Source organism: Bufo gargarizans, chromosome 5 (genome assembly GCF_014858855.1).
Source record: "Bufo gargarizans isolate SCDJY-AF-19 chromosome 5, ASM1485885v1, whole genome shotgun sequence".
NCBI lineage: Eukaryota > Metazoa > Chordata > Amphibia > Anura > Bufonidae > Bufo > Bufo gargarizans.
Genome location: NC_058084.1, coordinates 154,330,751 through 154,402,839, shown reverse-complemented (window position 1 = coordinate 154,402,839; position 72,089 = coordinate 154,330,751).

Here is a 72,089-nt window from a genome sequence, read left to right as displayed (position 1 = left end):
TGCCTTCCATGGGCTTGCCTTCTAAGGAAGCTGTCAGCATACTGTCGTGGAAGGTGTACAGAAAACTAGAAGACACGAAATGAAGATCCGACTGACTGGATCCAAAACTAAGGAACAAAAGGGAGAGCCCTGCATCAGACCTGGCTCTCTCCCTAACTGCTCAGCCTATGCAAAAATCCCAATAGTAGATGATTGCATATCCTCGTACCTCGACTGTATAACACCTGAACACCCTATAATAGTGAGAGACATGACCACCGGCTCCCTACACTTGATACGGGGGGAGTCAGGGTCACCTGGGATCCAGCAAACAGGAAAACACAAATGAACGAACAAAACTTATCTGTAGAAGACTCAGTAGTAGGATCAGCATGCACACACTCCAGGAAGTAATATAAACCGCAAAGTGATGCAGTATGGGGAGGGATTTAAAGGGATGCAATCAGTGCAACTACATGACAGCTGAGAGAGGCTAACGAGATGAGAAAATGAAAGCAAAACAAAAGGAACCTCAAGGAGGAGGTTCTGAAGGACGTCTGTCAGAGCTTCTCAGATGTCTGGTGGTGACACATACAAGCCTACAGTCAATGCATTACAATAGAGGTTGAATTGTAATGCATTGCAGAGGGGATCAGACCCCAGAAGTTGAAGTCCCAGAGTGGGACAAAAATAAAAGGGTAAAAAAAAAAGAGTTCCAAGTAAAAAAAAAAAAAAGCCCCTTTACCAAAATAAAACACACAAAATTGTAAAACATTATTGAAAAAAAAGAAAAAAAGACATATTGGGTATTGCAGCATCCTTAATGACTGGCTCTATAAAAATATCACATGATCTAACCCCTCAGGTGAACACCGTAAAAAAAAAAAAAAAAAAAAAAACTGTGTCAAAAAAGCCATTATATCACAAAAAGTGTAATACAAAGCGATAGTACCAATCAAACCGTCATCTCATCCCCTACAAAATAAATAAAAACTATGGCTCTCAGAATATGGAGACAATAAAACATGATTTTTTTTGTTTCAAAAATGCATTTATTGTGTACAAATTAAATAAATTTAAAAAAGTAAACATATTAGGAATTGCTGCATCCATAACAACCTGATGTATAAAAATATTACATGACCTAAACCCTCAGGTGAAAAAGAAAAAAAATGGCAAAAAAAGTGGTAAAAAATGGATTAAAATGGAAAATCTGCCAAAATTCAGAAATTTTATCTACATTTTCCTTTAATTCTTGTGGAACAGGGTTAACAAAGTTTGTAAAATCAGTTTTGAATACCGTGAGGAGTGTTGTTTCTAAAATGGGGCCATTTATGGGTGGTTTCTATTATGTAAGCCCCACAAAGTGACTTCAGTCCTTAAAAATTTGGTTTTGGAAATTTTCTTTAAAATTTTCAGATTGGTTCTAAACTTCTAAGCCTTCTAAAGTCCTTAAAAAAATAAAATTTCATTTACAAAATGATCCAAACATGAAGTAGACATATGGGAAATGTAAAGTAATACCTATTTTAGGAGGTATCGCTATCTGTATTAAAAGCAGAGAAATAGAAATTCAGAAAATTGCGAATTGTTCTAAATTGTTTGCAAATTTAGTATTTTTTATAAATAAAAATGAAATATTTTGACTCAAATTTACCACTGTTGTGAAGTACAATATGTGACGAGAAAACAATCTCAGAATGGCTTGGATAAGTAAAAACATTTTAAAGTAATCACTACATAAAATGACACATGTCAGATTTGCAAAAAATGGCAGGGTCCTAAAGGGGTTAAAGGGATTTTTCTAGTTTCCAGAAATAGTAGCTATATACATCTCTGTATTTCCTGTTACAATTTACAAGAATAAAAAGCTCCGCTAGTTATTGGGTGTCCTTTTCTAACTGCTAAAGTACTGACTCTACAGCATTGTCAAAACGGAAGAAATGAAAGAAAAAGCAACTAATGTCATTTTCTATATGATCAGCTAGGGTGTGAAGCTTTTCTGTTAAATATCCTAAGACATATCATTAGAATGCCATTAACATTGTCTTTCTTACAATAGACAATCAATCAGTGCATTACTTAAGTATTCATTCCCATCAACCTGCTGTGCAAATAAATAAGTTAGCCTAGCATCTAACACTGCACGGCAGATGGCTGCGCGAATGAGAGGCGATTACTGACTCATTATAATTTGTGATTTCTGAGATATTTATATCTAAATGGATATTCTAGTGAAATGATAGGGAAAGGGGACATCTATTAGATCGCTGGGACCCCAACTGATCATGAGATCGGATGCCCTTTAACCCCGAAATGAATGGAGCGGCAGGTCATGCTTTTATACCTCCCCTCTATTCATTCTCTATGGGACTGCCAGAAATAGCTGAGTACAGCACTCGGCTACCTTCATCAGTCCCATAGAGATGAAAGGAGCAGCAGTGCACATGGTCCACCTGCCGCCTCATTAATTTTTGCCATACAAGGGCCCCCCACACTCGTAATCGGTGTGAAATATGGGATAACACTCCCTATCCTGTGGATAGGGGGATCATGCCATATAATAAAGGGAATGTGTCCTCAGAAAATGACCTATTGTTTAACCCCTTCCTGATGCAGCGATTTTCCATTTTTGCATTCCCGGTTTTCACTCCCTGCCTTCCTGGAGCTTTCTAATGCCCCCATTTAATATGGCATACAATGTAAAGAAAAGCTGGAAATAAAATTCCAAATAGGGTGGTACTGGGGAAAAATTAAATTTTGCCACAGTTTTATAGGTTTTGTTTTTTACAGCATTCACTATGCGATAAAACTGACTTGTGCTCTTCATTTTCCAGGTCAGTACAATTACAGCAATACCACAGAATTTTTTTTCTCTGGTCTTCTCCGCATTCTGACTTCCATAACTTTTTATGGAGTGTGGGGGCTCATTTTTTGAAGGGCAATCTGTAGATTTTGCTAACTCCATTTTGTATGGCATGGGACACCCACACAAGACACGTACAGTGCTGCCCATAATTATTCATACCCCAGGAAAATTTTGACTTAAAGTTACTTTTATTCAACCAAGTAATTTTGTGATGGGAAATGACATAGATGTCTCCCAAAAGATAATAAGACGATGTACAAAAGGCATTATTGTGGAAAAAAAAAACATTTCTCAGCTTCTATTTACATTTGAGCAAAAAGTGTCCAGTCCAAAATTATTTATACTCTTCTCAATAATCAATAGAAAAGCCTTTATTGGCTATTACAGCAATCAAACACTTCCTATAATTGCAGACCAGCTTTTTGCATGTCTCCACAGGTATTTTTGCCCATTCATCTTTAGCAACGAGCTCCAAATCTTTCAGGTTGGAGGGTCTTCTTGCCATCACCCCGATCTTTAGCTCCCTCCACAGATTCTCAATTGAATTCAAGTCTGGACTCTGGCTCGGCCACTCCAAAACGTTAATGTTGTTGTCTGCTAACGATTTCTTCACCACTTTTTCTGTGTGTTTTCATGCTGAAATGTCCACTGGTGCCCAAGGCCAAGTTTCTCTGCAGACTGCCTGATGTTGTTGTTGAGAATCTGATTTATTGCTCTTTTTTCATGGTGCCGTTTACTGTGATTAGGTTCCCTGGTCCATTGGTGGAAAAACACCCCCAAAGCATTAGGTTCCCACCACCATGTTTGACAGTGGGGATGGTGCTCTTTGGGTTGAAGGCTTCTCCTTTTTTACGCCAAATGAAGGAAACATCATTGTGACCAAACATTTCAATTTTTGTTTCATCTGACCATAATACAGAAGACCAGAAGTCTTCTTCTTTGTCCAGATGAACTTTTGCAAAGGCCAAGCAAGCTTTTGTGTGCTTTTAATGGAGAAGTGGCGTCCTCCTTCATCTGCATTGTGCAGTATTCGTTGGATTGTCTGCCTTGAGACATTGCCACCACGAGATTCACCAGGATGGCCTTGGTGGTGAACCTTGGATTCTTTTTCACCTCTATAACTATCCTCCTGGCCAGCATAGGTGTCACTTTTGGCTTCCGACCACGTCCTCTGAGATTTTCCACAGTGCGGAACATCTTGTATTTTTTGCTCAAATGTAAATAAAAGCTGAGAAATGTTTTTTTCCCCCATTATAATGACTCTTGTACATCGTCTTATTATCTTTTGGGAGACACCTATGTAATTTCCCGTCAAAAAATAAAAGTAACTTAAAGTCAAAATTTGCCAGGGGTATGAATAATTATGGGCAGCACTGTATCACTGGTCATTAAAGGATTAATTAACACAGGAACAGGGACAGTCTAGCTGTGGGAGTTTTATAAAATCCTGCAACACCCCCTGTCAATAATGGTTTCATCACAGATTTGCTATTAACAATAATTTCCTAGGAATGTTTTTATATATATATATTTTCCCTTTAATCTCTTTTTTTTATAAATAAAGGAATAAAACAAATGTACAGAATAGTATAGTATGCGGACCCAAATGCAGAGACCAATAAAACATATATGAGAGATAATAGACAGAGAAGAATCAGGATAAACAGGAAAGAATCTTCATAAAATATTTATAAAAAAATAAATAAAATACATAAAACTTCAAGCCATGCATTTCAGCGGCGGTCCTATGACTTCCTCAGCCTGAGGGGATGAAATTTTTTCCTTTACACTGTTTACCGTATGGGATAAATACGTTTAGATTTTAATAGTACAAGCATTTGGGGGCAGAGTGGTGTAAATGATCCTTTATTCTTTATTGTTTATTTATTTTTATTTTAAATGTAAGAACGGGGGGATTATAATTTTTATATTTTTTATGTTTTAAAACTTTTTTTTTCACTTTTTTCAAGTCCATTTTATGGGAATTGAACATCAGATTCTCTGATACTTTCTTCTATATAGGGGCACACCGCCGACGAGGTGAGGTTTGGCGATTACAACCCTGGAGTGGGGGCAGCTGCAGTGCCGTGGGAAATTTGACTGTATCCCATGTACTACAAATTAATTACCATTGCAGCCTATGAAAGTTTCAATGTGATCTTATGGAGCCATAGGAACTTTTGCTGTGGAGGAGTTGTGTGCAGCCTTAATAAGTGATAGACAGCCTTTATTGTATGTGTGTGCATAAATAGTTGTCAGTCACTAGGTAGGACCGTCCACTGGACTCCTGTCATGGAACCATGAACCAGACGTACAACAAGAGATAAGTGGAAATAAGAAGGCTTTATTGAAAATAAAGCTGTAAGGCAAAGTCCAAACGGATGGCTAAACCGAAGCAGGGTCTTGCGAAGCCAGAGGTCAGGAACCAGAAGGGTAGTCAGACGAAGCCTGGATCAGGAACCAGCAGGGTAGTCAGACGAAGCCTGGATCAGGAACCAGCAGGGTAGTCAGACGAAGCCAGGATCAGGAACCAGAAGCAGCAGCAGTCTTAGAAGCATGTGAACACAGGAGGACCAAGCAAGGAACTGAAGCCACAGACTTCCTATATATATGAGCTAGGCATCCAGCTCCTCCCAGTGGGAAGGAGAAGCCGCAGGGTGGGAGGCTACAAGAAACCCAGAAACCAAGATGGCCGCCAGCACATGTCAAACGAAGGAGAACAGCAAGAAGGTAAGACCATGACAACTCCTAAGTACAGAAAGAGCAGGGATTCAAAATAATGAATATAATACAAGTTAAAGTTGCAAGAAAAAGTATGCAAACCCTTTGGAATGATATTGATTTTTGCACAGATTGGTCATAAAATGTGATCTGATCTTCATCTAAGTCACAACAATAGACAATAACAGTCTGCTTAAACTAATAACACACAAATAATTTAATGTTACCATGTGTTTATTGAACACACCATGTAAACATTTACAGTGCAGGTGGAAAAAGTATGTTAACCCTTGGATTTAATTACTGGTTGAACCTTCTTTGGCAGCAATAACTTCAACCAAACGTTTCCTGTAGTTGCAGATCAGACATGCACAACGGCCAGGAGTAATTCTTGACCATTCCTCTTTACAGAACCATTTCAGTTCAGCGATATTCTTGAGATGTCTGGTGTGAATCGCATTCTTGAGGTCATGCCACAGCATCTAAATCGGGTTGAGGTCAGGACTCTGACTGGGCCACTCCAGAAGGCGTATTTTCTTCTGTTTAAGCCATTCTGTTGTTGATTTACTTCTATGCTTTGGGTCGTTGTTCTGTTGCACCAACAATCTTCTGTTGAGCTTCACCTGGTGGACAGATAGCCTTAAGTTCTCCTGCAAAATGTCTTGATAAACTTGGGAATTCATTTTTACTTCGATGATAGCAATCTGTCCAGGCCCTGACGCAGCAAAGCAGCCCCAAACTATGATGCCCCCACCACCATACTTTACAGTTGGTGTCACCGCCAGCTCTGTGAGAAGATCTGGCAGACGTTCTTCTCTACCTGTTGTATGATGTTCTTTGTTTTGGTTTCACTTTCTCGTCTCTTTTCCTTCTCCCAGCGGTCACCTATTTGCACTGATAGTCTCCCTTTATATTCCCTCCCATACTGCCTCACTTTGCGGTTTATACTTCTCCCTGGATTGTGTTTACTACTGGAAGCTGCTTCTCCTGATTCAACAGATAAGTCTGTTCCTTTATTTGTGTTTCCTTCCTGGCTCGATTCTAGGTGACCCTGACTCCGTCCGTATTAAGCGCAGGGAGCCGGTGGTCGTGTCCCCTCACTATTATAGGGTTTTCAGGTGTCACATAGTAAAGGTACGAGGGCATGCAATCGTCTAACATTAAGACCTTTGCATGGCCATAGCAGTCAGGGAGAGCTCTAGGGGTTTTATAGGGCTCACCCATATGCTCCTTAGTTTGGGATCAAGCCAGTCGGATGTTTATTTATAGTTCCAGCTCTCTGCAACACCATCCGTGACATTAAAAACCGCCATAACCGTCTTAAGCATGGATCCGGTTTCACTGGAGATAGCAGATCTCCGTAAAACTGTGTCTCAGTTTCAGGTGACTGGTTCTGCTTGCGTTCATGGAGTTTGTTCCGAGCCTAAGATCTCGCTTCCGGATACGTTCTCCAGGGGTAGTGAGAATTTTTTTCGCTTTAGAGAGGCTTTCAAACTCCATTTTCGCCTACTTCCCCATTCCTCTGGTGATGAGGAGCAAAGGGTGGGGATCATCATCTCGCTGCTCAGGGATAACGCTCAGTCTTGGGCCTTTTAGCTGCCGATCGGGGCACGGCCCCTCCGATCGGTGAATGAATTTTTTGTAGCCCTGGAACAGATACAGGTCCTTCTCAAAAAATTTGCATATTGTGATAAAGTTCATTATTTTCTGTAATGTACTGATAAACATTAGACCTATATTTTAGATTCATTACACACAACTGAAGTAGTTCAAGCCTTTTATTATTTTAATATTGATGATTTTGGCATACAGCTCATGAAAACCCAAAATTCCTATCTAAAAAAATTTGCATATCATGAAAAGGTTCTCTAAACGAGCTATTAACCTAATCATCTGAATCAACTAATTAACTCTAAACACCTGCAAAAGATTCCTGAGGCTTTTAAAAACTCCCAGCCTGGTTCATTACTCAAAACCGCAATCATGGGTAAGACTGCCGACCTGACTGCTGTCCAGAAGGCCATCATTGACACCCTCAAGCAAGAGGGTAAGACACAGAAAGAAATTTCTGAACGAATAGGCTGTTCCCAGAGTGCTGTATCAAGGCACCTCAGTGGGAAGTCTGTGGGGAAAAAAAGTGTGGCAGAAAACGCTGCACAACGAGAAGAGGTGACCGGACCCTGAAGAAGATTGTGGAGAAGGACCGATTCCAGACCTTGGGGGACCTGCAGAAGCAGTGGACTGAGTCTGGAGTAGAAATATCCAGAGCCACAGTGTACAGGCGTGTGCAGGAAATGGGCTACAGATGCCGCATTCCCCAGGTCAAGCCACTTTTGAACCAGAAACAGAGGCAGAAGCGCCTGACCTGGGCTAAAGAGAAGCAGCACTGGACTGTTGCTCAGTGGTCCAAAATACTTTTTTCGGATGAAAGCAAATTTTGCATGTCATTCGGAAATCAAGGGGCCAGAGTCTGGAGGAAGACTGGGGAGAGGGAAATGCCAAAATGCCTGAAGCCCAGTGTCAAGTACCAACAGTCAGTGATGGTCTGGGGTGCCATGTCAGCTGCTGGTGTTGGTCCACTGTGTTTTATCAAGGGCAGGGTCAATGCAGCTAGCTATCAGGAGATTTTGGAGCACTTCATGCTTTCATCTGCTGAAAAGCTTCATGGAGATGAAGATTTCATTTTTCAGCACGACCTGGCACCTGCTAACAGTGCCAAAACCACTGGTAAATGGTTTACTGTGCTCAATTGGCCTGCCAACTCTCCTGACCTGAACCCCATAGAGAATCTGTGGGATATTGGGAAGAGAAAGTTGAGAGACGCAAGACCCAACACTCTGGATGAGCTTAAGGCCGCTATCGAAGCATCCTGGGCCTCCATAACACCTCAGCAGTGCCACAGGCTGATTGCCTCCATGCCACGCCGCATTGAAGCAGTCATTTCTGCAAAAGGATTCCCGACCAAGTATTGAGTGCATAACTGAACATAATTATTTGAAGGTTGACTTTTTTTGTATTAAAAACACTTTTCTTTTATTGGTCGGATGAAATATGCTATTTTTTTTAGATAGGAATTTTGGGTTTTCATGAGCTGTATGCCAAAATCATCAATATTAAAACAATAAAAGGCTTGAACTACTTCAGTTGTGTGTAATGAATCTAAAATATATGAAAGTCTAATGTTTATCAGTACATTACAGAAAATAATGAACTTTATCACAATATGCTAATTTTTTTAGAAGGACCTGTATATGATGACCCAGATCGTATTGCTCTGGCTGAATCAAAACTGCGTCTTTTATGCCAGGGTAAACAGTCCGCAGAGATATATTGTTCAGAATTTTGGAGATGGGCAGCTGATACTGGTTGGAAGGATACTGCACTCCGGAAAGATTGAGAGATGCATTTGCTTTTCATGAGAGACTAGCCTCGTTAGAATCTGCCATGTCTCTAGCTGTTAGTACTGACAGGCGTCTTAGAGAGAGAGAGAGGAGACTACTTCCTATCATATTCAGTCCAAGGACAGTGGTGCTGTCTCATTCAGTGTGCAGGGGTCTTAGTCTCTCTCAATCCCCTCTGAGGAGGAGGCCATGCAGCTGGGTTTGCTTGCCTCTGATAGTAGAGGTTTCAGCTCTCAGAAGAGGGTTTGTTTCTGTTGTGGGGGTATAAATCATTTGGCTAATGTTTGCCCCTCTAGGAGATTCATGGAGTTTTCTGAGGGTAATAAAAGAAAAACAAAAAGAAAAGAACCCTCTAAAAACTTTCCATTTGCTACTATTGGCAAGGTTGATGCGGAAATTGAAGGTTTGCCATTTACTTGTAGTTCCCGTTTTCTCCTACCTGCCAGGGTGGCGCTAGACAGTGAGATTTTTGCAGATAGTGGAGCAGCTGCCAATCTCATTGATAATCAATTTAATAATGCATGGTTTCCAGGTATGCACTTAGGAAAAGGATATACCTGTTTTTGCTATCGATTCCGCTCCACTTTCTCAAAGATCGTTAAAGGGCATAGTTCACAATATCCGTTTGACTATGGGTGACGCTCATGTTGAGGATATGTCATGTTTCATCTTAAGCGGATTACCTACTCCTCTAGTGTTGGGGCTACCCTGGCTCACTAAACATAACCCTACCATTGATTGGCAAGCAAGACAAATAAATGGTTGGAGTGAGTTTTGCAGAGAGAATTGCCTCACGGCGTCTCTTTCAGAGATTTCTACCAAGACTGTGCCATCTTCTCTCTCTGAGTTTTCGGATGGGTTTTCCGAGAGTGGTGTCCAGGAGTTGCCCCTACATCGGGAGTAAGACTGCCCTATTAATCTCATCTCAGGCGCCAAACTGCCAAAATCACGTTTATACAATCTCTCCCAACCTCAAAGAGTCGCTATGCGTACTTATATCTCTGAAAGCCTGAGAAAGGGACACATCCGACCTTCAAAGTCACCTGTTGCCACTGGGTTTTTTTTTTGTTAAGAAAAAAGATGGTTCTTTAAGACCTTGTCTGGATTTCAGGGAGCTGAACCGTATCATGGTTCGTGACCCATATCCGCTTCCTCTGATCCCAGACCTGTTTAACCAGATTGTTGGGGCTAAGTTTTTTTCTAAGTTGGATTTAAGAGGGGCATATAACTTAGTCAGGGTCAGGGAAGGGGACGAATGGAAGATGGCCTTCAATACCCCTAAGGGTCATTTCGAGAATTTGGTTATGTCCATTGGTTTGATGAATGCTCCGGCCATCTTCTAATATTTTGTGAACAGCATTTTTCATGTCTGTGAAGGTTCTCATTTACCATATAGCATTTTTCATCATTTAATGGGGAAATTTGTACTGGTGTATCTGGATGACATTTTGATTTTTTTCTCCTGATTGCAATACTCATCGGGACCACCTACGTCAGGTCTTGCTGATTCTGCGGGATAATAAATTGTAAGTTAAACTGGAAAAATGTGTGTTTGCGGCTCCAGTGATTCAATTTCTTGGTTTTCTTCTCTCCGCTTCTGGTTTTCGCATGGAGCCTGAGAAGGTCTGCGCTGTGCTGGATTGGGAGCTTCCTGAGAATCAGAAGGCGCTGATGCGTTTTTTTGGTTTTGCCAATTATTACAGAAAGTTCATTTTAAATTATTCCTCTGTTGTTAAGCCACTCACTGAAATGACTAAAAAGGGGGTCGATTTTTCTTTGTGGTCGGTAGATGCGCTTAAAGCCTTTTCTAGTATCAAAGAGAGTTTTGCTTCCGCTCCCATTTTGGTACAACCTGATGTCTCTCTACCTTTTATTGTTGAGGTGGACACTTTTGAGGTGGGTGTGGGTGCGGTCTTATCTCAGGGTCCCTCTCCTGCCAAATGGCGACCGTGTGCCTTTTTCTCAAGAAAACTCTCCTCTGCAGAGAGAAATTACTATGTGGGAGATAGGGAGTTGTTGGCCATCAAATTAGCTTTTGAGGAATGGCGCCATTGGTTAGAGGGAGCCAGACACTATTACCGTGTTTACAGACCGTCTGAACCCGAGACAGGCCAGATGGTCTTTGTTCTTTTCTAGGTTTAATTTTGTTTTTACGTTCCGCCCTGGGGTTAAAAATGTGAAGGCAGATGCCCTGTCACGTTGTTTTCCGGGAGGGGGGAACTTTGAAGACCCGGGTCCCATTTTGGCTGAAGGGGTGGTCGTCTCTGCTCTTTATCCTGATTTGGAGGCAGAGGTTCAGACAGCCCAGGCAGAGGCTCCTGATCTTTGTCCCCCTGGGAGGCTGTTTGTGCCTCTCGCTTTATGACACAAAGTTTTTAAGGAGCACTACGATACTGTCCTTGCTGGGCACCCGGGGAGCAGAGCCACAGTGGATCTCATTGCTCAGAGATTCTGGTGGCCGGCTCTTCGTAAGACGGTTGAGAGTTTTGTGGCAGCCTGTGAGACCTGTGCTCGTGTCAAGGTCCCTCATTCACAGCCATAGGGTTCTCTCCTCCTGTTACCCATTCCTTCCCGTCCTTGTACGCATCTGTCCATGGACTTCATTACGGACCTGTCTCATTCCTTGGGGAAGACTGTGATTCTGGTAGTAGTGGACCGTTTTAGCAAAATGGCGCATTTCATTCCCTTTCCTGGGTTACCCAATGCTAAGACGCTGGCGCAAGCGTTTGTTGATCACATTGTTACATTGCATGGCATTCCTTCAGACATCGTTTCTGATAGGGGCACGCAATTTCCAGATTCTGGAAGGCCTTCTGTTCTCGCTTGGGGGTCCGGTTGTCGTTCTCTTCTGCTATTCACCCGCAGTCGAATGGTCAGACCGAACGCCTCAATCAAAATCTGGAGACATATCTGCGCTGTTTTGTGGCGGAGAATCAGGAGGATTGGTGTTATTTTTTGTCCCTTGCCGAGTTTGCTTTAAATAACCGTCGCCAGGAGTCCTCTGATAAGTCACAATTTTTGGGTGCATATGGGTTTCATCCGTAGTTTGGGACATTCTCTGGAGAGGGGTCTTCTGGTTTACCTGATGAGGAGAGATTTTCCTCGTCTTTGTCATTTATTTGGCAAAAGATTCAGGGTAATCTAAGGACAATGAGTGAGAGATAAAAGCGTGAGGCGGATAAGAGACGTGTGCCTGGTCCGGACCTGAATGTGGGGGATCTGGTGTGGTTGTCTACAAAGAATATCAAACTGAAGGTTCCCTCCTGGAAGTTGGGTCCTAGGTTTATTTGGCCTTACGAGATCTTGTCCATCATCAATCCCGTTGCCTTCCATCTTGATCTTCCTCAGACTTGGAAAATCCATAAAGTTTTTCACAGGTCTTTATTAAAACCTTATGTCCAACACACTGTACCCTCCTCTTTGCCTCCTCCTCCGATTGTTGTTGATAGTAATCTTGAATTTCAGGTCTCTAGGATTGTGGATTCTTGCATTATCTGCGGTTCTCTCCAGTACCTCGTTCATTGGGAGAGTTATGGTCCTGAGGAGAGGATGTGGGTCCCAGTGGTGGACATTAAGGCCACTCGTCTCATCAGGGCTTTCCATAGGTCTCATCCTAAGAAGGTGGGCTCTGAGTGTCCGGAGTCCACCCGTAGAGGGATGGGTACTGTCACCGCCAGCTCTGTGAGAAGATCTGGCAGACGTTCTTCTCTACCTGTTGTATGATGTTGTTAAAACCACCCTAAATTAGGGCATTTTAGATACACTCTGGTGTTCCTGATCAATGTACCCCCCCAGGGGTTAATATCCATGCGTGGCTGAGAGACTGGACACTGACACAGAAGTTGGTCAAAGCAATCTCTAACTTTATTAAATGGGCTAAGCGTTTATGAATCTTCAGAAGAGGGCAGTCCTCTCTGAGGCTAAAACATTGTTTCATTGGTCAAAAAGGAAAAAGTGATAAGAGAAACAGAGATAACACTTCAACATCTGCGCAGTGAGTACCACTTTGGAATGTGAACTAATGTAAACATCTGGTTACCATCGCCATTTTGTAATGGAGTTTATTCTAACAAGAATACTGCCTACGTCATATGTGACACTTCAAAGAGGTGCTTCTCTATAGGCAGTGAATAATATATACATATCATCAAGCCATATGATTGGCCTACGCATTCCACCTGTTCATGCATAAGGCAATGCCTGACACTCTATTGAACACCTGTAGGCAGATGAGAAATCAGACACTTCTCACAGCACAGCTCTTTGCCCCCCTCTCTCTCCTCTCCAGTCTTGAAACAAAGAGGGGGGTGGGTGGGCACTTGGAAGTAGAAAAAGTTAACTCATTACAATCCTAGATATACAAAATATAGAATAAAATTCACCCATCTTTAACAATGTTCTTTGTTTTGGTTTCACTTTCTCATTTCTTTTCCTTCTCCAAGCTATCACCTATTTGCACTGATTGTCTCCCTTTATATTCCCTCCCATACTGCCTCACTTTGCGGTTTATACTTCTACCTGGATTGTGTTCACTGCTGGAAGCTGCTTCTCCTGATTCCTCAGATAAGTCTGTTTCCTTTATTTGTGTTTCCTTCCTGGCTTGATTGTAGGTGACCCTGACTCCATCCGTATTAAGTGCAGGGAGCCGGTGGTTGTGTCCCCTCACTATTATAGGGTTTTCAGGTCTCACATAGTAAAGGTATGCAATCGTCTAACATTAAGACCTTTGCATGGGCATAGCAGTCAGGGAGAGCTCTAGGGGTTTTATAGAGCTCACCCATATGCTCCTTAGTTTGGGATCAAGCCAGTCGGATGTTTATTTATAGTTCCAGCTTTCTGCAACACCATCCGTGACAGTTGGAATGAGGTTTTGATGTTGGTGTGCTGTGCCTCTTTTTTTCCACACATAGTGTTGTGTGTTTCTTCCAAACAACTCAACTTTGGTTTCATCTGTCCACAGAATAATTTGCCAGTACTGCTGTGGAATATCCTGGTGCTCTTGTGTAAAGGTGCAGTAATGTTTTTTTTCGGACAGCAGTAGCTTCCTCTGTGGTATCATCCCATAAGATCCATTCTTGTTTAATGTTTTATATATCGTAGATTCGCTAACAGGGATGTTAGCATATGCCAGAGACTTTTGTAAGTCTTTAGCTAACACTCTAGGATTCTTCTTCACCTCATTGAGCAGTCTGTGCTGTGCTCTTGCAGACATCTTTACAGGACAGCCACTCCTAAAGGAGAGTAGCAGCGGTGCTGAACTTTCCTTATTTATAGTCAATTTGTCTTACCGTGACCTAATGAACAGCAAGGCTTTTGGAGATACTTTTATAACCCTTTCCAGCTTTATGCAAGTCAACAATTCTTAATTGTAGGTCTTCTGAGAGCTCTTTTGTGCGAGGCATCAGTCACATCAGGCAATGCTTCTTGTGAAAAGCAAAACCAGAACTGGTGTGTGTTTTTTATAGGGCAGGGCAGCTGTAACCAACACCTCCAATCTCATCTCATTGATTGGACTCCAGTTGGCTGACACCTCACTCCAATTAGCTCTTGGAGATGTCATTAGTCTAGGGGTTCACATACTTTTTCCACCTGCACTGTGAATGTTTACATGGTGTGTTCAATAACAACATGGTAACATTTAATTCTTTGTGTGTTATTAGGTTAAGCAGACTGTGATTGTCTATTGTTGCGACTTAGATGAAGATCAGATCACATTTTATGACCAATTTGTGCAGAATTCCATATCATTCCAAAGGGTTCACATACTTTTTCTTGCAACTGTATACTGAATATTTTCCTACAAAACAATATATCAATCTGCTCAGCATATCCTGCTCTATAACATGTGCAATGTGGCAGGTTCCCTTAAAGACAGTTTTTACATAGTGATAGTCCCTAGAAACATATTACTACAGCTGACCCTCTGAGAAAAGTGAACTGAAGCTGAAAAAAAAAAAAAACACAACTTACTCAAACAGTAGCGAAACTAAAGCGCTATGCCGTGTGCAGGTCGCACCCTCAGTGTCCTCAATGACCCCTGGTCCCTGATCTCCCAGTAATGCCCCTGGTAATGTATTTCACTGCGCTCAGTAGTGTACCCCAGTGTCCCTCAGTAGTGTCCCCCACTGTCCCCCAGTAATGTCCCCAGTAGTGCCCCCCACAGCCCCTAGTAGTGTCCCCCACTTCCCAAAGTCTTCATGTAACGGGGCTTGTAATTTTCCCTGTACTTATTGCCGGGCTCCGTCACATCGCTCAGTTTACCTACATGATATGCTCTCCAGTCTCCAGGCCTCCAGCATCAGGCCCCGGCGCTGCCCTACTAAAACCAGTTACAAATTAAGCAGGTGGGTGGAGCCTGACTAACATTGGTTAGGCTCCACCCACCTGTTTAATTTATGACTAGTTTTAGTTAGGCAGGACCAGGGCCTGATTCTGGAGGCCTGGAGACTGGAGTGCATATCATGCAGGTAAACCGAGTGCTATGACGGGGCCCGGCATTAAGTACAGTGAAAATGCCAGCCCCCCCGCCGGGCACGGTCACAGTCGCACCCTCTGCGACCGCGATTGTTAAGCCCCTGTACTCAAATAAAGGATATCCAGGTCTGTATCACTGCTTCACAAAAAATGTACGTTTAACAAAGTAAAAATGTAAAATGTTAACCAGTTGTAAAGGTGTCTAGTTAATTCAAAAATTATTAGATGGAGTTGTCATCTTCTCGCCCAGTGCGGGCAATGACTGGACAACCACTTTAATACATTAGTATTATTAATAATAATAATAATAATAAGGATTATTATTTTTGTAGCCGTATCTATCAAGAGAGTGCTTGGTTTTATGAGCGGCTGTTACTGTAGTGTATTATTATATTATTACATTTACAAGAATACAGATTTGATTTTTGTAATAGCTATTAACATTGTCTGTTTTATCCGGTCAGAAACCAGATAAGGCACATACTTAATTTGATTTATCTGTTCTGTTTCGTCAGAAAGGAGTACAAATTGGCATTGGCTTTAGAAGTTCTTACATTAGGACAATCAAATATTTGTGAAAAGGTTAAGGGAAAAGGTTAGCAGGAATGATTTTTCTGTTTTTGGCCTTTTTGTTGAGCTGCAAGATAACTGATGACTACAATTAGTGAAATAGCTTCAGCAGCATGTGAAATGGCCTCTAAGCCTTCACATAAAGACCAAGCATTGGTTTATTGACTTTTTCCTCAATTGGCAGTTAACCTATATAAATGTAAGAAGTCTATGTAAATAAATGGTTACTGGAGTAGCATAAAACCGCTGATAAAGGTGAACTGTCAGTTCTTTATATCATGGCGTCTAATATTTATTCCATCCTTGGCGCTCTATTATTTATTTCCAGTGGCAATTATATGTTATTATTAGTGTTGGGTGCGAATATTCAAATAGCGAATAATAATCTCGAATATCGGCACTTCGAGAATTTGCGAATATTTAGAATATAGTGATATATATTCATAATTTTTAATATTTTATTTTTTTGTTTTTCATCAGTAACCTCCCTTCTTGCTTGTGGGCCAATGAGAAGGCTGCAATGTCTTTGTCTGAGCTTAGCAACATCCCTAGTAACTGTGACAGAGTGTCTGGAGAAGTAGTGGACGGGGTCTATGTGTGCCCAAGGTTCCTCACTTCTGTCATTTAAAAAGCAACCAGGGAAAGGTTCAGCAGAGGTCTAAGCACACTTCTCTGCATTTCGGGTTTGTAAAAAAACTAAAACTAAAACAAACCCCCCCCCCGGGTTTTTAGGTCCTGTGTTGCTGGAGTGGGGAGAGAAGGGTGGGCCCAACTCCATCTGGACAGTCAGGGTTTTGTACTGTCAGGTAATCACTACTCAGGTGTGCTAGCCTGATATAAGGCTGGGAATGGAGACACGTCTCTCTCTCGCTCTGCCTGGGGACAGAACTGCTTGGAGTCTCTGTGAGTATAGCAGGGGGTACAAACAATAGGGTTATGTTTGGTGTCCAGTGTTAGGCTGGCACCAGGTTAGTCAGGAGTTCCTCATTGTATAGTTAGAGCCCGACAGGCATAGAATTTTGTTTGTTTATGTTTATTTTATGTACCACCCGCTGGCAATAAATCTGGACAGTTGATGGAAAACTGAGGTTGCCTCGAGTCTGTGCTCAAGAGAGCGTGCTCATCAACCACCCCAATACCTAACTCTTATACAACCAATAGGAAAGTTGCCTACCCCTTTACTATATAATAGCCTCCCCAGCAACCCTTGTATGCAGTATTTTGCAGATCTAAGAGAGACAGCCGTGTGATTGCTGTGCTCTGTGCTTTCCTATGTCATTACATTAGATAGTTAGTTAGTTAATATATATATATATATTGTAGGAAGGCGCAAGGGTCCGTCATTGACGGAAGGTACGTGTCACCGAGGTTCCTGGCCTCGGTGAGATAAGAACTGGTTATTTTATGTGTCAGCCGCAGCTAGTGCTCGCTGTCACTGTTTATTCTTAGTGTGGCTGAAAAGCCGCTCCGGGCCGGTTCTTATTGGGAGCAGCCAAAGAGCAGGGTGGGTGGCTGTTCCCCACGTCCAGGCCAGGTTTTGGGCTGGGGTTTAAAAGCTCAGCCAGAAGCTCAGCTGGGTGTGGTATGTTCCTCCAAGTGAGAGTGGAGCTGTGAAGGCTCTGGGTTTCTAGGAGCTGCATGAGAGCCACCAGCTGGAAGCCAGGCGCCCTAAAAACCTGCTGTGGATATCCAGGTGACATGTTTGTTTGAGTTTGCTGGACTTTTTGCTGTGTGAAAAACCACGGAGGAATTCCTGCAGTGTGAATTAACACCAGGACTCTGCCAAGTGTTTGTGTTATTTTGTTCCTTGTTGTGTGACTAAACACTGACTTTTGCTTTACAACCTTGTTTTTGCCTCTGTACTGCGTCCGCTTACCCTGCCTACCAGAGCGAATCCCTACAATTGGTGGAGGATGCGGGCAAGCGCAGTGAGGCTGGCGTGAACGCCAATTTTTTTTTTTTCTCACGGTTGTATGTCGTTTATCAAACCGGCTAGATTCAAACCGGTGTCAAGAGACAAAATGGAGGCTGTTATGAAGGCCCTCGTGGAAGCTAACCTGCAGCAACGCGAGGCTAATAAGCAGCAGCAGGAGACAAACCAGTTGCTGCTACAACATGTAATGGCATTACAGTCAGCAGGAGCAACCCCAAGCTTACATGATGCCCGGAAAGCAGTACGTGCAGCGATCCCTAAAATGACCCCCGCAGACGACGTCGAGACCTACCTGGCGATGTATGAAAAAGTGGCCACCAGGGAAAAGCTGCCCCAAGACCAGTGGGCTGAGATCGTCGCTCCGTTTCTGACGTCAGAGTCCCAACGGGTGTTTTTTGACTTGCTTGATGATCAAGCAGCCGACTACCCAAAGGTAAAGGGGGAGATCTTGGCAAGACTGGGGGTGAATGTGCTGGTCCGGGCCCAGCGGGTGCATCAGTGGGGGTTCAACCCGGCGGAGCCCGTGAGACCCCAGTATTATGACTTGCTTAACCTGTTACAAAAGTGGCTACAACCTGACGTGTTGAGCCCCACTGCTATGTTGGATCGGTTATTAGCAGACAGGTTCTGGAGGGCTCTGCCACCCCCTCTCCAGCAATGGATTGGCCAGGTCTCCCCAGGGAACGGGCTGGAGATGGTCGACCTGGTGGAGCGCTATGAGGCTACCCAGAACTTACAGGGGGGTTCTGTTGGGAGGGGGGCAGTCAGGTCCCGTAACTCTCCACCCCGGACCCAACAACCGGTGCCCATCAAACCTGCCTGGGATATAACCCCTGTGGACCCCGCTCCAATAATCTGCTGGCGGTGTCGGGAGCCAGGTCATGTTCGAGCGGACTGTCCACGTCAGGGGGAACCCATGGACACGAACTGTGTGCAGTGGGTGCTTCAGAGTCTCTGAACCACCTGTGCCAGGTTGAGGTGGGAGACACTCCAGCGGAGGCTCTGTTGGACTCAGGAAGTCTGGTGACCCTGGTAAGGGCTTCCCTGGTACGCTCCGGTGAGTACACCGGCCGTAAGGTTGGAGTCATGTGTATCCATGGGGACTTAAAAGACTATCCTACTGCTATAGTGACTCTGTCTACGGTTTCCGGCAGGTGGATCCACGAGGTGGCTGTTGCAACCCATCTCCACTATGAACTTATAGTAGGGAGAGACTTCCCGGGTTTCACGGCACTGTGGCCGGTTCCGAGAGTGACTGATATGCATGATACAGGTGTAACCCTAGCAGAATGGCCTGGCTCAGGGGGGAGACCAGAACCCTGGGAACCTGAGTCTAAAGGTCCCACGGTAGGGGTGACCACCACTTTGGTGGAAGAGGAGGAGACAACCCCGCTGAATGTAATGGTGGGAGACATGGAGGACTTGCCGCCGGGGCCTGAGCTGGCAGACCTCAATGTCTCCGGGGATAATTTTGGTACCGCGCAACACCGGGATCCAACCTTGTCCCGAGCCTGGGAAAATGTGCTAATAATAGATGGTGAACCACAACAATCAGGGGCAGAGTCGGTGTTCCCCCGTTTTGTGGTCCATCAAGATATGTTGTATCGGGTAAATCAGCTGCGAGGTGAATCCATTGAACAGTTGGTGGTGCCTCAAGCTTATCGCAAACTCGTATTAGAGTTAGCACACCAGCATGTTCTCGGGGGTCATCTGGGAATGCAGAAAACACAGGACCGGATACTACAACGGTTTTACTGGCCCAGTGTGTTTAAAGAGGTGGACGAGTTCTGTAAGTCTTGCCCGACCTGCCAGGCAACTAGCCCCCAGCACCTTTTTCGCAGTCCCTTGGTACCCCTCCCGATCATTGAGGTACCGTTTGAGCGAATCGCTATGGACCTGGTAGGTCCTGTACCAAAGTCCGCCCGGGGACACCAACACATCTTGGTTGTCCTTGATTACGCTACTCGGTACCCGGAGGCAGTGCCACTGCGACATACTTCTGCAAAACTTATAGCTAAAGAGCTAATGGAGATGTTCTCCCGAGTGGGGCTACCTAAAGAGGTCCTGACTGACCAGGGGACCCCTTTTATGTCAAAGGTCATGAGGGAACTCTGCAAGTTGCTGCGCATAAAACAGTTACGGACGTCCGTGTACCATCCACAAACGGATGGACTAGTGGAAAGGTTTAATAAAACTCTAAAAACCATGTTAAAAAGGGTGGTGACCAAAGATGGAAAGGATTGGGACCTTCTTCTGCCCTATCTCATGTTCGCAGTGCGAGAGGTGCCCCTAGGCCTCTACTGGGTTCTCGCCTTCGAATTGCTATATGGCAGACATCCTCGTGGCTTGTTGGACGTAACCAAAGAGGCATGGGAACAACAACCCACTCCGCATAAAAGCGTCCTGGAATATGTTACCAAGATGCAACAGCGGATAGAGACCGTTTTGCCTCTTGTCAGGGAACATATGGAGGCCGCTCAGTGAGCCCAGAGTCAGATCTATAATCGGCAGGCTCGGGCCCGGAACTTTAACCCGGGTGATTGGGTTTAGGTTCTGGTGCCGACAGTGGACAGTAAGTTCCTAGCCAGGTGGCAGGGGCCCTACGAGGTACGTGAAAAAATAGGAGAGGTAAATTACAAAGTACACCAGCCGGGGAGGCGAAAGCCGGAGCAGGTTTACCATGTTAATTTGCTAAAACCTTGGAAGGATAGGGAAACCTGTACGGAAGACAGCCCGCGACCGGGCTTTCTTGGACAAGAGGTTCCGGCTCCTAAGTCTGAGGCAAGGGAAGCGGTTGCCACGGTAAAAATTGCTGACAGCCTCTCCTCTAAACAGGCTCAGGAAACCAGGGAGTTTGTTAGTCGGAACACGGATGTGTTCTCAGACCTCCCTGGACGCACTTCCGTAATCCAACATGACATTGTCACCGAGCCTCAGGCAAAAATCCGGTTAAAAGCGTACCGAGTACCCGAGGCTCGGCGAAAAGCCATCTCGGAGGAAGTGCAACTTATGTTGCGGCTGGATGTCATCGAGATGTCTAAAAGTGAGTGGGCCAGTCCAATAGTGTTAATACCCAAGCCAGACGGGACATTGAGGTTCTGTAATGACTTCCGCAAACTTAATGAGGTGTCCAAATTTGACGCGTATCCCATGCTCCGAGTGGATGAGCTTATTGAGAAGTTGGGCCAAGCCCGGTATTTTTCTGTGTTGGACCTCACCAAAGGGTACTGGCAGGTACCCTTGACAGAGGCTGCCAAAGAAAAAACGGCTTTTGTCACGCCAGAGGGGCTGTATCAGTACAAGGTATTACCCTTTGGTCTACATGGCGCTCCAGCCACGTTTCAAAGGCTAATGGATATTGTACTCCGTCCACATCGTCGATACGCTTCGGCGTACCTGGACGATATCGTTGTCCAAAGCACCGACTGGGAAAGTCACCTTCCTAAAGTACAGGCTGTAGTGGACTCCCTTCGAAAGGCGGGACTAACAGCTAACCCAAAGAAATGTGCAATAGGGTTAGAGGAGACTAAATACCTTGGATATGTCATTGGACGTGGAGTCCTTAAACCCCAAGTGAGCAAAATAGAGGCGATACGGAATTGGCCCCGACCTGCCACCTCTAGACAAGTAAGGTCATTCCTGGGAATAGTGGGCTATTACATGAGGTTCATTCCCCATTTTGCCACTTTAGCGGCTCCTTTGACAGGGGTTTTAAAGGGACGGAAGTCCGTGATAGTCCGCTGGAATGACCAGGCGGAAGAGGCTTTCTCCGCTTTGAAGTCGGCCCTGTGTGGGTCCCCGGTTTTGGTGACGCCCGACTTCAAGAGGGAATTTGTGGTCCAGACTGATGCCTCCGAAGTAGGCCTCGGTGCGGTACTGTCTCAGGAAGTCAACGGGGAGGAGCATCCCGTTGTCTTCCTCAGCCGTAAGCTCACTCCAGCGGAGACCCGGTACAGTATAGTGGAGAGAGAGTGCCTGGCCATCAAGTGGGCACTCGAGTCTCTCCGTTATTATCTGTTGGGGAGGAAATTCTGTCTGGTGACCGATCACTCCCCTCTCAAGTGGATGAGCCAGGCCAAAGAGAGGAATGCTCGGGTCACCATGTGGTTCTTATCGCTGCAAAACTTCAAGTTCACAGTAGAACACAGGGCAGGCCGGTTACAGGGAAACGCGGATGCCCTGTCCCGAGTACACTGTCTGGCGTGTGTTCACCCCCTCAGGGTTGAACAAAGGGGGGAGGTATGTAGGAAGGCGCAAGGGTCCGTCATTGACGGAAGGTACGTGTCACCGAGGTTCCTGGCCTCGGTGAGATAAGAACTGGTTATTTTATGTGTCAGCCGCAGCTACTGCTCGCTGTCACTGTTTATTCTTAGTGTGGCTGAAAAGCCGATCCGGGCCGGTTCTTATTGGGAGCAGCCAAAGAGCAGGGTGGGTGGCTGTTCCCCACGTCCAGGCCAGGTTTTGGGCTGGGGTTTAAAAGCTCAGCCAGAAGCTCAGCTGGGTGTGGTATGTTCCTCCAAGTGAGAGTGGAGCTGTGAAGGCTCTGGGTTTCTAGGAGCTGCATGAGAGCCACCAGCTGGAAGCCAGGCGCCCTAAAAACCTGCTGTGGATATCCAGGTGACACGTTTGTTTGAGTTTGCTGGACTTTTTGCTGTGTGAAAAACCACGGAGGAATTCCTGCAGTGTGAATTAACACCAGGACTCTGCCAAGTGTTTGTGTTATTTTGTTCCTTGTTGTGTGACTAAACACTGACTTTTGCTTTACAACCTTGTTTTTGCCTCTGTACTGCGTCCGCTTACCCTGCCTACCAGAGCGAATCCCTACAATATATATAGATATATATATATATATATATATATATATAATACAGATAGTTAGTGGGAGATAGTCAGTGTAGGTTAGATAGTGATATAGTGTAGCTGGTTCTGGTTCTACTGTCCATACATACTGTACATGCTACATACATAGTGCTGCATATATGTGTGTATGTATGCTACATACATACCTAGTGCTGTGATGTCACAAGTTCAAAACAATACTTAGTGCACCAATCACTTACAAGTAGTCAGACCTGTTAAAATGTGAAGTTGCATGTATTGCATCAAAATATTAGCATCATTAGTGCCTATTTCGCAATCGCAAATATATTGGAGCACTCTGTCTGTATATAAATATATTGCAATGTTCTGCCGTGCCAACCATTTTCTCCAGTCTCAGGAAACTTCTAGCAGCCTGAAAAATGTCCCTATAATGACCCACGCCTGTATTTTGCGTGCATTACACGAATATTACATTGCCGATCTTTTGCGATCAAGAAAATAATCTCGAATTTGTGAATTTATGACGAATATTCTACGAAATATTCGCAAAATATTGCAAATTCGAATATTGCCCCTGCCTCTCATCACTAGTTACTATCATATTACATAACTGTGCCAGGATGTAAACCCTGGAGGTGTGGGGATTGACATTGGCCAGTGGCAGGAATGGCAACAGAATTTTTAAGGTAAACCAGGGCACATTCATAAGTTTTCATATTGTAAGAAAACCCTTTTAAAAGGAGATTAAAGGGGTTGTCCCACAAAATGTATTCTACATTTTTCAAAGTAGCACCTGGATGTGAATACTTTTCTATGTAATTAAAACGTTATTATAGCTACTGAGTTATTCAATTAAATCTATCTGTACAGCGCCACCTGTTGTTTGTTCTTTTTCTAATTTCTCTGACCTGCTCACTGAAAAGGACAAAATGCTCAGTTCCATCCTTCAATTGCCAACTACAACCGAAAGTGCATACCCCTCAGAAAGGGCACGTCCCCTAAGCTGACAGCTTGAAATAAATCTAAAAGAAGAATTGAAGCAAAGAATGTAGAGATCTCTAGATCCATGTGAGGTAGAGGGCTGGTTCTAGCTTTGTTAAGGTTTTTTCACACTAATGGTAAAACAGATCTGGCAGGCTGTTCTGGCTGGGAACAGCCTGCCGGATCTGTCCTTGCCGGGCGCAGCCTGCAATCCATCTGGCCCCTTTGACTATAATGGAGTCCATCTCAGATCCAGCCGCAACCCAGTGAATATGCAGAGGAGTGGCTGGACAGATAGAGATATTATTTCCTGGGTGTTGTGGCTAGATCTACGATGAACTCCATTATAGTCAATGGGGCTGGACAGATTGCCAGCAGCATGCGGCTACAGCCGGCAAGGACAGATCCGACAGGCTGTTCCCAGCCAGAACAGGCTGCTAGATCTGTTTTTCCATTAGTGTTAAACAGGCGTTAGAAAGAGGATGTCATGTATTATATGATGTCTGATTTTCATTTTCTACATTATTCATGGCATAACACCTTTAAGAAGAATTCTGGTTTAAAGGATAAATATGATTCTGATGTAAAATTATCAAATTGTCCCAAAATTCTCAACCGCTTGCTGACTGCCTGTTGACTATATATGTTTGAGTGGTCGGCACATATCGGACATTTTATACTGTCTGTGCAGAGACTGCAGCTGCACACTGATCATGCAGCTATGGGAGCAGGGAGGAGGCAGGATCAGTTTTCCAAAGTCCCTGACTTCCCCACCGCTATACACAGTGCTGAGCCCCTTCACCCCCCCCCCCCCCAAATTAACGGAGCAACTGGTTAGGCATGCATGTGGCCACTCCTTTAAATTCTGTGGGAGTTCTGGAGACAGCCAAGTTCCGACGGCTAAATCCCATAGAAATGAATGGAGCAGCCATGTGCATGCCCGACTGTAAGCTGCATTGATTTCAGGGGGCACCATGGGGTATGGGTTCTCTGATCTCGTGATTGGTGGGGATCCCAGGGTTAGGAAACCCACCGATCTAATAGTAATCCCATAACCTGTGGGATACTCATTTAAGGGTCAATTTACATGGGCAGGTAAGTTGCTAGTAAGGAGTTCTGATCGGTAGTATAACAATTTGATCAGTGCTCTCATTTACAATAATACGTTTTTCATAAATACTGATATGATCCATACGATCATTTGTGTTGCCTTCTCATAAAGTGACATCAAAATTGTTCATACAATTATCGTATGTGGTTCAGTTGCTGGACATTGGGCAATGATGTTTTATTTACTTTTGCAAAAAACTCACAGCAGTTTTATTGGAAAGTTTAATTATTAAAATGCCAATCTAAGTGATCATACATTCAAAATACCAGTGGATCATGAAAGGTGGAAGTCTTGTACCTTAAGATATTAAAAATGTAATTTTTTATTTTTTTTCAGCAAGGTTATTCAAAGAGAAGTCTTTGTTGGAACAGATGTTTCTACAGTTAACTTACTGGACGCCCGCCGAGTCTTACAACCTTTATGGGATGCCTAAATTGTCTGCAGTGTTTACAGCAAAGCAGCTTATCTCTCATTCATCTAGCAGTCACACTGAAGAGGTGCAGACAAATCATGCATTGGTAAGGAAGAAATAAAAGATAAACTGTTTTGAAGACCTTTTTAATGTTCTCTCAGGGCAAACGGGCCGTGATTTTAGATTTCTGCTTGTAGTCAAAGAAGTGAATATTTAGTTCATTGTAGAAGAGATCAATTGATTATAGTATTTTTTCAACACACTACCCACAGCATTTTAATCATACGGAAAATATAGAAAGTAGAACAGCATGTTTTCAGGATTTTCCAAGTATTGAGAAGATTATATCATTATTGTCAATGCATTGGGATTTACCACAGTTATTCATTCTGTGGAATGTTCTAAAATCATGACTGGACCCTGACGACTGGAGTTGAGAAACACTGGCTTAAATGAGTGTTTATGACCTATCAGGATTTCAGACATAAAGGCTACTTATGAACCGTAAGATCAGCAACATGTCAGTAAGTGATAGTCTGCAGTTAGACTGAAACATGTAGGACGACAACTGCTGAAAACTTTTAACAAAGAAAACTTTATTTCTTTAATAAAGAAAAACCTTTTGAAAAAAATAATTTTTAGCCCAAAATGAGTAATATGCAATAAAAAAAAAATTGCAGGCATTATGACTGACAATGAGCCTTAAAGCTAGAACCCAGCTGAATTTCCCTACCTACTTGCAGTACAAGCCCTATATAGCTGGACCACAACGGGTCGACGGTCCCTACGCTATTTATGTGCAGAGACAGACTACCAAACAAAGACAGACAAACACAATACTAGAGTCATATGAAAATGGGTCAGAACCAGACAGGCTAGGCAGTACCAAATGAGAGACAGGGCTCTGTCTTCATACACGTTCACACAGTGTGCAGTCTGATATTCAGTATAAACCACTCCTGTCTTACAAATAAGAGGACTGTTTTCTGTAGTTTAACTTGTCTATTGGCAAAACAGGAGTATTTGAGATTGGTAAAACTATAAGAATTCAAAAACTTGTATAAGTATAAACCATAACATGTATCAGCAGAAAGCATAGAACAGCATATATTATAACATTACATTAACACTGGGCATACGTCCAAAATGGCTGACTAAAGTGACTATACATGGATTGCATGTCTAGCATCTAACAGTTACAACCTCTTTCCCTAAGTAACACTTATACCTAGCTAAACAGCACTGCATAACACAATATCCATGAGCCAGAGGTAGAATTCTTACCAGATAAGCTTGCTACAAGTATTGTGGGGTTTGAAAAGGAGATATGCAGGAGACAGCACTGCTGATGTCCTGTAACATAAAGACTGGAGACTGAGCTTCTCTTTCCCAGGATGCATTACAGTCTCACAATGCATTGCACCACCCACAAATACAAAAATCTTTAGTAACAGAAAAACAAAGTGTAGTACATGTTTAAGACCGCTAGATGGTGCTATTACCAAACTAATAACTACAGAAATTAGAGAATTGCAGCAGAATGAATTAGAAATGAAATAGACGTGATCTGAAATTAATCTCCCTGTGCTGGGGCAGAACAGACAGAGAGTCATCAGAATACAAGTGTCACGGAAGGTGTACAGAAAACTAGAAGACACAAAATGAAGATCCGACTGACTGGATCTAAAACTAAGGAACCAAAGGGAGAGCCCTGCAACAGACCTGGCTCTCTCCCTAACTGCTCAGCCTATGCAAAAATCTCAATGGTAGATGATCGCATATCCTCGTTCCTCGACTGTATAACACCTGAACACCCTATAATAGTGAGGGGACACGACCACCGGCTCCCTACACTTGATATGGAGGGAGTCAGGGTCACCTGGGATCCAGCAAACAGGAAAACACAAATGAATGAACAAAAATTATCTGTAGAAGACTCAGTAGTAGCATCCAGCATGCACACACTCCAGGAAGCTGTATAAACCGCAAAGTGATGCACTATGGGAAGGGATTTAAAGGGATGCAATCAGTGCAACTACATGACAGCTGAGAGAGGCTAACGAGATGAGAAAACGAAAGCAAAACAAAAGGAACCTCAAGGAGGAGGTTCTGAAGAACGTCTGTCAGAGCTTCTCAGATGTCTGGTGGTGACAACAAGCCGGGGTTATAAGCATGAGCAATCCAAATAAGCACAGAAACAAGAACCAGAAACACAGCATAGATCCATGACTCTGTGCTCTATTAGTCAGAAACACTATCACGGAGGAATAGAGGAGCTGAGCAATCAGCCCACTGCTAATCTCCCCCAGCACACGGCCAAAGCAGGGAAAAACAGAGCATTTAATCCTGTTAAGGATGCTGTTGCATCACCAGGGGGCATGGATCAGCAGAGCGACACTCCCAGAGCGGCCATGCCAAAGCTGAAAATCGTGCTGCTGGAGCTTGGAAAGGTACATTTGTTACACATAGTCTTTAATTATAAATATAACATATAAACACAGTAAAACAGCAATATAAAGTGCCTATCTTTGAGTTAAAGAGGTTGTCTGACTTTTTTTAGAACCTCCAACAAGCCCCTAAATGAGATACAATAATAAAATATCTTATACCCACCACTTACCCTCCACCTTGTCCGGTGCTGTCACTCTAGTCTTCACCTCTGGTCTGTGTTTACAGGCTGCAGTGTGACATAGCCATTATGACATGTGACTGTAGAAGACAATCACTGGCTTCAGCCGTCTTGTGCCGTATACTGCTGAAGGCAGGGATTGACTGCAGCAGATGTGTGGTACGTTACTGCTGTCAATACAAATACGGTCTATAGGACCAATAATCCCTTTAGGGGTCCCTAACTGATATTTTAAAATTCTTATCCTTATTTACTTCATTAAAGACATACAATCAAATAAGGAAACTGATTTAAAATTATCAGGATCCAGTGAGGCAGTTTGTGTTATTACTGATTGCTCTTTATAGCCTTCTATTTATTCACTAGTGCCTGTCGGGTGCATTGCTTGGGGCATATAACAGTCCGTCCTATCCAGGATTTATTATATGCTTAACTCTGTGGGGCAATTTTGACCGGTCAGTATACTCAACCTTTATATTTAGGTTGTTATGTATCACTTTAATTGCTGTATTGTTGTCCGTCTGTTTAGGAGTGCTATTAATTGTAGAACATTCCCCATGTGCTACAAATGTTGCGATCCTTCGGATCCTGTCTCTATCTCATATGGTCCCTAACTGAGGGTTCTATTTTTGGCAACAGCAAACTGTCTACTCAAGTTCCTATTGGATGCTCCACTGATCGGCACTTGATACTGGGGTGTGCTTCAACCTCCTATTACTGGCTGCAATTTGAACCCTAAAGGAGTGTTGGGTATTGAATCGTATAGCACAGTCAATTTTCCCTCACTGTGTTCTGCTATGACTGTCTATGCCACTCGCAATGCTCCCTTTTCTGCTCACTAGCCCTGTCTAAAAAGCACGCTACACTAATACACCCCTCCCGACATGTTTCGCCACATGCGTGGCTTCGTCAGGGGAAGTGGGGTATAGGCCTATACCCCACTTCCCCTGACAAAGCCAGTCAGTGTCGCAGTGGGTCCATACCCGCTTGCATAACACACTTCTCTGGCATAAAAAATTCTGGTTTTGTGCCATTGCACCTAAATCTAGAAACAAATGTTTTTTTTTTTTACACTCAACTTTCCAAAAAGGGGATAAGGTGGGGGTGGGGCCATTGGCCCCATCACATAAATCACCATTTATACCAGTCAAAGAAAGATCTTTTGTACACAAATGAAAGATCATTCATCCGATCGTCGGATGAAAACACAGCCAACTTCTTTTCAGATAGATAATGATTTCTCAGTCAGCTAAAATGATTGTTGATTTTTAAATATCACCTGATGAATGATTGTTTTGGTTCAAATTGTCTGTTTTGATTAACTTTAGACTGTGTATGGCTACCCTCAGATACCTGTAAAACAATTATTAAGTTCTTTAGAAAAACTTTCTGTTTGAAAACCCTTCGTAGACTTTGTCTTTTCTTTCAAAAATGATTTTTATTAGTATTTTTAGAATATTTTACATACACAACATTGAATCAAATTTATGTATAAAGCAATAAATAAGATTACAAGGTTTTTAAATTGCATCAAAGTATTGGTGGTATATAAATGCAACAGTTAGATGTAGTGAAAATGTTAAATGTTTTCAGGTTACAGTATAATGAATAAAGAAAATTTTACGATGAACATAAATAAAAAAAAAAAAAAAAAAACTTTTGCCTCTATCAGTGGTCTCAGACATCCGAACTCTATAGAGACATTTATGCAGTCCATCTTTTCACTAGACTTTAAACACGGAAAATAACATATTTAAACAAAAAAAATAAAAAATGGTAACATGGTTTGGTATTTCGTTTAGAGAGGTTTGGGGAATGTAATTGTTTATGGGGTCTTGGGTCTGCATTTTTGTGAGTGGGCTGTGTTTATCATTGGTTTGGGATCAAATTTTAGGGCTCACGTTTTCTCATTGGGATTAGAACTTTCCACAGTCGCTTATGGAAGATTGAGACGGTGTTGACTATAGATATGGTGTGGCACGGCAGTAGTAGGGAGGGGGAGTAAGTTTGGGGAACCTCTTTTAAAAATTTTCTATAGATTAATTTACACAACATTGTCTATTAGGGTGGGTTCACATCACCAGTCCATCTGACTGGAGAAATAGGACTCCTGTTAGGATCCGTGGTGGTCCCAGCAGTCAGATCCCCTCTGATCAGTTAGCCTTTATACTATGGATAGGGACAACTTTAAAACTTGATATAACCCCATTAAGTACAAAAATGTATATATAAAATCACAATATGTAAGGATAAATCTCCATGCCACACTATATATATATATATATATATATATATATATATACTCAGCACCACCTTAAAGGGGTTGTCCAAGTTCTAAAAAATATTTTGCACTATAAATCTGATGGGCAGCAATATATAACTGAGATAAGCAAGTTTTAGGTTAAAAAAAAAAAAAATTGTATTTCCTCATTTCCCTGGTTCTCTTCTGGCCCTTTGTTTACATGCAACAACAACAATCTCCGCCCCTCCCCCTGCTCTGCAAAGGGAGTGAATAAGTCTGCCCTGAGTGACATGTCTGCCTGCTGGTACACACAGGATCTTCTCCCTACCTGGTCTTGTGCAATACTCTGCAGAACTCATTTGTCAACATCTGTGCCCAGCATTTGTCTCCTCACTGCCTGCAGCTACTCAGTAAAGACTTCAGCCCTGAGTATGTGCTGCTGAAGGGGTTAAGAATCCAGAGAGAGAGAGAGAGAGAGAGATAAGCAGCAGCCAGCAGTGCAGGGGCGCATGGCCAGCACAGTCATGTCTGTGTACAGACACATATCTGCACTCTCAGGCTTGTGTATTAAACATTATCAAAGCAGGGAGAGAAGCTGACATCACAGGTCATGTGACCCCCAATGAAATCTGAGAAAGGAGCAACTACAGATGTAGTAAGTGTATGGTAAAACCTTTACATTTGGTTATTTAGAAACATACAAAGAACAAAAAAATAACTTGGACAACACCTTTAAGCTTTCATAACAACAAATAAATTCAGACCCAGACCAGAGCCTTATAGTTAGACCCCAGAACAAACTTTAGAAAAAGACAGAACTAGTAAAACATAAAGTCCACCCACACAAATACAGACCACAGACCCTTATAAACAAATACCATACCATGTGTATCCTATTGATAGGGGATAACTTTAAAACTTGCCATATCCCCTTTAACTAACTGATAGGTGGGGGTCCAACTGCTGGGACCCCCATAAATCCTGGGAAAGTAGTCCCATTTCCACATTCTGTCGGAGCAACAGACTGCACATATGCCCTGCTGCGTCATGCATTTTCTATGGGACCACTGTAAGTAGCCAAGTACTTGGCTATATCTGGCATTTCCATAGAGAATGGAGTGTCAGGGCACAGGCTCGGATAGGGGATAACTTGAAAATTTGGCACAATACCTCTAATTATTGTAATTAATGGAATTATCCTTTGTACTAATATTCCCCTAATAATTAAAGATACCGTACTTATTGGCATGGAATCTTCTGCTGTGCTGCTCCTTTATACTAGACGGATTGCATAGTCATTACTTTTTAAAGATTCAGTTCCTACAGAGTGTAATTGATAAAATCCTGTGAGAGAAAAAGACAGAAATAAAGAATTGGCAAATTTCGCAAAGTTCCCTCAAACTACACTTTATGATAAACCAATTCCAATTTCCTCTTGGTCTTCCAGCTCTTGGAGATTCTGTCTCCTATTTTAGTCATGTGGAGCATAGTGCTGATAAGCCAAACACATGGTGAACAAAAATAATTAGCATTTGAAAGTCAAATGTGAACTTTGTTTGAATCGCATTGCATTTCATTCAGAATGACAGGTTTGCAAGCCTTTCAGCTGTGACTAACAAAGGAATCTATTAATTCTGTAGTATAAAAATATATTGCACTGGCCATTCTAAATACTGTAGAAGCAAAAAATCATGTTTGAATTGACGTTATCACAACTTTGCCCATCTATCTATCTATCTGTCTATCTATATTTTAACATATATCTAAATAAAATTTCTTAGAGTTTTAGTGCACAGATCCTGCATGCATATTTATTGACATTACAGTATATATAGTTTCATGATTTATTTTTTTTATGCATTTTGCGCTCTATACTTATTTAGGAGTCTATTCATCTGTCTTAAAGAAAAACATTTGGGAGGAATTTATCATAAAGGTAATATCTGAAGTTAGTTTTTCTTGAGTATGTTTCAGGAATATGTTTTATCGTTCAATGGCAGCCATGACTTTCATTTAATTCAGCTTAGTCAGTGTACATGCAAAAAAAGTTCTCACTTCAACCCTCTGCTTGTCAGATAGCGGAGGTAGTGAACTCCACAGGGGTCCTGGCTTCAAGCAAGCCACTTGTTTACAAATTCACACGTCCTCCAGTCATTCAGGAACCACGATGATGTGACAGGAAGAATCTCTCAGCATGAGGTCTAGTCCATTACCCAGTTCAATGAAATCTATCAGACAGCATGGAACCGGCGATTTTATAAGGAATTATGAATCGCCCGGCCATCACAGGCACAAACCAAATACATATTTGTGTCCCTGTGGCCACGATGAACAGGCCTGTGGTCTTAGTGTGGTGGTGGGAGGCCAGGGAAGGGAAATATACATATCTCCACACAGAAACCCAATAACGGTACCATGCTTGAACTCTAATTGTAGCCGGGTCCCAGGCGCGTCCGTTGGTCCGAGAACCATCTGCCTGGAGCTATGGGCCCTAATGGGTTTTGTGTGTCCTTGGCTGCCAGCCCAGAAGAGGAGGAGGGGACACTTCCCAGAGGCAGGGAGGGGAGTGACCGGCTACAGCTCAAAAACCCATGCAAGCCATCAGGTGGGGTATTTCTCTGAAGTAAGGTCACATCATGCCATGTGTTTAGAGGGACCTGCAACCAGCTGACATCACTTCCCTCCATGTGAATACAGCAAAGGACTAATCATAACCCAAAGGAACATTCAACTACCCGGTAACTGACTTGTACTCTGTGTAATCCTGTTTGTACCATATTACCTGTATTTGTAACCTCAGACCATTGTATATTTTCCTTGTGTATATTGTTATATCTAGTGTGCCCTTAAGGCAATTACATATATAATTTAATCTTGTGCTGTCTTGTATCTCGATCACGAATCCCCACGTCCGTGTTTCGGCCTAGTTATAAGCTACCCTATATAATCCCGTTAGCGGACCGGGCTTATATCAAATGAGAAGCTGGTGGCAGTATACCCAGGCTGAGAAAGCGCTGTTTCACTGGGGCAGTGACCAGGCTCTCTCAGCTTGTTGCCTCTCTGTGCCCGCGTGGACAGGAGGTGTCTGTGTAAACTGTACCGAGCTGACCTTACATGCTCCTCCGGGAGGGCATAATGTCACGTCTTGGTAACCAGTGACCATAACGCTTCTCATGAGCTCAACGTAGTTGACGTCAAGCGGGCACGAGGTGTGTTATCCCTCACAGTAAGCATTGGTGTACTTTGCACCAAAGTACATTAATCACATGCTGACCAAGTGTTGACTATGACCATTCTAGAACATAATACTTAAAAGTATTTTGAGAAAGGCATCCAGATTTATTTTAAAATAAATAGAAGCCACATCATTTTCTACTGAAAATGGTTTCATGGTCTCTCAGTCATACATAGTGTTGAGCGCAAATATTTGAATATCAAATTTTTTTGCAAATATAGGCACTTCGCTAATTCAGGAATGTTTCGACTATAGTGCTATAAATTCGATATTTCGAATATTCGTTTTTTTTTTTTATTGTTTATATTTTTTTCTTTTCCACTTCCCTAAAGTAGTTCTTACCTGTCCTTTAGGATTCCTGGCTTCCTGGCTGCTCCAGTCAGTGCCCGTTGCCGCTTCTGCCAACTTCCATGCTCATGGAGCGTCCCCATCACCATGAATGTACTAGAATGTACTGTCGGACTTGAGAATTACGTTGAAATCGCAATTCGATTAATTCAAGTTATAATAATCGAATTGCGATTTCAACTTAGCACTGCTATATTCCATATTCGTTAAATCTAGCCTAATATAGAATATAGCAGTGCCAAGTTGAAATCGCAATTCGATTGTTATAACTTGATTTAATCGCATTGCGATTTCAACTTGGACCTGGTTTACTATGGTTGGCTTGGTAGAATTAACGAATATGACAAATGTATTCGTCATATTCCTCAAAACGAAGATAACATAGTATTATCCATCTTCGTTTTTAGCTACCTATTCGTCAACTTTGCTAATTCTAGCAATCAAATAGGAAAGTTGACTATAGAGGCAGCTAAGTTTAATTTGCTATGTGATTATATTACTTTGCTTTTTTTTTATAAATAGAATAATTATAATAATTATCAAGTATTATAATTATTCTATTTATTTAAAAAAAAAAGCAAAGTAATATAGAATTAAACTTAGCCGTCTCTATAGTCAACTTTCCTATTTGATTGCTACAGGGAGTGCAGAATTATTAGGCAAATGAGTATTTTGACCACATCATCCTCTTTATGCATGTTGTCTTACTCCAAGCTGTATAGGCTCGAAAGCCTACTACCAATTAAGCATATTAGGTGATGTGCATCTCTGTAATGAGAAGGGGTGTGGTCTAATGACATCAACACCCTATATCAGGTGTGCATAATTATTAGGCAACTTCCTTTCCTTTGGCAAAATGGGTCAAAAGAAGGACTTGACAGGCTCAGAAAAGTCAAAAATAGTGAGATATCTTGCAGAGGGATGCAGCACTCTTAAAATTGCAAAGCTTCTGAAGCGTGATCATCGAACAATCAAGCGTTTCATTCAAAATAGTCAACAGGGTCGCAAGAAGCGTGTGGAAAAACCAAGGCGCAAAATAACTGCCCATGAACTGAGAAAAGTCAAGCGTGCAGCTGCCAAGATGCCACTTGCCACCAGTTTGGCCATATTTCAGAGCTGCAACATGCCTGGAGTGCCCAAAAGCACAAGATGTGCAATACCCGTGGCTGGATTGGTAAAGGGCAGAGAGCTCCAGTCCGACTCAGACGCCAGCAAGGTGGAGGTGGAGTACTGGTTTGGGCTGGTATCATTAAAGATGAGCTTGTGGGGCCTTTTCGGGTTGAGGATGGAGTCAAGCTCAACTCCCAGTCCTACTGCCAGTTTCTGGAAGACACCTTCTTCAAGCAGTGGTACAGGAAGAAGTCTGCATCCTTCAAGAAAAACATGATTTTCATGCAGGACAATGCTCCATCACACGCGTCCAAGTACTCCACAGCGTGGCTGGCAAGAAAGGGTATAAAAGAAGAAAATCTAATGACATGGCCTCCTTGTTCACCTGATCTGAACCCCATTGAGAACCTGTGGTCCATCATCAAATGTGAGATTTACAAGGAGGGAAAACAGTACACCTCTCTGAACAGTGTCTGGGAGGCTGTGGTTGCTGCTGCACACAATGTTGATGGTGAACAGATCAAAACACTGACAGAATCCATGGATGGCAGGCTTTTGAGTGTCCTTGCAAAGAAAGGTGGCTATATTGGTCACTGATTTGTTTTTGTTTTGTTTTTGAATGTCAGAAATGTATATTTGTGAATGTTGAGATGTTATATTGGTTTTACTGGTAAAAATAAATAATTGAAATGGGTATATATTTGTTTTTTGTTAAGTTGCCTAATAATTATGCACAGTAATAGTCACCTGCACACACATATATCCCCCTAAAATAGCTAAAACTAAAAACAAACTAAAAACTACTTCCAAAAATATTCAGCTTTGATATTAATAAGTTTTTGGGTTCATTGAGAACATGGTTGTTGTTCAATAATAAAATTAATCCTCAAAAATACAACTTGCCTAATAATTCTGCACTCCCTGTATGTATTGCTCACCCTTACAGTGTGTGACATTACTTACTCTATTTATTGTTCCCTCCTAACACATTCCCTTCTATTATTTGTAATATTCTTTGTTGCCAATTATGAGCTAGCTTTTGGAGAGTGTTCATTGGATTTATGAGAACATTCATGGAATTGAATCTATAGTTATGTTGACATATTAAAAATTGAAGCTACAAAACATACTATGCATATGGCCAGCATGTGGACACCTAATGAAACAACTATGTGAGCTTTCTGGACATCCCAGGCCCAAACCATGGGTATTAATATGGATGTTGGTCCCTTGTTGTGGCTATAACAGCCTACACTCTTCTGAGAAGGCTTTCCACAAGACATTTCTGGCCACTCAGCCAAAAGAACATTTTATTAGGTCAGACATAGATGGATAGTTTTAATAGAAGATGACGCTCACAATCTGTATTCCAATTTGTCCAAAAGGTGTTCAGTGGGGATGGGGTCAGGGCTCTGTGGAGGCTACTCAGATACTTCCATAATAAACTCTTCAAACCATATCTTTATGAATCTGTGTAAAGAGACACAGTCATACTGAAACAGGTGAGCAAAGGAACAAAGGAGAGGGGGTTTTAGGTGCCAAATGTATTAGTACTCGGTGGATATACATGGTCTACCACTGAGGCTGTGCAAGTGTTAAATATAGTTGCTCTCAGTTCACTAAAAATAGCACTTAAAGGAAATGTGTCACCAAAAATTTGATCTGCCAGTTAAAATCAGATAGTAGCACATACAGTACAGACCAAAGGTTTGGACACACCTTCTCATTCAAAGAGTTTTCTTTATTTTCATGACTATGAAAATTGTAGATTCACACTGAAGGCATCAACACTATGAATTAACACATGTGGAATTATATATATAACAAAAAAGTGTGAAACAACTGAAAATATGTCATATTCTAGGCTCTTCAAAGTAGCCACCTTTTGCTTTGATTACTGCTTTGCACACTCTTGGCATTCTCTTGATGAGCTTCAAGAGGCAGTCACCTGAAATGGTCTTCCAACAGTCTTGAAGGAGTTCCCAGAGATGCTTAGCACTTGTTGGCCCTTTTGCCTTCACTCTGCAGTCCGGCTCACCCCAAACTATCTCGATTGGGTTCAGGTCCGGTGACTGTGGAGGCCAGGTCATCTGGCGCAGCATCCCATCACTCTCCATCATGGTCAAATAGCCCTTACTTTCAAAGTTTTCCCAATTTTTCGGCTGACTGACTGACCTTCATTTCTTAAAGTAATGATGGCCACTCGTTTTTCTTTACTTAGCTGTATTTTTCTTGCCATAATACAAATTCTAACAGTCTATTCAGTTGGACTATAAGCTGTGTATCCACCTGACTTCTCCTCAACGCAACTGATGGTCCCAACCCTATTTATAAGGCAAGAAATACCACTTATTAAACCTGACAGGGCACACCTGTGAAGTGAAAACCATTTCAGGTGACTACCTCTTGAAGCTCATCAAGAGAATGCCAAGAGTGCGCAAAGCAGTAATCAAAGCAAAAGTTGGCTACTTTGAAGAACCTAGAATATTACATATTTTCAGTTGTTTCACACTTTTTTGTTATGTATATAATTCCACATGTGTTAATTCATAGTTTTGATGCCTTCAGTGTGAATCTACAATTTTTATAGTCATGAAAATAAAGAAAACTCATTGAATGAGAAGGTGTGTCCAAACTTTTGGTCTGTACTGTATGATGGGGAGACAGAACAGGAAAAAACAGCGGCACTGTCCCTTTAAGAAAATCACTCACGTATCCTCGGACCCCGGAACTCCAAAGACCCACGGCTAAACAAATTAGACCCGGACTGTGTGGTGCTCAGCGTGGTGAGGTTAGGAAGTCAACATGGAGGGTAGATAACAGGAAAACGCGACACTCACCAGGGTCGATTCTTCAACAAAACTTTATTGCTGGTTAGCAAGTAGACATCAGCTGCACAGGCTAGGGAGTGGGACGGCCTGGGTGTGGAAAATTTTCTGATTGCAAATTTATTTATTCTATTTTCTAAACATTATTATGGGGGTGGCCATTATGCCTGAGCTGTTCTTAACAGCATTTAGAAAGCATTAAGAAAATTGCTTTACGTCAGCCCCCAATGATCATGAGGGGCCACTATTGACTTCTATGGGAGAATTCTCTGGGCATGCTCTGTGACATGTGCAGAGGTCATTGTAGAAGGAAAGAATAGATACACTCTGACAATCACTGATTGTGAATGGCAGATCCTGTCTTTTCTATACATAGCAATTATATAATTACAGGCAGGATTAGAATTGGTAACTAGGGATGAGCGAACTCGAACTGTATAGTTCGGGTTCGTACCGAATTTTGGGGTGTCCGTGACACGGACCCGAACCCGGACATTTTCGTAAAAGTCCGGGTTCGGGTTCGGTGTTCGTCGCTTTCTTGGCGCGTTTGTGACGCTTTCTTGGCGCTTTTTGAAAGGCTGCAAAGCAGCCAATCAACAAGCATCATACTACTTGCCCCAAGAGGCCGTCACAGCCATGCCTACTATTGGCATGGCTGTGATTGGCCAGAGCACCATGTGACCCAGCCTCTATTTAAGCTGGAGTCACATAGCGCCGCCCGTCACTCTGCTCTGATTAGCGTAGGGAGAGGTTGCGGCTGCGACAGTAGGGCGAGATTAGGCAGATTAACTTCTCCAAAGGACTTGATTAATCGATCGATCTGCAGCTGTGCATTATTGAGCTGCTGAAATTCAATTGCTCACTGTTTTTAGGCTGCCCAGACCGTTTGTCAGTCACTTTTTTCTGGGGTGATCGGCGGCCATTTTGTGTCTTGTGGTGCGCCAGCACAAGCTGCGACCAAGTGCATTTAACCCTCAATGGTGTGGTTGTTTTTTGGCTAAAGCCTACATCAGGGTGAAGCTGTCACACCAAGTGCATTTAACCAGCAATAGTCTGTTTATTTTTTGGCCATATACTACATCAGGGGCAAGCTGCGCCTGTCACCAAGTGCATTTAACCCTAAATGGTGTGGTTGTTTTTTGGCTAAAGCCTACATCAGGGTGAAGCTGTCACACCAAGTGCATTTAACCAGCAATAGTCTGTTTATTTTTTGGCCATATACTACATCAGGGGCAAGCTGCGCCTGTCACCAAGTGCATTTAACCCTCAATGGTGTGGTTGTTTTTTGGCTAAAGCCTACATCAGGGTGAAGCTGTCACACCAAGTGCATTTAACCAGCAATAGTCTGTTAATTTTTTGGCCATATACTAAATCAGGGGCAAGCTGCGCCCGTCACCAAGTGCATTTAACCAGCAATAGTCTGTTCATTTTTTGGCCATATACTACATCAGGGGCCAGCTGCGCCCGTCACCAAGTGCATTTAACCCTCAGTAGTGTGGTTGGTCAAGCTGTCACACCAAGTGCATTTAACCAGCAATAGTCTGTTCATTTTTTGGCCATATACTACATCAGGGGCAAGCTGCGCCCGTCACCAAGTGCATTTAACCCTCAGTAGTGTGGTTGGTCAAGCTGTCACACCAAGTGCATTTAACCAGCAATAGTGTGGTTATTTTTTGGCCATATCCCAGTCTAATTCTGTCACTAAATCCATACCGGTCACCCAGCGCCTAAATACTAGGCCTCAAATTTATATCCCGCTAAATCTGTCATTACCGCTGTACTGTTGTGGCTGGGCAAGTTATTTAGTGTCCGTCAAAGCACATTTTTTGTTCAGGGTTGAAATACAATTCCCAATTTAGCAATTTCATAATTTAGTGGTTTCTGCTATATCAGAGCTATTTGAAATCTATCCCTAAAAGGGTATATAAAATTCAAGGTGCACATAGGGTCATTCAGAATAACTTCACACACACGCTACTGTGCATTTCCAAGTCTAATTCTGTCACTAAATCCATACCGGTCACCCAGCGCCTAAATACTAGGCCTCAAATTTATATCCTGCTGAATTTGAATACAATACATTGGGCCAAATAATATTTTTGTTGTTGTGGTGAACCATAACAATGAGGAAAACATCTAGTAAGGGACGCGGACGTGGACATGGTCGTGGTGGTGTTAGTGGACCCTCTGGTGCTGGGAGAGGACGTGGCCGTTCTGCCACATCCACACGTCCTAGTGTACCAACTACCTCAGGTCCCAGTAGCCGCCAGAATTTACAGCGATATATGGTGGGGCCCAATGCCGTTCTATGGATGGTAAGGCCTGAGCAGGTACAGGCATTAGTCAATTGGGTGGCCGACAGTGGATCCAGCACGTTCACATTATCTCCCACCCAGTCTTCTGCAGAAAGCGCACAGATGGCGCCTGAAAACCAACCCCATCAGTCTGTCACATCACCCCCATGCATACCAGGGAAACTGTCTCAGCCTCAAGTTATGCAGCAGTCTCTTATGCTGTTTGAAGACTCCGCTGGCAGGGTTTCCCAAGGGCATCCACCCAGCCCTTCCCCAGCGGTGAAAGACATAGAATGCACTGACGCACAACCACTTATGTTTCCTGATGATGAGGACATGGGAATACCACCTCAGCATGTCTCTGATGATGACGAAACACAGGTGCCAACTGCTGCGTCTTTCTGCAGTGTGCAGACTGAACAGGAGGTCAGGGATCAAGACTGGGTGGAAGACGATGCAGGGGACGATGAGGTCCTAGACCCCACATGGAATGAAGGTCGTGCCACTGACTTTCACAGTTCGGAGGAAGAGGCAGTGGTGAGACCGAGCCAACAGCGTAGCAAAAGAGTGAGCAGTGGGCAAAAGCAGAACACCCGCCGCCAAGAGACTCCGCCTGCTACTGACCGCCGCCATCTGGGACCGAGCACCCCAAAGGCAGCTTCAAGGAGTTCCCTGGCATGGCACTTCTTCAAACAATGTGCTGACAACAAGACCCGAGTGGTTTGCACGCTGTGCCATCAGAGCCTGAAGCGAGGCATTAACGTTCTGAACCTGAGCACAACCTGCATGACCAGGCACCTGCATGCAAAGCATGAACTGCAGTGGAGTAAACACCTTAAAACCAAGGAAGTCACTCAGGCTCCCCCTGCTACCTCTTCTGCTGCTGCCGCCTCGGCCTCTTCCTCTGCCTCTGGAGGAACGTTGGCACCTGCCGCCCAGCAAACAGGGGATGTACCACCAACACCACCACCACCTCCGTCACCAAGCGTCTCAACCATGTCACACGGCAGCGTTCAGCTCTCCATCTCACAAACATTTGAGAGAAAGCGTAAATTCCCACCTAGCCACCCTCGATCCCTGGCCCTGAATGCCAGCATTTCTAAACTACTGGCCTATGAAATGCTGTCATTTAGGCTGGTGGACACAGACAGCTTCAAACAGCTCATGTCGCTTGCTGTCCCACATTATGTTGTTCCCAGCCGCCACTACTTCTCCAAGAGAGCCGTGCCTTCCCTGCACAACCAAGTATCCGATAAAATCAAGTGTGCACTGCGCAACGCCATCTGTAGCAAGGTCCACCTTACCACAGATACGTGGACCAGTAAGCACGGCCAGGGACGCTATATCTCCCTAACTGCACACTGGGTAAATGTAGTGGCAGCTGGGCCCCAGGCGGAGAGCTGTTTAGCGCACGTTCTTCCGCCGCCAAGGATCGCAGGGCAACATTCTTTGCCTCCTGTTGCCACCTCCACCTTCTCGGCTTCCTCCTCCTCTTCTTCCACCTGCTCATCCAGTCAGCCACACACCTTCACCAACAACTTCAGCACAGCCCGGGGTAAACGTCAGCAGGCCATTCTGAAACTCATATGTTTGGGGGACAGGCCCCACACCGCACAGGAGTTGTGGCGGGGTATAGAACAACAGACCGACGAGTGGTTGCTGCCGGTGAGCCTCAAGCCTGGCCTGGTGGTGTGTGATAATGGGCGAAATCTCGTTGCAGCTCTGGGACTAGCCAATTTGACGCACATCCCTTGCTTGGCGCATGTGCTGAATTTGGTGGTGCAGAAGTTCATTCACAACTACCCCGACATGTCAGAGCTGCTGCATAAAGTGCGGGCCGTCTGTTCGTGCTTCCGGCGTTCACATCCTGCTGCTGCTCGCCTGTCTGCGCTACAGCGTAACTTCGGCCTTCCCGCTCACCGCCTCATATGCGACGTGCCCACCAGGTGGAACTCCACCTTGCACATGCTGGACAGACTGTGCGAGCAGCAGCAGGCCATAGTGGAGTTTCAGCTGCAGCACGCACGGGTCAGTCACACTACAGAACAGCACCACTTCACCACCAATGACTGGGCCTCCATGCGAGACCTGTGTGCCCTGTTGCGCTGTTTCGAGTACTCCACCAACATGGCCAGTGGCGATGACGCCGTTATCAGCGTTACAATACCACTTCTATGTCTCCTTGAGAAAACACTTAGGGCGATGATGGAAGAGGAGGTGGCCCAGGAGGAGGAGGAGGAGGAGGAGGAAGAGGGGTCATTTTTAGCACTTTCAGGCCAGTCTCTTCGAAGTGACTCAGAGGGAGGTTTTTGGCAACAGCAGAGGCAAGGTACAAATGTGGCCAGACAGGGCCCACTACTGGAGGACGAGGAGGACGAGGATGAGGAGGAGGTGGAGGAGGATGAGGATGAAGCATGGTCATAGCGGGGTGGCACCCAACGCAGTTCGGGCCCATCACTGGTGCGTGGCTGGGGGGAAAGGCAGGACGATGACGATACGCCTCCCACAGAGGACAGCTTGTCCTTACCCCTGGGCAGCCTGGCACACATGAGCGACTACATGCTGCAGTGCCTGCGCAATGACAGCAGAGTTGCCCACATTTTAACGTGTGCGGACTACTGGGTTGCCACCCTGCTGGATCCACGCTACAAAGACAATGTGCCCACCTTACTTCCTGCCCTGGAGCGTGATAGGAAGATGCGCGAGTACAAGCGCACGTTGGTAGACGCGCTACTTAGAGCATTCCCAAATGTCACAGGGGAACAAGTGGAAGCCCAAGGCCAAGGCAGAGGAGGAGCAAGAGGTCGCCAAGGCAGCTGTGTCACGGCCAGCTCCTCTGAGGGCAGGGTTAGCATGGCAGAGATGTGGAAAACTTTTGTCAACACGCCACAGCTAACTGCACCACCACCTGATACGCAACGTGTTAGCAGGAGGCAACATTTCACTAACATGGTGGAACAGTACGTGTGCACACCCCTCCACGTACTGACTGATGGTTCGGCCCCATTCAACTTCTGGGTCTCTAAATTGTCCACGTGGCCAGAGCTAGCCTTTTATGCCTTGGAGGTGCTGGCCTGCCCGGCGGCCAGCGTTTTGTCTGAACGTGTATTCAGCACGGCAGGGGGCGTCATTACAGACAAACGCAGCCGCCTGTCTACAGCCAATGTGGACAAGCTGACGTTCATAAAAATGAACCAGGCATGGATCCCACAGGACCTGTCCGTCCCTTGTCCAGATTAGACATTAACTACCTCCCCTTAACCATATATTATTGTACTCCAGGGCACTTCCTCATTCAATCCTATTTTTATTTTCATTTTACCATTATATTGCGAGGCTACCCAAAGTTGAATGAACCTCTCCTCTGTCTGGGTGCCGGGGCCTAAATATATGCCAATGGACTGTTCCAATGTTGGGTGACGTGAAGCCTGATTCTCTGCTATGACATGCAGACTAATTCTCTGCTGACATGAAGCCAGATCCTCTGTTACGGGACCTCTCTCCTCTGCCTGTGTGCTGGGCCTAAATATATGCCAATGGACTGTTGCAGTGGTGGCTGACGTGAAGCCTCATTCTCTGCTATGACATGCAGACTAATTCTCTGCTGACATGAAGCCAGATTGTCTGTTACGGGACCTCTCTCCTCTGCCTGGGTGCTGGGCCTAAATTTATGAAAATGGACTGTTGCAGTGGTGGGTGACGTGAAGCCTGATTCTCTGCTATGACATGAAGACTGATTCTCTGCTGACATGAAGCCAGATTGTCTGTTACGGGACCTCTCTCCTCTGCCTGGGTGCTGGGCCTAAATTTATGAAAATGGACTGTTCCAATGTTGGGTGACGTGAAGCCTGATTTTCTGCTATGACATGCAGACTGATTCTCTGCTGACATGAAGCCAGATCCTCTGTTACGGGACCTCTCTCTTCTGCCTGTGTGCTGGGCCTAAATATCTGACAATGGACTGTTGCATTGGTGGCTGACGTGAAGCCTCATTCTCTGCTATGACATGCAGACTAATTCTCTGCTGACATGAAGCCAGATTGTCTGTTACGGGACCTCTCTCCTCTGCCTGGGTGCTGGGCCTAAATATATGCCAATGGACTGTTGCAGTGGTGGCTGACGTGAAGCCTCATTCTCTGCTATGACATGCAGACTAATTCTCTGCTGACATGAAGCCAGATTGTCTGTTACGGGACCTCTCTCCTCTGCCTGGGTGCTGGGCCTAAATTTATGAAAATGGACTCTTACAGTGGTGGGTGACGTGAAGCCTGATTCTCTGCTATGACATGAAGACTGATTCTCTGCTGACATGAAGCCAGATTGTCTGTTACGGGACCTCTCTCCTCTGCCTGGGTGCTGGGCCTAAATTTATGAAAATGGACTCTAACAGTGGTGGGTGACGTGAAGCCTGATTCTCTGCTATGACATGAAGACTGATTCTCTGCTGACATGAAGCCAGATCCTCTGTTACGGGACCTCTCTCCTCTGCCTGGGTGCTGGGCCTAAATATCTGACAATGGACTGTTGCATTGGTGGCTGACGTGAAGCCTCATTCTCTGCTATGACATGCAGACTAATTCTCTGCTGACATGAAGCCAGATTGTCTGTTACGGGACCTCTCTCCTCTGCCTGTGTGCTGGGCCTAAATATATGCCAATGGACTGTTGCAGTGGTGGCTGACGTGAAGCCTCATTCTCTGCTATGACATGCAGACTAATTCTCTGCTGACATGAAGCCAGATTGTCTGTTACGGGACCTCTCTCCTCTGCCTGGGTGCTGGGCCTAAATTTATGAAAATGGACTCTTACAGTGGTGGGTGACGTGAAGCCTGATTCTCTGCTATGACATGAAGACTGATTCTCTGCTGACATGAAGCCAGATCCTCTGTTACGGGACCTCTCTCCTCTGCCTGTGTGCTGGGCCTAAATATATGCCAATGGACTGTTGCAGTGGTGGCTGACGTGAAGCCTCATTCTCTGCTATGACATGCAGACTAATTCTCTGCTGACATGAAGCCAGATTGTCTGTTACGGGACCTCTCTCCTCTGCCTGGGTGCTGGGCCTAAATTTATGAAAATGGACTGTTGCAGTGGTGGGTGACGTGAAGCCTGATTCTCTGCTATGACATGAAGACTGATTCTCTGCTGACATGAAGCCAGATTGTCTGTTACGGGACCTCTCTCCTCTGCCTGTGTGCTGGGCCTAAATATATGCCAATGGACTGTTGCAGTGGTGGCTGACGTGAAGCCTCATTCTCTGCTATGACATGCAGACTAATTCTCTGCTGACATGAAGCCAGATTGTCTGTTACGGGACCTCTCTCCTCTGCCTGGGTGCTGGGCCTAAATTTATGAAAATGGACTCTTACAGTGGTGGGTGACGTGAAGCCTGATTCTCTGCTATGACATGAAGACTGATTCTCTGCTGACATGAAGCCAGATCCTCTGTTACGGGACCTCTCTCCTCTGCCTGGGTGCCGGGGCCTAAATATCTGAGAATGGACTGTTCCAGTGGTGGGTGGCGGGAAGCCAGATTCTCTGCTATGGGACCTCTCTCCAATTGATTTTGGTTAATTTTTATTTATTTAATTTTAATTTTAATTCATTTCCCTATCCACATTTGTTTGCAGGGGATTTACCTACATGTTGCTGCCTTTTGCAGCCCTCTAGCCCTTTCCTGGGCTGTTTTACAGCCTTTTTAGTGCCGAAAAGTTCGGGTCCCCATTGACTTCAATGGGGTTTGGGTTCGGGACGAAGTTCGGATCGGGTTCGGATCCCGAACCCGAACATTTTCGGGAAGTTCAGCCGAACTTCTCGAACCCGAACATCCAGGTGTTCGCTCAACTCTATTGGTAACTGCAGGAAAGTGATCTGAATAAAGCAAGAAGTGGCACCAATTATTAGACATAGTGGCCAGTGCAAAAACTGCAGGATTTTATATTTTTTTGTTTAACCCTTTCACTACCAGAGCCTCACATATATGGCGCTGGAGTGATGAGTAAACATAGGCGGCGGCTGGCCGCCATGGCTGTAAGGTCTGCTGTTTAAACAGCAGGGATTCGTGGCTCATGACCACTTAAAATTGGTCTGCAGACCGATGGGGATGCCGGCAATTACAAAACCCGTAAAACGGTGAAGAATTGCATTTTTTTTTCCCGTTTCCCACTACATTGTATGCTATATTAAATGGTGGCATTAGAAAGTACAACTTGTCCCCCCCCCCCCCAAAAAAAAAACTACCTTTATATGGACATGTGAATGGAAAAATAAAAAAAAGTTATGGCTCTAGGAAGATAGGGAAGAAAACTAAATATGGAAAAACCTCCAGTATCTAAAGGGTTAAATATATGACATACATGGAAAATTTAAAACAACATAATCACAAATTCTTTAAAAACATGTTAAACATAAAAAGAAAGTGATTTAAACAGCAGGTCATTTTCAAGATCTTACTTTAAAATAACAAGAAGGAAAAGTTTGCCCAAACCATCAAGTAAACCAGTAGCTCAGTATTTGGGGCAAGGTGGAATCCTATAAAATTTCCACCTTTAAAGTTACTGTGCTTTTTAGCATGACCCAAACTACTGCAGCGACCCAGAGGGGAGACAAGGATGATGGGAGTGGTAGTTGTGGCCTTGAGGGTAGTAGAAGTTCTCACAGTGGTGATGTCTCTCTCTGGCGTTCTCTAGGGCTGTGCAGAGACTGGAGGGCACATCCCTCCCTTTCTTGGAACTCTCAGGGCACACCCTGGTGTATGGGCTCCTGCCCGGTGGTAGCTGTGTGCCCTTGATGCTAGGTGTTGGCCTGGGTGCAAAGCAGGAAGGAAAGTGCAATGGTCGGAGAATTGCGGAGTCAGTAACCAGGCAAGCTGGTATCAGTAAATAAGTCTTTCTTTACTAAAGTGCAGAATGGCAGTAATAGTACATCCAACAATAACAAGGCACAGTTCCAATGAATATAATACTTCCTCAATAGCATTATGGACAGCAGCAATGATAGAGGTTGTAGTACCCCTTTCTGTCTCTGAGACCCTTATGCATGCAATGAGGTCCTTGTTAACTGTTTCTGCAGTTCCTTGGCTAATGGGTGCATATATGACATATGGTTGGCCAAACCATCCCTAAGTGTGGAACTGTTAGTTAGCAATGTTCCCTCCTACAGCAGTAAGGTCTCTCTGCCATAAACGTGCACAATGCCTTGATGACTGACCCCAGTGCATGCCCTTGTACATTCTAGATCTTCAGATTTTTCTTGAAGCACTCTTGATGATAAAGTAGCTGCCTTAGCTTTAGAAGAGGGTTCTCCCAGCTAGAACTCAACTGGCCACTCACTAAACAGGGGGCAGATTAAGTCCATTGTACAATGATATCAAGTACACAAATATAACAAACCTTAGCACTTAACTTAGCTATATAATATGAAAGCAATTAACCCTTTGCGGTAACTGACATTTTTTCCTTTTTTTCCATCTTCACATTGCAAGAGACAGTATGTGTATATATACAGTCATGTGAAAAAATTAGGACACCCTTTGAAAGCATGTGGTTTTTTGTAACATTTTTAATAAAAGGTTATTTCATCTCCGTTTCAACAATACAGAGAGATTAAAGTAATCCAACTAAACAAAGAAAACTGAAGAAAAGTCTTTTCAAGATCTTCTGTAAATGTCATTCTACAAAAATGCCTATTCTAACTGAGGAAAAAGATAGGGACACCCTTGCCCCTAATAGCGAGTGTTACCTCCTTTGGCTGAAATAACTGCAGTGAGACGGTTCTTGTAGCCATCTACCAGTCTTCGACATCGGTCTGAGGAAATTTTACCCCACTCCTCAATGCAGAACTTTTTCAGCTGTGAGATGTTTGAGGGGTTTCTTGCACGTACAGCCCTTTTCAAGTCACCCACAGCATCTCAATGGGATTCAAATCTGGACTTTGACTTGGCCATTCCAGGACTCTCCATTTCTTCTTTTTCAGCCAATCTTTGGTTGATTTACTAGTATGTTTTGGGTCATTGTCATGTTGCATGGTCCAGTTCCGCTTCAGCTTTACTTTTCTAACTGATGGTCTCACATGTTCTTCAAGCACCTTCTGATACACAGTAGAATTCATCGTGGATTCTATGATGGTGAGCTGACCAGGTCCTGCTGCAGCAAAGCAGCCCCAAACCATGACACTTCCACCTCCATGCTTCACAGTTGGTATGAGGTTCTTTTCTTGGAATGCTGTGTTTGGTTTACGCCAAACATGTCCTCTGCTGTTGTGTCCAAATAATTCAATTTTGGACTCATCTGTCCAAAGAACATTATTCCAGAAGTCCTGGTCTTTGTCAACTTTATCTCTGGCAAATGTCAGTCTGGCCTCGATGTTTCTCTTGGAAAGCAAAGGTTTCCTCCTTGCACACCTCCCATGCAAGTTAAACTTGTACAGTCTCTTTCTGATTGTAGAGGCATGTACTTCTACATCAACAGTAGCCAGAGCCTGCTGTAGTTCTCGAGATGACACTTTAGGGTTTTTGGAGACCTCTTTTAGCATCTTGCGGTCTGCTCTTGGGGTGAACTTGCTGGGGCGACCAGTCCTGGGCATGTTGGCAGTTGTTTTGAAAGCCCTCCACTTGTAGACTATCTTCCGGACAGTGGAATGGCTGATTTCAAAATCTTTTGAGATCTTTTTAAATCCCTTCCCAGACTCATAGGCTGCTACAATCTTTTTTCTGAAGTCCTCTGACAGCTCTTTTGCTCTCACCATGGTGCTCACTCTCACTTCAACAGTCAGGAGCACACCAAACTAAATGTCTGAGGTTTAAATAGGGCAAGCCTCATTCAACATGCAGAGTAACGATCTACTAATTATGTGCATCTGGTGTGATATACCTGTGTGAGATCTGAGCCAATTTAAGAGGGAATACATGTGAGGGTGTCCTATCTTTTTCCTCAGTTAGAATAGGCATTTTTGTAGAATGACATTTACAGAAGATCTTGAAAAGACTTTTCTTCAGTTTTCTTTGTTTAGTTGGATTACTTTAATCTCTCTGTATTGTTGAAACGGAGATGAAATAACCTTTTATTAAAAATGTTACAAAAAACCACATGCTTTCAAAGGGTGTCCTAATTTTTTCACATGACTGTATATATATATATATATTTTATTTTACAATTTTTGGTGTTTTTTCAGTCCAATTGGTGAACAACCACTTAATGACTTGATCACATCTATAATACACTACCATAGCCCTGCATTATAGAGTATCATTCCTGTCAGTAGTATAATGACAGTCTATTAGACCTTGCCTCTGGATCTAATAGGCATGCTTTCTCTTCACAGCAACCACTGGTACCCTGGGATATCATCAAGCCACTTTGATGCTCCAATTGCTTTTCACCACGGCATATATGGGGTTAAACTGTCAAAATCAGATCCCTTGTCCTGGCAGTTGTGGCAGGAGCAGGGCTTTGTAATACAGCACCTGTCCTACTGTTGATAGCAACAACAGAGAGCATGAGAGCATCCTAGTATTTTAATCATAAGATGGGAAAGAGAAAACTGAACCCAATAATTATGAAGTGTGTCCACATATTTTTGTTTGTGCAGTGAAATGAAAGCAAAAAAAACACGTTAAAAAAAAGCTGATATTCTTAGCATAACTACGAAAATGTAAGTTATGAAACACAAAACAACAGGTGTACAAAGTACAAATAAACACAACTGTGCATTCATTTCCTATACTATAGATAGCAGGGAAGCAGACATTTCTTTTACACTGTGACAATTTGGCAAATGGATATGGAAATTTGCAATACATTCTTGGTGGCCATTTTCATTGGTTTAGTTCAGTTGATTTTTAAGGGATTGTCTCACATCAGCAAATGGCCAGTTTTGTGGCATAAAATAAGATGGACTCATGCAGTTGCTTTTGGTCTAGGCACACGAACTGTCGGAGGATGCACCTAATTTATAATGAGGCCTGTGCCTCGTCATAAAGTAAGTGCATCCTCTGGAGGTGCAGGGATATCAAAGACCGGCTTTAAAACCTTTCCCTCAAAGTCTTATATGAATGAATATTAGATCTATCTCTAAGTGAGCTGTACTCTATACTACACTTGCTCTGGCTCATGTGCATATTATATTCTTATTGACCCTAAGGACTATACTGAGTTTGCATATCATCTGTTCTACAAGTGGTGCTGGCCACTTAGTTACTAGAACATCTGCTGCATCAATTAATATACAGCAGAGGACATTGCACTTCCATGCATATGCAGACTACCGGCTGTTGACTAGTGTAGTCAGTTTCTAAGTATTTTTATATATTGCTGAGATCTCGTTTTTAATGCCTTCGTTGACATATCATGATAAATCAGTTTTTAACATTATAACTGATTCTTTTAAATATTAATACTTCATTTTAAAGGAATTACATTTATATTACATGACAATCTATTTCAAGCAAAATTAGAACCAGCCTTGTACCTCAAATGGATCCATAAATATCCCCATTCAATTGCTCTGCTAAATTCTCTTAAGGATGGCAGCTCAGGGGGCATGCCCTTTCTGTTGCAGCTCTCTTCCTGTAACTGTCACAACTTCTAACAGTAGATTCAGCTGGTGGCAGCTCAAGGATGGAACTGAACATGTTTGACCACTCGTTGGAATTCCACCCTCCATATGTCGGACCAACTGTACAAACAGAGAAAGATCATAAACGATTTCCTGATGATTCAAGCAGACAGGAGTACTCCCCTGTGTAACTTCGATGTCAGCCAGTGGCAGCTCATGCGTGACACCTGCCGTTTGCTCAGGCCCTTTGAGGAGGCCACATTATTTGTCAGTCTCTATGACTACGGAATGAACAATGTCATTCCACTGCTTCATGTCCTGGAACAGATGCTGGTAAATATGGCTGGTCACGGGACTGGAGACGTGGCGCCAAGGTCTCACTGCCACATGAGCCCTGTGGGGGCTGAACTGGAGCACAAGCAATGTGTAGCAAAATGGGTGATTTTTCTACACAGGTGACAGTAGAGGAGGAGCAGGAGCAGCAAGTGGAGCTACAGGGCGATGAGGAATAGAGATGGCCTTGCGGTTCGCCCAGCGGTCATTTTGCAGAGAACTCTGCTTGTTCGCTTTTCGCCGAAAGCGAACAATGACGTCACATGTACACCCGGCGCAGGCGCACTGAGGATGGAGCGGCCGAGCGAGCGTCCTCCTCTGAGTGCGCCTGCGCCAACTGAAGACCGGTGCGAGATTTAAAACGAAGACAGGGCCAGTCAGAGGACGAGCGCGTCCGCTGGCCCTGTCAATCAACATGAGGAGGGGGCGTCATTATGAATGGAGGATGCGGCTGCTAGCAGCAGGTAGCCGCCCTACCTGCTGCTAGAGAGGTAATTTGCATAATATAAAAGTCAGTTTTTTGATAGAACTACTGAACCAAACAGTGTAATAGCTATATATATTAAGAAATCGCAGCATAAGGATTGTAGGGAGACCAAAAAAAAAAAAAATGAGTTTAGTGGAGTGACAGAAGCCCTTTAAGTGTCTATAACAATGTGATATTTTAATTTTCGTGACAACTTTCTTAGTAATTAAATCATGTAAGAATTCAGCTACACAAAGTGACAAACTCTATTGGAACAAATAATTTCTACTGGTGTGATATACCAGTTGCCCCCCAAAAAACTGATTGAAGCAGGGGTGTTATATACCAATAATATACTTTCTATATAGTGCATTCAGGTAGTGCAGCATTTATTTGCGGTTTTGCTGCGTTACCCCATCTACACAGAGTGAAAAATACTATTTGAGGAAATAATTTCTACTGGTGTGATTTACCAGTTGCCCCCCAAAAAAACTGATTAAGGCAGGGGTGTTATATACCTTCTTCTACAAATACTGCTCTTCTATAGGGACTTTTGTCACAGGGTCATTATTGGGGCCTGTACTGGCCGACAGTTTCATATTTATCCTGTGACCGCCTAATGTACCTCCAGCCACAGAATCCAAAGTTCTTTGCAGTCAGGTGAATGACTATTACCTAATTTTTGGGGCCTGTACTGGCCGACAGTTACATTTTGTATCTCTAGCCACATAATCACACCCTTGTCTCACTCCTCTGCCTCTCATTATGGTGGCGTATAAACAGCATTCACCATAAGGACCTTCTAATGTCACAGGGTCATGTGACTGTGCCCCCCCACCCTGTACTGTGCCCCTCACCCTGTACTGTGCCCCCTTGTACCCTGCATTGTGCCCTCTTACCACACCCTGTGCAGTGCCCCTAGGCATTCCCTGTACTGTGCCCTCTTATACTCTTTTATCCGGTCACGGTATGGCGGTATTATCCGGTCACTGTGCAGAGGTGTTATCCGGTCAATATATGGCGGTGGTATCCAATATCTGGATGGCCATAACTGTATCCCTTTCCCTGCCCATGCCATCGTTTTTTAGACCTGGCATGAGTGGGAAAAATTTGCAGATTGCGGTGCTAAGAACCTTTGCGCCACAATCTGTGTCAGAAATACGCCTAACATAGATGTATTTCTATATAATAAATGATCACCTAATTGTATTATCATTCGGGGGTAGGGCTAATATCTTTATATTATATAGATTCTAGTGTATTATACTGTGCCCTGTATTTACCAGTAGAAAATAATCCTTGGGAAACACAGTCCTCATCCCTGACCACTAGGACCAGGTAGCGCTCTGTCAGTACATGGCGGCCTCCCCTATCCGCCACGCTTCTCCGCTGTGTACTGGTGCTTATTCTGACACTAAGGCTGGGTTCACATCCTATTTTTGCCATCCATTAAATGCATAACAAAAATGTATGCGTTAACAGATGCCTCAGACTGATGCCGTACAGTGGCGTCCGTACATCATACAGTTTCATGTTCGTCCATCACTAATGAGGAAGATGAGGCAGAGGACTCAGACACACCGTGGCAGTATGCAGTGGAGATGGAGGCAGGGAGTGCCTTCAAGTCACTTGCCCAAATGGCCCGCTGCATGCTCACTTGCTTGGGTAGTGGCAGCCGAATTGTCACAATTCAGCAGAGGGATGACTTCTGGCTCTCCACCTTGTTGGACCCTCGCTACCGGTCCAAAATGGGGCCTTTTTTTTACACCCACTTAAAAGGAGGACAAACTCAACTACTATAGATGCTATGTAGTAGGTTGGCTGCTGCCCATCTGCCATCGTCCATCCTCTCGTAGGTCTGACCAGGGGGGCCCTCTGTGCTCACGTTCCAGCAGTAACAGCTCCATCAGCAGCAGCCTGAGTCCATAGTCGCTGATGAGCAGCTTTCTTCACCTGCATAGTGAAGAAACTACTCACCAGCAGCTAGACGTAGAGCAGAACATGAACCAGCAGGTGGTGGCATACTTGGAGTGCACCCTGCCAGCCATCATTGCAGATCCGCTGGACTACGGGGCAGCCAAACTGGATTTGTGACCGCAACTGGTCGAGTTTGCCCTGAAAAAGCTGTCCTGCCGGGCGTGGGTGTTCAGTGCGGTGTGGGCCATAGTTACCCCAAGAAGTTACCCCAAGAAGAACAAAATGTGGAGAGACTGACCTTTGTCAAGATGAATCAGGTGTGGATCAGCCACTTCTGGCTACCTGCCTCAGCTACTATTCTGATGCTGTCACCCGCCTAATGCCACCCATCTGATGCCAAGTGCTCCTTCTTTCACCCACAATCTTCAGCGGGAACTGGTATTGCCACCCACCTCCACACTATGTCACCTTGCCACTCTGTGGCCTCCTGATGCTGCTGTGACCTCCACACTATGTCACCTTGCCACTCTGTGGCTTCCTGATATTGCTGCCACCTTCACACTATGGCATCTTGCCACTCTGTGGCATCCTGATGCTGCCGCCACCTCCAAACTATGTTACCTTGCCACTCTCTGACCTCCTGATGCTGCCGCCAGCTCCACACTATGTCACCTTGTTACTCTGTGGCCTCCTGATGCTGCTGCCACCTAAACAATATGTCACATTGCCACTCTGTGGTCTCCTCATGCTGCTGACACCTCCACACTATGTCACCTTACCACTCTGTGGTCTTTTGATGCTGCCGCCACCTACAGACTCTGTCATTGGGACACTCTGTGGTCTCCTCATGCTGCTTCCACATCACCACTATGTCATAGGGCCACTCTGTGGACTTCTCATGCTGTTCCCACCCTCCCCACTTCATGACTGGGCCACTATGTCACAGAAGGTGTACAGGAAACAAGACAATGCAAAATGAATATATGACTCACTGGATCCAAAACTAAGGAACAAAAGGGAGACCCCTGCATAAGACCTGGCACTCTCCCTGACTGCTCAGCCTATGCGAACACCCCAATGGTGGATGATCACATATTCTCGTACCTCGACTATATAACACCTGAACACCCTACAATAGTGAGGGGACACGACCACCGGCTCCCTACACTAGACATGGAGGGAGTCAGGGTCACCTGGGATCCAGCAAACATAAAATCACAAATGAATGTACAACACTTATCTTGTAGAAGACTGGGAAATAGGATCAGCATGCACACACACTCCAGGAAGTTGTATAAACCGCACACTAATGCATTATGGGGAGGAATTTAAAGGGATGCAATCAGTCCAACTACAAGACAGCTGAGAGAGGCTAACGAGATGAGGAACTGAAAACCAAAACAAAGAAAGCTCAAGGAGGAGGTTCTGAAAGGCATCTGTCAGAGCTTCTCAGATGTCTGGTTGTGAAAGTACCCCTCCCTCTACGAGTGGACTCCGGACACTCAGAGCCCACCTTCTCAGGATGGGACCTATGGAAAGCCCTGATGAGACGAGTGGCCTTAATGTCCGTCACTGGGACCCACATCCTCTCCTCAGGACCATAACCCTCCCAATGAACGAGGTACTGGAGAGAACCGTGGACAACACGAGAATCCACAATCCTAGAGACCTGAAATTCAAGATTACCATCAACCATAATCGGAGGAGGAGGCAAAGGCGAGGGTACAATGGGTTGAACATAAGGTTTTAATAAGGACTTATGAAAAACATTATGGATCCTCCAAGTCTGAGGAAGATCAAGACGGTAGGCAACAGGATTGATGACAGACAGGATTTTGTAAGGCCCAATAAACTTAGGAGCCAACTTCCAGGAGGGAACCTTCAATTTGATATTCTTGGTAGACAACCACACCAGATCACCAACATTCAGGTCCGGACCAGGCACGTGTCTCTTATCTGCCACACGCTTATATCTCTCACTCATGCTCTTTAGATTATCCTGAATCTTTTGCCAAATCGATGACAAAGATGAGGAGAATCTGTCCTCATCAGGTAAACCAGAAGACCCCTCTCCCGAGAATGTCCCAAACTGCGGATGAAACCCATATGCACCAAAAAATGGTGACTTATCAGAGGACTCCTGACAACGGTTATTTAAAGCAAACTCGGCAAGGGACAAAAAAGAACACCAATCCTCCGGATTCTCTGCCACAAAACAACGCACATATGTCTCCAGATTCTGATTGACGCGTTCTGTCTGGCCATTCGACTGCGGGTGGAAAGCAGAAGAGAATGACAACTGAACCCCCAAGCAAGAACAGAAAGCCTTCCAGAATCTGGAAACAAACTACATGCCCCTATCAGAGACTATGTCTGAAGGAATACCATGCAATGTGACAATGTGATCAATAAATGCCTGCGCCAGCATCTTAGCATTGGGCAAACCAGGAAAAGGGATGAAATGCACCATTTTGCTAAAACGGTCCACCACCACCAGAATCATAGTCTTCCCCGAGGAACGAGGCAGGTCCGTAATGAAGTCCATGGACAGATGTGTCCAAGGACGGGAAGGAATGGGTAAGGGAAGGAGAGGACCTGATGGCCGTGAATGAGGGACTTTGGCACGAGCGTCAGTCTCGCAGGCTGCCACAAAACCCTCAACCGACTTACGAAGCGCAGGCCACCAGAATCTCCGAGCGATGAGATCCACTGTGGCTCTTGCCCCCGGGTGCCCAGCAAGTACTGTATCGTGGTGTTCCTTAAAAATCTTGTGTCTTAAAGCGATAGGCACAAACAACCTCCCAGGAGGACAAAGATCAGGAGCCTCTGACTGGGCTTCCTGCACCTCTGCCTCCAATTCAGGAAAAAGAGCAGAAACTGCCACACCTTCAGCCAAAATGGGACCCAGGTCTTCAAAATTCCCACCTCCAGGAAAACAACGTGACAGGGCATCTGCCTTCACATTCTTAACCCCAGGGCGGAACGTGACAACAAAATTAAACCTTGAAAAGAACAAAGACCATCTGGCCTGTCTCGGGTTCAGACGCTTGGCTGACTCCAAGTAGGCCAGATTTTTAAGGTCAGTAAACACGGTAATAGGGTGTCTGGCTCCCTCTAGCCAATGGCGCCATTCCTCAAAAGCCAACTTGATGGCCAACAATTCCCTATCTCCCACATCGTAATTTCTCTCTGCGGAGGAGAGTTTCTTTGAGAAAAAGGCACACGGTCGCCATTTGGCAGGAGAGGAACCCTGAGACAAGACCGCACCCACACCCACCTCAGAAGCATCAACCTCAACTATGAAGGGTACAGAAATATCAGGTTGCACCAAGATGGGAGCGGGAGCAAAACTCTCCTTGATATTAGAAAAGGCCTTACGCGCCTCTACCGACCAGGAAGAAAAATCTACCCCCTTTCTGGTCATATCAGTGAGTGGTTTAACAATAGAGGAATAATTCAAAATAAACTTCCTGTAATAATTGGCAAAGCCCAAAAAACGCATCAGCGCCTTCTGATTCTCAGGAAGCTCCCACTCAAGCACAGCGCGGACCTTCTCGGGGTCCATGCGAAAACCAGAAGCGGAGATAAGAAACCCCAGAAATTGAATTTCTTGAACCGCAAACACACATTTTTCCAGTTTCGCGTATAATTTATTCTCCCGCAGGATGAGCAAGACCTGACGTAAGTGTTCCTTATGAGTTTTGAAATCAGGAGAAAAAATCAAAATGTCATCCAAATACACTAATACAAATTTTCCCATTAAATGATAAAAAATGCTGTTTACGAAATGCTGAAAAACGGCTGGGGCATTCATCAAACTAAAAGGCATAACCAAATTCTCAAAATGGCCCTCAGGGGTATTGAAGGCCGTCTTCCATTCGTCTCCTTCTCTGACCCTGACCAGGTTGTATGCCCCTCTTAGATCTAATTTGGAAAAAACTTTAGCCCCAACAATCTGGTTAAACAGGTCCGGGATCAGAGGAAGCGGATAAGGGTCACGAATAGTGATACTGTTCAGCTCCCTGAAATCCAGACAAGGTCTTAAAGAACCATCTTTTTTCTTAATAAAGAAAAAACCAGCGGCAACAGGTGACTTCGAGGGTCGTATGTGTCCTTTTCTCAGACTCTCGGAGATATAAGCACGCATAGCGACCCTTTCAGGTTGGGAAAGATTGTATAAACGAGATTTAGGCAGCTTGGCGCCTGGGATGAGATTAATAGGGCAATCGTACTCCTGTGCGGGGGCAAATCCTGAACTCCACTCTCAGAGAAGACATCCGAAAATTCAGAGAGAAAAGGTGGTACAGTCTTAGTAGAAACCTCAGAAACAGATGTTGTGAGGCAATTCTCTCTGCAAAAGTCACTCCAACCATTTATTTGCCTCGCTTGCCAATCAATGGTGGGGTTATGTTTAGTGAGCCAGGGTAGCCCCAACACAAGAGAAGTAGGTAATCCGCTAAGGACGAAACATGACACATCCTCAACATGAGCATCACTCACAATTAAACGAATATTGTGAACTATGCCCTTTAATGATTTCTGAGAAAGTGGAGCGGAATCAATAGCAAAAACAGGAATATCCTTTCCCAAAGTGCATACCTGGAAACCATAAGTTATCGCAAAATGATTATCAATGAGATTGACAGCTGCTCCACTATCTACAAAAATCTCACAAAAAATGTTCTTGCTCTCTAGCGCCACCCTGGCAGGCAGGACAAAACGGGAACTACAAGCAAACGGAAAACCTTCAATTTCCACCTCAACCCTGCCAATAGTAACAGATGGAACATTTTTTAAAGATTTTTTCCTTTTTGTTTCTTTATTACTCCCAGAAAACTGCCTGAATCTCCTAGAGGGACAAACATTTGCCAAAAGATTTATACCTCTACAACAAAAACAAACCCTCCCATGCTGGCTGAATCTTCTATTGTCAGAGGCAATCAACCCCAGCTGCATGGGCTCCTGCTCAGAAGGGGCTGACAGCGACTGAGACCCCTACGCACAGAATAAGACCGCTGCACTGTCCTGGGACTGAGTATGACAGGAAGGAGAGATCTCTCCTCTCTCTCTAAGACGCCTGTCAATACGAACGGCCTGAGACATAGCAGAGTCCAAGGAAATAGGCCTCTCATGAAAGGCAAATGCATCTTTCAATCCCTCTGAAAGACCATGGCAAAATTGACTTTGGAGTGCAGCATCATTCCAACCAGTATCAGCTGCCCATCTCCGAAATTCTGAGCAGTATATCTCTGCGGATTGTTTACCCTGGCATAACAGACGTAGTCTAGACTCAGCCAAAGCAACACGATCCGGATCATCATATATCTGACCCAGGGCTAAAAAGAATTCATCCACTGAACGGAGGGGTCGTGCCCCCACCGGCAGCGAAAAGGCCCACGACTGAGCGTTACCCCTGAGCAGCGATATAATGATCCCCACCCTCCGTTCCTCATCACCAGAGGAATGGGGAAGAAGGCGAAAATGGAGTTTGCAAGCCTCTCTGAAACGCACAAAATTCTCACTACCCCCGGAGAACGTATCCGGGAGCGAGATCTTAGGCTCAGAACAAACTCCATGAACGCAAGCTGAACCGCTCACTAGAAACTGAGAAAGAGTCTTACGGAGATCAGCTACCTCCAATGAAAGACCCTGGAAGGGTTCAGTCAAAAGTGAAACCGGATCCATGCTTGAGACGGTTTTGGCGGTTTATAATGTCACAGAAGGTGTACAGGAAGCAAGACACTGCAAAATGAATATATGACTCACTGGATCCAAAACTAAGGAACAAAAGGGAGTGTGTTTTTCTCTAGCTATATTACATTTTTAATTACAAAAGTATTCAGATCAGTTCTTGTTTTGACAAAAATAGAATAGTTTTCATAGGACAATCTCTTAATGATTAAATGGAATAGAAACTGGGGTCATTGTTAAATAGAATAAATACTCTGCACTGTGCAATTTTAAACTTCCTTGATAAAGACCGCATGAGGTGATAAAACTTTATGGAATGTCTTTGAGAACTTACTATCGTTTTCAATTTGGAGATCTACTGTCTTTCTATTTTTTGTTTGCCAACGTGTTATTCTGGAGCCAGACTTTTGACTAAAATCCATAAGCATTTTTGGTGACTCTCTTCCTGGAGCTTTGACCTGTTCTCATTTTAGATATTGACTATCAAAAGTAAAAGCCAAATGAGTGACGTTCTATATCACTGTTCTCATTGACCCAGAATGTCCTTAACCAATGAAGCAGAGACACTAACTACTGTGTGGTGCACTCTATGGTTTTTGAAATTGTTCCTTGGACTTTGTCCTGTTCTTATTTTAAACCTCGACTGACAAAAAATTTCGGTGGTTTGATCTGTGCCACTTTTCAAAAGCAACCACCAAGAGCTACAAGTTCATAAAAATAATCCCTTAACCCAGAAAGCATCACTTACCAAGGAGTTATGGTGGCATACTTTTGGCTTTGAAGCTCTGTCTTGGTTTATGAACAGTTCTCACTTTAAACCTTGACAGACAAAAAGTCTGAGAGAGTCTCAAACAAGCAAGTCCTAGCCAGTGAGCCAGCGACATTAATCACTGCGCTACCAGTGAGCTTCAAGGGTTTTGAAAACTCTTCCTGGGACTCTAACTTGTGAGACTTCTTAACTGCCAAAAGAAAATGCCTAAAGAACGAGGAATGCTAGATCCTGCAAGCCTTCAACTTGTAGGTTGTGCTAACTACTGGAATACCAAGGTATTGTTTGGGTTTTATCTGTCTTGCTAGGGCTTTGACCACTGCTCATTTTAAACCTTGACTGATGAAAGCACCAAAAGGAAAAGGCCAGGAGAGAGACTTAAGCTAGCTAGTCCTAAAAGGAATTTGTTGCCAGTTTTATGCTGCCCTAACTTCTAATAGCTACAGCACATAATGATGAGTCCTCATGGCAGGCAGGTAGCGTTGAAGACATAGCTATGTTGGCCATAGCTCCACCTCCCCTCCCTATCCAGCAATGAGTGAGCCTGCTGCACAGGATTCCGCATGTCTAGGTCATTGGTGTCCCTTGGTCCTCGCTCTAACCTTCAGCATTAGCTTCAGCTCTGCTGCTTAGCTGGATTGAAGGAACGCTACAACTATCAGCTCTAGTCCCTGCTCTGCCATCCACTGGGTAAAGCCAATTATCCTGTTGGAAGACATGAGACTATCGTCTGGAGTTCCTTCTTTGACCTCTTAATTATTGCTGACCACGGGGAAGTATGGAGGGAGCGAGTGCTACCTGGAGGGTAATGGAGAAATCTCCTTAAAGGGATTCTGTCACCTCCCCTCAGCCAAAAAACGATTTAAAAGCAGCCATGCGGCACAGCTTACCTGGATTAAGCTGTGCTGTTTAATCTTGAAATCCGTCCAGCAGTTACTTTAAAAAACGACTTTGATCAATAAGGAAATGCGTCCTGAAGGTGCCCAGAGGGGCGTTTTTTTCTTCCTAGTGAGCCCAGTACCGCCCCTCTTTCAGTGCCCAGCCCGCCTTCCTTGTATTTTCTAACTGCCGCCCCCAGCCTGCCACAGCCTCTCCTGCCTCTCCTCCCCCTCCCTCATGCCGAACGAAGTCTCGCACAGGCGCAGTACCCACTGAGGGCTGCGCCTGTGCGATCATCAGGAGACTGAGGGCGGCAGCTTCATCTTCGTCACTGGGCATGCGCCGAGCCCAGTGACGTCCGATGCTCGCTCTTCCCTCAGTCAGCAGGGAAGAGAGAGCATCGGACGTCACTGGGCTCGGCGCATGCCCAGTGACGAAGATGAAGCTGCCGCCCTCAGTCTCCTGATGATCGCACAGGCGCAGCCCTCAGTGGGTACTGCGCCTGTGCGAGACTTCGTTCGGCATGAGGGAGGGGGAGGAGAGGCAGGAGAGGCTGTGGCAGGCTGGGGGCGGCAGTTAGAAAATACAAGGAAGGCGGGCTGGGCACTGAAAGAGGGGCGGTACTGGGCTCACTAGGAAGAAAAAAACGCCCCTCTGGGCACCTTCAGGACGCATTTCCTTATTGATCAAAGTCGTTTTTTAAAGTAACTGCTGGACGGATTTCAAGATTAAACAGCACAGCTTAATCCAGGTAAGCTGTGCTGCATGGCTGCTTTTAAATCGTTTTTTGGCTGAGGGGAGGTGACAGAATCCCTTTAATGGAAAGCACTGATCCCTGGAGCGGCTGCTTGGTAAAGGAGGGATACCTGGGTGAAGCTAATTTATCCTTCCTATGGTATGTGGCATGACACGTGGCGTGGAATGAGGAGTGGGATGTATGTAAGCTCTATTGATCACATCTCTCTGAGGAGCATGGGGGGGTACTGGTACTGGTACGTGGAATATGCTTTATCATTTTTGATGGACAAAGTTTTTAAATAAAAAGGGGTTTTTGTTTTGATCCTTTATGGAAACAGACTAGATACACCAGGATTCCAGTAACCCCCCAGACTTGTAATGAACTGATCTACATTATAATATCACTAACCACTTTAATTACTAACTGGACAGAGGCATCTAAGGGGTCACCTGTTAGGCCTATGTTATTGCACTGTGGGGAGTGGAGCATTTAATGGCTTCATTAACTTGGCTAGTGAAAGTTAAAACTTTTTAAAACCACTTGCAAGAGTGATTTGGCTGAAACAATGTAATTAACTTGTGTTTTGGACAGGTGATCCCCTTGAATGATGAATTTTCTCTGCTGATTCCTTTTAACCGGATTCAGGGGACTAACCTTTGCAATTATGCGAACTTTGCAAACCTTGTATTTGACAATTAATATGAGAATAATTATTAACTGTCTCATTCACTAATCAATCATTACCCTATCTGATCTCAACTGATGAATTATTAATGAACTGTGTGATTTACTGGAGTTGTACTCTGGATTAATACTATCCACTTTACTGATAAGGACTTGCTAATTGAACGTTTAACTTTACGTTTTTAACTTTACGTTTTTTTACTAATAAACTGTTAAGGATTGGAGAATTGGTCTGATGTGGATTTTGGACTTTGGTAGGAATCATTCTAATCATGACTCACTAATGGATGGTTTTCTTCTGTAGTAGAGTTTTGGAGTAATACAATAAGTTAATTGACTGTGTCCTAAAACCCCTGGGAAAGAGGAAAAGAGGGCTGGGGGGGTGAAAGGGTTAAGGGTAGGAAGGGGAAAAAAATAATGGTTAAGAAGCAAGATGATAAGGAGAAAATGGGGGAGCAGAAGCAGAGGCGGTCTAAAGTATATGGGTCCCCTAGACAAGATGTGCCCAAAACAAAGGAAGAGCGGGATGGTAAACTGGATATATTTCTCCAGGTTTCATCTTCCGCAGTGAATAAGGGCCATACTAGGTCCAATACTCAAATAAAAACTCGGTTGTGAGTAGTAAGGACACAGAAGATCTAGAAGAGATGTTACCATCTCCATTAGATACTTCACAATCTCCTACATTAGCGGACATTATGTCAGCAGTGAGTAAATCCAATAACGCGTTGGAGATGATTATGAAACAAATAGGGGAATTAAAATCTGAAGTGCAGCTGGTTAGAGATGATTGTAAGAATGTGCGTGAAAGAGTGAATCATGCAGAACAAAGAATCAGTGATTTAGAAGATCAAGTTAGTAGTTTTGTCAAAGATCTTAGGAACTTGAAGGTGTATAATGATGCTCTTACCAAGAAAGTTATAGAGATGGAAGACAGGGATAGGAGGTCAAGTATAAGATTGATAGCAATACCTAAAAAAAGAAGGGCGCAGATTGTACACAATACATTCAGAATTGGATCAGTGAGGTGGTGGGTGGGGAAAATCTGTCTAAACTATTTACTGTAGAGAGAGCACATAGGATACCAATGAGAAATGTAACGGGTAATTACCCAAGGACAATAATAGCACAAATCTCTCCATTCAAGGATACAGAGATTGTGATGCGAAAAATAAGATCGTTTGAGTCTGTGGAAATTCACTGATCGAAAGTGTCAATACTTCCGGATTATCCATTTGCAACTCAAAAGGAGAGAGAGACTGAAATAGCTTATTCCCTTTTGTATCCTGCTAAGCTTAGAATTGTGTACAAGGATAAGGTTCATTTTTTTTCCTCTGCTCAGGAAGCTAAGTGGATGGAAACAGTGGGTTTAGGATGAATTGATTCAGTTAAATGGATAGGGATAGGAGGAGGAAGGTGTATTTCATGCTAGAGTAGTAGGGTGTTGAGTCCCCATTGTGAGAAGGATAAACCATGGGGGGGGGGGGGGCTGGGAGAGAGCAAGGATGATTTATTTATTTATTTGTTTAGTTTTTTCCTCTCCTGGTTTCATTCTGCCATGCATTTGATATAAAGGGTTCCTGCAATTAAAATCTTGTCATGGAATGTAAGAGGGCTCGGTGAGAAAGTACAGAATTATGCTGTATTTAGTGTTATAGGTAGACATCTCCCAGCTATAGTGTGTTTATTGGAGACTCATATAGTGAAGGATAGACTGGGTCTCTTTAAAATAAAATGGATTAGCCATCAGTTTCACTCTGTTTATAGTGGGTATAGTAGAGGGGTTAGTATTCTTATTCATAAAGATATAGTACAGGTGAAACTCGAAAAATTAGAATATTGTGCAAAAGTCCATTTATTTCAGTAATGCAAATGTCACGACCCTTGGTCATGGTCGTGACTCCTTGGGTGCTGCATGCTGTTGCCCGCAGTTTTCCGTTGTCAACCGCAGCTGGGAGCACTTCGCTGTTGCCTCAGGTGGGGTTGCCGCGGACAACAGTCATGCGTGCGGTTGCCCTTGGCAACGTGTTTTATATGTGTGCACATTCCCTGTTTGGTGTCCACAGGGTTTGAGTTGTATGCACTTCCCCTTTTTAGTTGCTGTCTTCCCTTCCACTGGTGTTGGAAGGGTTAATCCCCTTCTGTGTGTTGTGAACATTGGGTGTGTCTCTGTGTGGGTGTGACCTCAGGCCTCCTTATATGTTGGTGTGTTGGAGTCTGAAGGGTCAGTTTGGATTTGGCTCAGCTTGGTGTGGAGCTCCGCTCCTGGGCTGTTTGTAATCCTGTCTGTGTGAGCCACCCTTATTTATTATTCTGTTTCCCTTGCTGTGTCTGTTGTCCCCTCCGGTGTGTTTGTCATTCCTCTCCCCACCTGGTGTATGTAGTTGTGGTGTGGGTTTTGTCTGAGAGGTTTGATTATGGTGTGTGATGGCTCCGGAAGGGGCGTGCTTACCCGGAGGGGTTAAGCGAAGGCAAGACCGTGGGTTTCCCAGCCCAGAGCCTCTTTCCATCTTGGCTGCGGCAGGTAAGAGTAGATAACATTGTTATTGTGCTTTGTGTCTTACCTGCCGTACGGCTTCCCCCATTGCCTTGCATCCTGTCAGCTACTGGGCCTCTGGAGACGCCTGTCATCCGTGTCGTGGATGCACAGACATTCTCTGCCCTGTCATCAGGCCTAGGGTGTAGCAGGGATAGCAGGGTCCTAGGTTGGAGAGTATGAGCCCCCTTACCTTATGAGGCGGCTCATACGCTAGGAGTCCAGGGAGAGCGTTTAGGGTTACGTGAGGAGGTGACCAGCTCCCTTTCCCCTGCTATCTGGCGTTGCAGCAGCAGCTATTGCACGGTGGGGGTTTTTTCCCCACTCACCACCGTGACATAATAATAAATAACGGCTCCGCAGTCGCAGGTCCTTCGTAAGAGGGTGAAGCATGCATCCATTGACCATTGGGGTGCATGCGCGTTCTCCGGAGGGAGAGCGTTACGGGGTTCACCGTTAACGGCACGGTTGGTGGCTTTTCCCCGCCACCTTGCTAACCGTGTCCGTGTTGGTGACCCCTCGTCCCTCTCAGGGTTCCTATCTCTGGTCGTCTGCTGGCAGCATTCCTTCGGTGTTCCGGCAGGTGTGCTGGTTGGGGAGTGTCTGCTGGCAGCGACCTGGAGTAGGAACGTCCTCCTGAGTTGGACGCGGTGTCCTGTTTTCCTCCTCCAGACTGCTTTGTTGGCTGGCGACCTGGGGACTGTTGTGTACGGTCCAGGTCTGTTGGCGGCAGTTCCGGGGGGAGATACGGGCATCTATCCGGCAGTGCCTTCAGTTGTTCTCCCTTCCAGTCTGCTTTGTTGGCTGGCAACCTGGGACTGTTGTGTACGGTCCAGGTTTGTTGGCGGCAGCTCTGGAGGGAGACACTGGTGGTTTTTAGGCATTGCCCCTCCCCCCCTCCCTGTTGTTTGGTCCCACCAGCTTCCCTTTTCGGTTGGGGGGGCTTTGAGGGGAGGGAGTGTCACGACCCTTGGTCATGGTCGTGACTCCTTGGGTGCCGCATGCTGTTGCCCGCAGTTTTCCGTTGTCAACCGCAGCTGGGAGCACTTCGCTGTTGCCTCAGGTGGGGTTGCCGCGGACAACAGTCATGCGTGCGGTTGCCCTTGGCAACGTGTTTTATATGTGTGCACATTCCCTGTTTGGTGTCCACAGGGTTTGAGTTGTATGCACTTCCCCTTTTTAGTTGCTGTCTTCCCTTCCACTGGTGTTGGAAGGGTTAATCCCCTTCTGTGTGTTGTGAACATTGGGTGTGTCTCTGTGTGGGTGTGACCTCAGGCCTCCTTATATGTTGGTGTGTTGGAGTCTGAAGGGTCAGTTTGGATTTGGCTCAGCTTGGTGTGGAGCTCCGCTCCTGGGCTGTTTGTAATCCTGTCTGTGTGAGCCACCCTTATTTATTATTCTGTTTCCCTTGCTGTGTCTGTTGTCCCCTCCGGTGTGTTTGTCATTCCTCTCCCCACCTGGTGTATGTAGTTGTGGTGTGGGTTTTGTCTGAGAGGTTTGATTATGGTGTGTGATGGCTCCGGAAGGGGCGTGCTTACCCGGAGGGGTTAAGCGAAGGCAAGACCGTGGGTTTCCCAGCTCGGAGCCTCTTTCCATCTTGGCTGCGGCAGGTAAGAGTAGATAACATTGTTATTGTGCTTTGTGTCTTACCTGCCGTACGGCTTCCCCCATTGCCTTGCATCCTGTCAGCTACTGGGCCTCTGGAGACACCTGTCATCCGTGTTGTGGATGCACAGACATTCTCTGCCCTGTCATCAGGCCTAGGGTGTAGCAGGGATAGCAGGGTCCTAGGTTGGAGAGTATGAGCCCCCTTACCTTATGAGGCGGCTCATACGCTAGGAGTCCAGGGAGAGCGTTTAGGGTTACGTGAGGAGGTGACCAGCTCCCTTTCCCCTGCTATCTGGCGTTGCAGCAGCAGCTATTGCACGGTGGGGGGTTTTTCCCCACTCACCACCGTGACAGCAAATTAAAAGGAATTGCATTAATGCAGCTTACATTAGAATTTTGTGAAAAGGTTCAATATTCTAGGCTCAAAATGTCACACTCTAGTCAGCTAATTAATCCATACCCCCTGAGCAAAGGGAACCTCAAAATTTTGACTTTGGGGTTTCATAAGCTGTAAGCCATAATCATCCAAATTATACCTACCGTATTTTTCGCTTTATAAGACGCACTCCCCCCCCCCCAAAGTGGGGGGAAAATGGCTGTGCATTTAAAAACGAATACTAGTGAGCGCTTCCATCATATGACAGTGCAGCGCAGGCCGGGAAGATGGAAGTGCGACAGCTGAAGAGGAGCCGCGGAGCAGGACAGGTAAGATGATTTTTTTATTTTAGTCTGATCTGAGGTCTGATGGGCTATTCTGAGGTCTGGGGGTACTGATGGGCTATTCTGTCTGGGGGTACTAATGGGCTAATCTGAGGTCTGGGGGTACTGATGGGCTAATCTGAGGTCTGATTGGGGATACTGATGGGCTAATCTGAGGTCTGGGGGTACTGATGGGCTAATCTGAGGTCTGATTGGGGATACTGATGGGCTAATCTGAGGTCTGGGGGTACTGATGGGCTAATCTGAGGTCTGATTGGGGATACTGATGGGCTAATCTGAGGTCTTATAAGGCTCTGAGTGGGCTGATATGAGGTCTGATGAAAAATATTTTTTCTTATTTTTCTACTCTAAAATCTGGGGTGCGTCTTATCATCGGGTGTGTCTAATAAAGCGAAAAATACGGTAATAAAGGCTTGAAATATCTCGCTTTGCATGTAACGAGTCTATCTCATATGTTAGTTTCACCTTTTAAGTTGCATTACAGAAATAAATGAACTTTGCACGATATTCTAATTTTTCGAGTTTCACCTATATGTTCTATAACTTCTCAAAAGATTGATGCCGAGGGGCGATTTGTCTTTCTGTATGGACATTTTGAGAAAGTAAGATGTGTTTTGGCAGGGATTTACATCCCTCCACCTTACAGACACGAGGTGGTATTAAAATTAAATGAGTTTCTACAGGATAAATACAACTGTCCATTACTATTGCTGGGAGATTTCAACTGTACTATGGGTAAAGATTTGGATAGATTAACACAGAAAGATAGGGTTTACACCTTTAAAGAAGATAACCCAATAATTTGGATGGTGGGAAATATGGAGGACACATAATCCGTTACTAAGACAGTTTTCTTGCCACAGTAAAACTCATGTTAACTCTCTTTCTAGTAGTGACCTTATTTTTTGGAAATCAGATGACCCTTCAGAGCACAGTGGCAGTCTCATATGAGCCAAGGTGCATCTCAGACCATTCCCCAGTTTTAATTAAGGTGGGTTCAACAGGGGATAATGTGAAAAATGTTCGTAGACTCTACTCGGTTAATCCTATTTGGTTTAACTGATTGCGGCAAGAGGAACAATTTCAAGGAGAGTAAATGTTCTTCTTTGAAATAAATAAGTAGTCAGCTGGGGTTAATATGGTCTGGAATGCTGCCAAGGCTTATGTGAGAGGGCTGCTAAAAAAAAACATTATTGAGAAGAAAAAAAAAGACTTTAAGAAAAGGAAGAGGAGCAGGAGCCTGATTAGGCTTAGTGTGAGTTCAATACACTGCAGTACACTATATAGTGTACTGCAGTGTATTGTAAGCCATCAGACCCATTGGATCTTCAAGAACCAAGTGGGTCTGGGTCCAGAAAATGTAAAAATAAAGTGAAAAAAAAACTTCCTATATCCACACACAATTGGTTAAAAATGTAAAAAAATTAAAAACACTAAACATTTTTGTTATCGCCACATCCGTAAGGACCTGATCTATAAAAGTATCATGTTACTTTTACTGCATGGTGAACACCATTAAAAAAAGAACAATTTTGCCTGCCGCACTTCCCAACAAATTGTATAAAAAGTGATCTAAAAAGTTATATGTATCCAAAATTAGCACCAATCAAACTGTGACCTCATCCCACAAAAAATTAGCCCCAACATAAGCCAATCGTCCCAAAAATTAAAAAAATATGGCTTTCAGAAAATGGAGACACAAAAACATGATTTTTTTTTCAAACATGCTTTTATTGAATAAAATAAAGAGAAAAAAATGCACATATTAGGTATTGTCATGTCCGTAACGACCTGCTGTATAAAAATAGCATGTGATCCAACCCATTTTTTATCACCTTTCATCACAAAAAGTGTAATACCAAGCAATCAAAAAGTCATATGTGCCCCATAATGGTAACAATCAAACCGTCATCTCATCCCGCAAAAAATGAGACCCTACCTAAGACAATCTCCAGAAAATGGAAACACAAAACCATGTTTTTTTTTCAAAAATACTTTTATTGTGGAAAATAAAATAAAAAAATATATTAGGCATCGCTGTGTCCGTAACAACCTGCTCTATAAAAATAGTATGTGATCCAAACCGACTGGTGAACGCCGTAAAAAACTTAAATTAAAAAAAGCCATTTTTTATCATCTTACATTATAAAACGTGTAATACTAATTGATCAAAAATTCATATGTGCCCCAAAATGGTAACAAACCATCAACCCTTCCAGCAAAAAATTAGATCCTACCTAAGACAACTGGCCAAAAAATTAAAAAGATACGGCTTTTAGAAAATGGATACACAAAAACATGATTTAAAAATAAATAAATTGTATTGTGTAAATAAAAAAAAAATAGACTTATTAGGTATTGGAACATCGTTACGAGCTGCTCTATAAAAATATCACATTATCTACTCTGTAAGGTGAACATTATAAAAAACAAATAATAAAAATTGTGCCAGAACAGCCATTTTTGGGTTACCTTGCCTCATAAAAAGAGTAATATGCACACACACAATGCACAACTACCTCTAGCAAAAGATTTCTATACTGCATGAATAACCCTAATAATAATATGCCCTCTGCACCGCAGACACACCAGCATGCGGACCAATCAGGACATGGAGCTCCATATGCCGCCTGCACTGCTAACACCTGTGCACCGGCAAGCAGGTCGGAGCGCCACCATTTCTGTTGATCAGTCCCAGCTGCCATTTAGTTTGTCAGTCCCAACTGCCATTTCTGTTTGTCAGTCACAGCACTATCAGCCATATAGAGCGGAGCCCCTGTCAGCAGGCTGAACTACCAGCCACCATTTCTGTTCATCAGTCCCAGTAGCCATTTCTGTTCATCAGTCACAGCACTATCATCCATATAGAGAGGAGCCCCTGTCAGCAGTCTGACCTCCACCAGTCACTACCAGCAGTCTCATCACCAGCAGTCAGTGCCAGTCGTACAGCCACCAGTCACAGTGCCAGCAGTGTCAGCAGTCTCAGCTACAGCCAGCATTCAGTGCCAGCAGTCACAGCCACCAGTCAGTGCCAGCAGTCTCAGCTGCAGCCAGCAGTCTCAGCCACAGCCACCAGTCAGTGCCAGCAGTCTCAGCCACCAGCCGCTGTAACCAGTCTTAGCCACAGCCAGCACTCAGTGTCAGCAGTCTCAGCCACAGCCAGCAATCTCAGCCTCAGCCACCAGTTTTGGCCACCAGCAATAGTCACCAGTCTCAGCCACCAGTCAGTGCCAGCATTCTCAGCTACAGCCAGCATTCAGTGCCAGCAAGCAATCTCAGCCACAAGCAGCAGCCAGTAGTCTCCGCCACAGCCACCAGTCAGTGCCAGCAGTCTCAGCCACCAGTCAGTGCCAGCAGTCTCAGCCGAAGCCAGCAGTCTCATCCACAGCCACCAGTCAGTGCCAGCAGTCTCAGCCACCAGTTTTAGACACAGCCAGCACTCAGTGTCAGCAGTCTCAGCCACCAGTCTCAGACACAGCCAGCACTCAGTGTCAGCAGTCTCACCAGAAGCCACAGCCAGCAATCTCAGCCACAGCCACCAGTCTCGGCCACCAGTCAGTGCCAGCAGTCTCAGACACAGCCGACAGTCTCGGCCACCAGCCACAGCCACCAGTCAGTGTGGTCAAGTTCCCTTGCCATTTAATATAGAATGTTCCTACTAATGTTTATGCACTACTGTTTTAGCACCCGTTATTGTAACGGGCTTCATGTCTAGTCTAGAATAATTAATAAGAGGGAAACAGTGGCAAATATTGCCGCAATCTGTGACAATAAGGGTATAACACACAATGAATCAGAAAAGATCAAGGGTGTGTTTAACGATTATTATTCAGATTTGTATTCTACACAGACTCAATTAGATTACTGTAGACTGAAGGTTTTTTGAAGGATATCAATAGTCCAAAACTCAGTGTCGCCCAACAGAAAGACTTAGATCAAGCTATTTTATTAAATGAGGTGTTATCAGCAATAACTGAATCTCCAATAGGGAAAGCGGCAGGCCCAGATGGATTACCTGTAGAATTATACAAGATAGATAGGGAGTTCTGGGCAAATAGACTAATGGAGGTTTTTTAAAACTCAAAACAAGTGGCCCACTCAATGGGGGAAGCAACAGTCTTAATTACTAAATAGGGAAAGGATAGTTCAGATCCGGGCTCATACAGTCCAATATCTCTAATGAATAATGATTGCAAGATTTCGTCTAGGATTTTTGCGAAGAGACTGAAGAAGGCAATTACAAGCTTAGTGCATCCAGATCAAAACTGATTTATTTCTGGAAGGTATACATCTTTAAACCTTTTCAGGATCTTTGCCAATATGAAGTGGTTTGGAAGTACCAGATATGAAGCTTTATTATTTAGCAGCTAATATTGCATTGATAATGAAATGGGAACAGGTGGACTTTTTACAATATTCAGTGAATAACAGCGAAGGCTGCTTGCCAAATAGGTTTGCATTGCTTGAATCAGAAGAACTATATCATAAGGGGGTATACAGGATTTGGTAAAATCATTAGTGGAGATTTGGGTTATGGTGAAGCGATAGTTGGGTTTGGAGGGTATTACACGTTTGACTCCTTTCTGGTATAATAGGGCACTGGGGGATATTACTTTTGCTAGGGGATGCTAAATATAGGACATCAAAAGGTCTTGGTATATATCACAATATATTAAAGAGAACCTGTCACCTCTGCTATGTTACCCTCACTGAGCGTTTCTAAATGTTCATTGTCTTACCCTAAATATATAAATTTTGATTTCATTTGCAGATGAATTTTTATTTAACTTTTAATTTTTATTTTTTTTTACTTTTAATTTCATTTGCAGGTGAATTTTTATTTAACTTTTAATTTCATTTTTTTAACTTTTAATTTCATTTGCAGATTAATTTAATAAGTATTATGCATTTTTGTACTTGCCGCTTTTTATGCAAATTAACATAAGAGTCATATCTGACTTGTATGACCAGAGAAGAGTCGTATTTTCAAGCTCTGACTCATCTCAGGTTAATTTGCATATGTATAGGGATGAGCGAACCCGAACTGTATAGTTCGGGTTCGTACCGAATTTTGGGGTATCCGTGACACGGACCCGAACCCGGACATTTTCGTAAAAGTCCGGGTTCGGGTTCGGTGTTCGAATCAACAAGCGTCATACTACTTGCCCCAAGAGGCCGTCACAGCCATGCCTACTATTGGCATGGCTGTGATTGGCCAGAGCACCATGTGACCCAG